Raw genomic sequence first — 60948 nt, 5'->3', positions numbered from 1 at the left:
TGTCAGATATCATTACCGGTGGTTGTGAGCCACCATGTGGTGCCTGGGACTTGAACTCAGGACCTTTGGAAGAGCAGTCAGTGCTCTTAACCACTGAGCCATCTCTCCAACCCTTTCATTAACATTTCAACGGATTCTCACCTAACTACTTCTGAATGGGAAAAGAGACACACCCTTCTTTAATCCAAGGCCTCAAAACAGCACGGCCCAAAGCAGGCACTAGAAACTGAGGCAAGTTATCTAGTATGTTCCTCTACTACATGTAGACCTTATCTTGCTTCTTGTTTATCCTATCTTTCTCCACTACTGTTCTTGCTGCTTGTTCTAGCCATAAATCCTTATCTTGATTCTGATCTGTACATTTTCATCTCCTGGCTATTAACTGTTATAATTTAGTCTTGAATGTACTTGGAAAGACCATGCATCTAAAGCTTGTTCCTCAGAGTGGTAGATAGAGGAACATTGAGCGGTAAGGCCTAATGGAATCGAGCTGCTGGTGGTGTGTTGCTGAAGGAAACTCCAAGTCCCTGCCCCCACCTCATACATCTTTGCTTCTTGGCCTTGTGGTGAGTCATTTTGCTTGGCCCCATCCCCCACCATCATATCCTGCCTCACCCTGGCCCTAACCTATCATGAGCTTGGATCTCCAAACGTTATAAGGATGAACACTGACTAACACACAGACTCTATCTTGTGAAGACAGCACGTTTCCCTTTATAACAGTGAACTTGCAGACCATCTCGGGATGCAGGTTCCCTGCAAATCACGGGGCTCTTCATATTTTGCATGCTTTATTTTCTCTTTCACCAAAGTCACCCCTAAGCCTGTTAACCTACTTCAGTCTTTAAGACAAAACATATAAACAGGCACTCATTGTTCTATAGATTGTAATCCTAAACATACTGTGACTTATTCAATAAGTCAGGTTCTAAAAGCATCATCACAAAGGAACTGAGAGTGTGCCAGGTAAAAGTGTCCCATATGCCTTGTCATCTAAAGGAGACAGCCCAGCTACACTGTGTAATCTTGGGAACATGCACATGAAACAGAGCCACATGGGCTGAAGGTACCGACAAGGGTATCTGCCAGTACATTCAGGAACTTTCCAAAGGATCAGTTTACTATCACCATGATTAATGACTTCTTTTCCAGTAGGCTGATACGGAAATTTTTATTTTTCTGTATCGCTCTTGAGTATAGTTAATATCTTGTTAGTCCCGGCCTTGGGAAACAAGTGAGCAGCTTCCACTGCACACCCTTGACCCCATTAATGTCACTCTCCTCTCTTTGTGGCCATGTCCTCAACTTCTATGAGAAGAAACAGAGCATCCAAGCAAACACATTTCTCTAGGTGGCACTGGGGCTCCCTTCTCAAGTTTTCGACTTTAAAAAGAAAATTCTAGGCAGCTCCTGAGATGTACTCCAGGCTGGCTTCAGACTCATGACTTGGCCTCCTGAGCACTTGGACTGCAGACATAACACCATATTCAATTTGTTATGAACACCCAATTCCATTGAATATAGTGTCATGAGCAGTGCACATAAAATCCCAAGTAGAAGGCACAGTCTTTGGGGGAAACATGTAAGATAAAGGTATACAATATCTTGGAGAGAGCCATTGAAGATAAAATAAGAAAAGTAATGAGCCCAAGTAAGTCACCAGAGGGGGTGACATTTGTGCAAAGGCCAATAAAGAGAGAATGGAGCAACCTTGCTGGAGTCTACAGAATATCCCAAGCAAGGGAGACAGAGAAAACGCTCTAGAATGGGCCAGGACCGGAAGGAAAGATGGGGAGGTCAGCAGCAGATGAGGTCAGAGACATTAGAAGCAGGGGCGCGACGGGGCGGGGCCGGTCATGTGATGACTTTCTGTGCATGGGTTGCTTCTGAGTGGGAGCAGTTTCTGAGGATTGTGCAGACTGGTTTAAGACACTACTTCAGGTCGTGTTGTTAGTAGAGAAGGGATGGACAGCCAGGGGGAGGGGCTGGGCTGAAGGCTTTTGGAGTAGTCCGAGTGAGAGATGCGGATGGCTGGGGACCAGGAAGAGATGGGGGGGGAGGGGTGGTCAGGTGAAAAGGAATAACGTTCTGTATGTAGCTTTGAAGGTAGAATGAAAAGGATATTCTGACCACCCAGCGGTTAGTCAAAGCAAAGGAGTTTCAGATGACCCTGAGATATTTTGACCCCGATGGGCATCCCAGCAAATCTTAAATCTTCCAGTTCTGTGCTAATATTCTTAGGACTATAGAAAGTATTTCAAGACAATGGCACTACTAAATCACGTGAAAAACCTTTGCCAAATTATTAGGGCTTTATTTACTTGTTTATGTTTTTTCTGAATATAACTTTCTTTATATCTGTTTCTTCTGGGGAAAAAATGGTATTGTACCTAAATAATAACAAAATTCCTTGCCTTAGTTTTGAGACAAGAGATGCTATTGTCTTGGGTCATGATCCGGAGTGGGGTTGTAGGTGGGGTTAAATGGGAAGACTTGATGCAGGATATATTCTAAAGGCACAGTCAAAGGGTTATCAGTCTAGCCAGTCAGAGAGAAAGAGTGAGGGAGGCACGGTTTTGGTCCGAGTCAGTTGCAATAAAAAAGTATCAGAGACAAACTAGTTTGTAAACCATGGTTCTGGCTGTTGGGAGTCTGTGGTGTGTGTATGGGGGTTGTCTTCAAGTTCTGGTTTTGCTAGGGACTCTCTTCTGGGTTGCAGACTGCCAGTTTCTTCCAACATCTCCACATGACAGTGTCCATGCAAAACACACTTCTTGCCTCAAAGGGAATAGGGAGGCTTATTCTGTTGCCAAAGAAGAGTGGCCAGGATCCGTGAACACATATTCAGGTTGCCCCCAATCCCACGTTCTAGCACGTAAAGGGCCTCATGAAGTTGTCAGAATAACAGAGCAAGGGGAGCCGTAAGTCCAGGCACTTTCAAATATATGGTTGGCAACATTTTGTAGACAGGTTACAGGGAACAGGGAAATCTCAGCTATAGGTCTCAGATGCTGTCCCTTGATATTCTCAGCTTTTATATTGATACAAGCTAGAGGTCTGCATTCTGAAAAGACTTACCTAACAGTTACAAGGATTTTACATTACATGCAGAGGTGGGCAGTAAATGGTTCCTTAGGAGTCTGAGACAGCCAATGATAATTTGGATCTGGATCTCCAATCTTCAAACTCTCCATAATCATGGAAATGTTAATCAGTCAGTAAGACCTGTAGGATGTTTAATGGAGGTGTCCTTCTGTCTGTACCCCTGGAACAATGACAATAGCTATTGTGATAATAGCAATCATTAACAATAGAAAGAGACTAAGCAAGCCCTCTGACTTCCTAGAAAAGTTCTGTCACCCAGGAAGACTCCAGTATCACACCCTCCCGGTGACTTCCCAGACTCCTAATTCCATTGCACAGAAGGCCACGCTTTACCCCCTGAATTTTAAGATGTCTTCAATCCACAACTGAAAGGGAGGGGAGTAAAAAGGTGTTCTAGTGTGTCAGTACTACTATAGACTAGCGAGCTATGTCTATGAGGTGATATCTCCGATCTGGGGCTGGGTTCCTTCAGCGATTACCTACTGCGTCCTACTCATGCCAGGGACTTATCAATGAAACCATGTGGACAGAAATCCCAGAGCCCAAGGGGCTTATACTCTAGAAGGCAGTGTGTGCGTGCATGTGTGTATATGTGTGTGTGTGTGTCTGTATGTGTGTGTATGTGTGTGTGTGTGTGTGTGTGTGTGTGTGTGTGTGTGTGTGTTCAGATGATAATGGTACTAAGGAGGCAGGGAAATACCCAGAACTTCATGGGTTCTTAGAATTTAACTAGTATATAAGGAACTAGTATATAAGGAGCCTATTTGTCCCTAAGAGCCCAACACTTGGGAAACACAGCCATTTGAACATAATAAAATTGAATAGTGATTAGACACTTAGTACTCCTAGAGTCTTTTAAGGACTTAGGGAAGGTACCCTTCCTAAAACCCTTGAGTGCTCCTCACAGGGAGAGCAAGTGGTTTTAGTGAGTGGTGAGCTGTACTGTAACAGTTGCCTTGCAAGTAACTAGGTTTCGCCTCTGTCTGCTCAGGATCACCTCTATTTAACCTACTCAAGTTGTCCCCATTAGGGCTTTTCACTTAGAACACCATTGCAGCGATCATATACTGTATTTTTAGCATCTTATATAAACTTCCTTACAAATGCCTGTTACATAAGCGGCTCCCCCACCCCAGGCTTTCTTCCAGCCTCTCCTAGATTTATGGTAGAGGTAAGCAGATATGTACGGGTTAATGGATCCCTGTCCAGTGACTGAATGTCCCAGAAGCTCACTCCACCTGCTCTGAGCAGGGCAGCAACAAAGTACATTTCTCAAGATCCGGTCCCCTCCCTTGCAGCCTCTGCCTTCTGTTCCGTTTGCATCAGGTGTCACACTGCTGTGTCCCCTGGCTTGGGGAACACTGTTCTACCTGCCATTGTGCTCATACAAAGCTCTCCAGCTAGGCTCCAAGGGCAACTCAGAGCAGCGTCTAGTTTGTCCTCTGTACAGATGGCAAATGGGAGCCAGGAAAGCAGGTGACCTCTTCCCACCACCCACAGAATAGAGTCAGCGCTAAGGTGTCTGGACTCCCTTCCTTAGAGGGCTTCTATCTAGCCAGCAGTTTCTCAGCTCTGCTTTCTCATATATAATGAATGAGATGTACTAGGAGGTGGATTTTGAAACACTTTTCTATAGGTGTTTCACCTATAGAAATACTATTAGATACAGGCAGATTGTATAAAACTTTATGGTCCAAAGTTCAGTGCATTAGCTAGATTCTAGCATCAGGAATGTCATTAACCCAAACCAGGAAATGGACTGTGTATGTATGTATGTATGTATGTATGTATGCATGTATGTATGGAGGTATGTATGGAGGTATGCATGTATGATGTATATGTGTATGTTCAATTGAACACAGGACTACCTAGACATATGCTCTGTCTGTGTGTTACACTCCCCCTGTCCACAGCCATTGTCTTTCTTTCTCAATGATAATGTAGAAAATAAATGGTAAGTTCACTGACTGTACAAACAGGAGGTTCAAATGCCCTTCTGCATTGTGTGCAAGCAAACCATTGTGTCAATGTTATTCTTAACAGTCTAGCTATATCAGGAAAAGGCACGGGGTGCGGCAGTGGGCAGGAGGGGTAAACACAGAATGATGGTGATAAGCATTTTCCAAATTAGGAAACAGATACACTTTTCTTCTGACTCTCTTACATAACTGATCTATTTTAGAAGACAACACTAAAAAAAAAAAAGGAAGAAAGAAAAGCTGAAATGAAATACAAATCTCCTGATTTTTACTACTTCATTAGCAAAGAATGACAAAAAGCCAGCGACACTTACAGGAAGAAAAGAGAGAGCCCGTGAAGCCTGTCAGACGCCTCCTGCCCAGAGGCTGGCTTGCAGGACGACCTCTTTTCCCTCCCAGCCTGCTGGATGAGTCAGAGACCAAAGGCTAAGTTTTAGAAAATGAACGAAGGTACTAATTTCTCTCTCCCTTGAATTTAAGAGGCAGTTGCATCAAAGGGCATACCCTTTCTGGTGGCACAGAGAGTCAGAAGAGTGACCTATTACAATGCCAGCGATTACTGTGCCGAGACTTCCTGATTCATCGGGGGAAGTTGTGTTGTATACAAAGGCCACAGTGGAAGTACAGCCTCTTACATAAATAAGTTACATAAATGAGAGAGAACAGGTTATGTAAATGTATAAACCAGCAAACATGAATTATAACCATTCACAAATGCCATGGAGAACTGGACACAGTTCCTCCTACCACCCCCTCCCTCCTTAACATCATAACCCTGTCACTTCATTCCCTGCCAGATCAGGTGTATTTGTCACCGTCATTAGGGGAAGAGACTGCAAAGGGCAAGGTGATCCCTTTTCCCAGACACACATTTTCCTTCTGAGAGAAACCTCAGAACAAACCGGATTTGAAACTGTAACTGAAAAGACCTATTTATTTATCAGTGTATTGTACTTTGTCTATTCGTGAATTCGGAAATGTTTGCTAGGGTACAGCATGGAAACTTCCTGGGCAAGCATGAAGCGTGATGCAAGCGAATAGTGTGTGTGTGTGTGTGTGTGTGTGTGTGTGTGTGTGCACGCACACACAAATGTGCGATACTGGTTAGATTTTTTTAAGTCTCTGTGAGTGTCTAGGCATCTAACTGACGTCACTGTCACTGTTCTGCCTTGCCTCTGGTTCCATGTTTGGGGGCTTGCCCAGCAGGCAGGAGGTCCTAGGCTTGATTCCAAAGCTACACAAGCAAGGTAACTGCCATTGCCCATGTAACTTAGATCTAAGGCTCTCCTCATAAGCAATTCTCCGTGCTCCCTGCCCCAGATGATGATGAGGTGCTCCCTTCCCTGCTGCAGCTGGCTTCAGAGACAGTCTCCGCATTATTGCTGGAACAAGGAGCCTGGGATTTTGTTTTTGTTTTTAAGTCAACTCTTCTTTCTCTCTCTTTGTTCCTGTCCTCTCTTTTCTGAAGTTTGCTCATTGTGTAGTAGAAAGACACTTTTGAACCTTCGTTACCTGTTCTGTGTAAGCGGGAGCTACTGCTTGACAATTTTAGACAGCATGACTTTTGGCATTCCATCCAATTGCTTTATTTTGAAGATCTTGTATAAAAAATGTGTAGATAAGTGTTCATTAAACATTATATAAGATATTATCACCGTGAGAAGATCTTTAAATCTCTTTGTAATACTGACTGTATGATTTCAGACAAATATATTTCCTTTCCTGTTACCAAGTATTTGAAAAAGAACCAAAAGCCTTACATCTCTTCCTACATTATCAACCCAGTACTCTGTAATCAAATCTATAAATATTTCCATTGAGAATATTAAGCTTGATGCTGTCACATTTAAAGGAACTGTAATCCATTACATACGAGCCAAAGTGTCTTCACTGCAGGAGGCTTGCATCCTAGTGATCTGGTTTCTGCCACAGGGAAAAATGTTTTTCTCCTATTTTCTCACTTAAAAAACCTTAAGCAACTGTGGGTTCGTGTGTCTGAAGAATGTGGAACCCACCTGAGGAAGCTGGAGAGTTTCACTAAGTGCAGGCAGGAGTGGTTTGTTTGTTTAATAGTTTAATGGGGGTTTTGGTGTGTTGCACTTTTTAAATTAAAATTTAAAGGTCGCTCATAAAGTATCGGGCTTCTTTTGGACAGTTCATTCCTGACGTTCGTAGTCTTAATAAACTTCATCACCAGTCAGCACTAACCAAGCAAAACTCTTGCGTGCTGGGCGAAAGTGGTCTCAGGATGTGGACTCTCTCTCTCTCTCTCTCTCTCTGTGTGTGTGTGTGTGTGTAAAGTTGACCGATTTCAGATTTGAGTCTCAAAGTGATCACACTGTGCATTCACAGTCCCTTTGCCTGTTCTGGCCAGCCATAACCCAGGGCATCCGACCCACCCGAGGTTTCCTTCTACTGCCAGGAGGAGTCGAAGTACCTACTTAGGTGCTTCAGGTTTGGGGTCACAGCACTGCTCGTGCACACACGAACTGCATGGCGCCCACGTTATAGGCCTGGGGACCGGCCACGGTTACAAGAGGTGTCAGCTCGAAGGCCGCCCGGGAGACTTCGGGCTTTGTTGAGTCACGAGCCAAACCCTCCTTGTCAGAGAAGCCAATTAGATCCCCGCTGGGGATCATCTGATCTCGCGTCCCTCTCCAGGAGGGGCTCAGAAAGGGCGGGACCGGCCGGCCAGCTCCCGGGAACTGGGCGGCGGGCCGCGTGTCGGGAGGCCCGGCGCTGAAGCCAAGGCCCGCCCCGCTCCGCCTCGCTAAGCCCCACCCCTCCCCTGCAGGCCCCGCCCCCAGGGGCTCCCCGGGCGCGCGCCGCCCCGCCATGTCCGCGCGCCACGCCCCCCTGCTCGCCGGCCGCGTGCGGAGCCGCGCGCCCCGGAGGTTCCCGGACCGTGGCGGCGGGCGGCGGCGGCACAGCAGCCCTGCGCGGGCCATGTCTTCTCCGGCCGTGGCGAGGGCATCCCAGGGCGGGAATCGAGAGGCGGCCGGTGGACCGCGGAGCCGGAACGGGCCGTGGGAAGTGGGCGGCGGCGAGCGGTTGGAGCGCGCGGGCGCAGAGCCGGGGCGCTGGGAGCTTCTGCTCCGCCGCGGCGAGCTGCTGGCACTGGGCGGCCACCTGAAGGGAGCGCTGGAGGCGTTCGCGGCTGCGCTGCGCCGCGGGGCCCCGGCCAGGCCCGATCGCCTCGGTTCGCTAGTGGACTGCCTGGTGTTCAGCTACCGGCTCCGCCACGGACTGCGCTGGAGCGCCGCACCCGCGGCGGGCGCGGCCGGGCTCCTCAGCTGCCTGGGCTGCCGGGGCTTCCTAAGTGAGCCGGTGACCGTGCCGTGCGGCCACAGCTACTGCCGCCGTTGCCTACGGAGGGAACTGCGCGCCCGCTGCCGCCTGTGCCGGGACCGTCTGCCACCCGCCGCCGCCGCCTCCGAGGGGACCCCGCGGCCGCCGCCCCTGGCCGCCGCCATCGCCGACTTCAGAACCAGCGTCGTGCTCAACCACCTGGCGGAGAAGTGGTTCCCGGGCCAGCGCGAGCGCGCGCGGGCGGCCGGCCGCCTCGGGGAGCTGCTACACGAAGGACGCTACCGGGAGGCCCTGGCAGCCGCCTGCGACGCCCTGCGAGCAGGTGATGCGGGGCGCTGCGGTGCGGGCCGGGCGAGCGGGGATCGCGAGTGTGGGAGGGGGCGGCGCCCCGGGGTGCTTCGGTCACGGTGGGGATCGCCTGGGAGCCGCAAGTGACGCGGCGCGGGGAGGGGCGCGGATGCGAGGTTCCCTCGTGCGCGCGCCGAGCGGGGACCTGGGGCCGCGGAGCTTGGGCGCGAGGTGGGTGGGGGCCGCAGGCTTCCCTCGGTGCGCTGGCTGGGAACCCCCGCCGGGGTGGGGCGAGCATCCCCGGGCTTGGCGGGGCTCAGGGGTACGGTGTCTACCTTGGTCGTGCACTAAAGTCACCGGGGCAATTAGAAGCCGCGGGAGGGCAGAATTGCATAAGCTGGGTGGGGGGGCGTTGTGTAACGGGTGACGTTCGGTGGGCGTGGCGGGAGCCCGGCGCGGGCACCGGCACCCAGAGGCCCAGCGGCGGCCCAGCTCCGAGGAGTTGGTGGCCGGCTGCCCCCGAGGTGGTCACCTCTTCTTACCTGCAGGATAGCTTGCTCCTGGAACCTCCGCCTCCTGCCTATCACACATCCTGCTTCCTTAGACCTCTGTGCTTGCTCCCACGTACCCCTGGTGTTGGTAGAGAAGTAGCCTCCTGCGAGGAGTTTGCCCTACTCACAGTAGAGCTTTGAGGGGAAGCTTTGTAGGGCTTTTGTTTATATTTTCGTATCCAAGAAGCAGCCGCTTTGTCCTGTCTCCTGGTTAGAGCTTAACATGGCTTTTAAGCTGCGAAAAGGGGTCATGGAAACTTAGTAAAACCAAGAGTTCCTTTTTAGATCCTGGAACGTGATTGCTCTACTAGGGAGGGGACCTTATCTAGAAAAGCATCTAGAGACATCTTTGAATGGCCACCTCTTGTAGGAGTCCTGGGACATCTAGTGGCCCGTCCAAGGATGTTGCTAAACATTTCCCAAGCTCACAGCCGCCTACGTGGAAGACTGAGCAGGCCCAAATGTCAACTGTATCATAGTTGATCACCTGGTGTTGGGGATGCTTTGTATCTGTGGCCTGCCATGAGAACTTACAGTATTAACCCCCAGGAAATCATTGACGTTGGGAATTTGAGCTGATTTTAGGTATTAAGTAAGTTATAAAGTTGTACCTGAAATTATTATCTTGACTCTTTTAGTCATACTGAGCAAGTGACAGCAGCTTCAGGCATACCCTTCTGTCCCGTGTTCCTTTTCTTCCAGAAGCTTCATGAGCAGGCACTAATAAACTAAGATGACAAACCCAGAGCAATAGAACACTTTGGAATCCACAGATCTGCTGGGGATGAATAAAAGGGTGAATAGAGTTGAGTGGGGGAAGCCGGACCCGACTGACCCGGTCATCCAGTATCAGGCTGCGGTCACACTTCAGTGAGGAAGCAGAGACAGGATGGGTGACTCACCAACAGTCCCTTGAGTGGTGGCTTGTATGGACAGCTTAGACCCTCCACTTTCCAACATTCTGTGCCCAGTATTGAGATTCTCGTGTCTCCCTGGATATCGTCTTGAACAGAAAACACTGGGAATGATGGATTCTTTTGTTGCCAAGCTTCATAGACCATGTGTGTGAGATTTGCCTACAAGCTATGTAAGCACACATTTCTCAGGGCTCGAATGCAAGTCTCTTGCCTTTCACTTTTATTGTGTTATTGGGGGGTGTTTTTAGTTTCTCATTTGTAGACTTGTCAAAAATCAGTAATTCTGTACCTGAATATGTATCTCAGTGATATATTTTTTTTCCTCTCTCGAATCCTTTGTGTGAGATAAAAGGAGAACAATTATAGAGTCAAACATAGTTGTATGTGTTTCATAATTTATGGACATTAGTAAGAGCAGGAGGGTAGCTCGGGCAGTTTGCTTGCCTGGCACGTGTGCTGTGTTCCATTTTGCATTCCTAATCTTTCCAAATGAACAACCCACTTTGGTTTGTGACCTGCTAAATCTGTTTGTCCGGTTGTTAGGGTTAAGGTTTTTTGTTTGTTTGTCCGGTTGTTAGGGTTAAGGTTTTTTGTTTGTTTGTTTGTTTGTTTGGGGGTTGGTGAGTTATTAGCTAGGGAAGCATTTGGAAGGCATTTGTTTCATTGCTCAACTATAGTTATTAATGGTATTGTCCTTGTTGATAATGGAAAAAAAAAACCCTTGCTTGTAATTTTTCATGTTTCTTAGAATGAAACAAATATTATTAGGGGAAAAAAATAATCTAGTCTGCAGTTGGCCCACACACAACCAAACTTATCCTCGTCGACAGAAAAAGAAAGCCTGGGAACCCTTGCCAACAGCAGAATTCCCATTGAGATTACATAAGGTTCTGTTGCATTGAAATATATTTAGATAACATTTAATCCATTGATCTTTTGGTATTAACTCTCAGATGTTTCATAACTTTCTTCTTAGTATTCAAGGAGCTTATGTAAAAGTCTTTTCTGCATTGAGTCTTTATACTGGAGCCTTTTGAACTGATCCCACTATGGAGGGGAGTCTTTCTATTCTGGAGTTTTACACTGACCTCCTGTCTCCTGTGTTCCCCACTCTCTGAATGACGTCAGCAGAACAGTGTGGTTGACAATTCAAACTGGCTTTAAAAAAAAAAAAGCCAAGGTGTGTGTTTGTATGCACTCGCGTGTATGTGTGTGTGTGTGTCTGAGCGTGCGCGTGCATGCTTATGCGCACGCACACACACACACACACACACACACGTCCTTTTACACTTTTATTTAAATTGTTTGAGGAAGGTACTTTTTTTTAGTTTTTTGTGTTTTTCATTTATTTACCTTCTTGCTCATGTATACATCCATGCCGTGGTGTGCATGTGGAAGTCAGAGGAAGTGCAGAGGACACTGGGAGTGAGAACTTTCCATGTCACACCTGGGAAGAATAGCTAGGTAGCAAATGCCTCTGCCCATCTCACTAGCACAGACTGTCTTTATATTATTAGCTTTGCACGTATAAATGGGTCCTACTGAGGACCTTTGGAAGGACGTTGAGGCCTCTAAAGCAAGAGATGTCTTCTAGCTAGTGACAAAGCTCTGCACACTGGAAGCCGGCTACCTACCAGAGTCCCAGCACAACCTCCACCTATTGTGTGACCCGGGTATTGTGGCCTGACCTCTCTGTGCTCTGCTGTTCTTGTCTAAACCATGAGTGTGGCCTCCCCCTTAGAGCGCTGCTGTGAGAAATGATTGGGCGAAAACAAGTGAACTGCTTCAGAAGAAGGCCTCACACCGTAAATTCCCCGAAAACCGTAGAGAGGTTCGCAACATAAAAGCTTTGCGATGGTCAGGCGAATTAGCTGAAACTGAAATCTAAGCCTTGTGGTTTTAAGTTCAGTTCCATTTTCTATATACAATTTTACCAAATAGAGGTTAAACCCTGACTAGAGTTTACACATGTCAGTAGCACCCTACTGTATCAGTTTCTGTGTAGGGTGGTGGTGGTGTGTGTGTGTGGGGGGGATAGTACAGTGATGTTTTAGATATAAAAAGATGGGTCAAATCAGATACATTCTAAATATGTTTAAAGAGAATGGAAAGAGTTTTGAAAGCTACTGCAATTTAACCGGTTTAAAATGATTGCATTTTAACGTGTTTATATACCCTTCGGTATTTAATATATTTATACCTTACTGCCCAAAGGACTTAGTACTGACACTTAATGTGCTTCTTAGAGTTCACAGACTATTTTCATTTCAATCATCTTCACCGAGCCACACAAAACCCTTGAGTCAAAAGGCAAGCATCAGTTTTTCTAGTCCATGGACAGAGGGAAAAAGTCCAAGAGTTTCCGATGACTTTTAAGACACAGTCAAGTTAGACCTAAGCAGAAAACAGGTGACTTGTCTCTGAAAATAGAGTAGATGAAAGCATTGGCATTTAAGGAGTCTTAACTCTTCTTATTATTCAACAAATATTTACTGAGTACCTTTGATATGTCAGGAACATAGGCTGTATGTTTTAGGTTCTGGAAATGCAATAAAGAACAAAATAAAGTCCCTGTAATTACATAGTTTGTATTACTGTTTTCTTTAACTATAGCAAAATAATATTCGTTCAAAATATTTTAAGGTGAAATTTGTTAATTATTGACTTCTAATGAAATGATGCTCGAGTAGTCATTTAGTTAATGAGGAGCTTGAAAGGTCTTTACAATGCCATATAACTAAAACCTAACTAAAATAGCAAGGATTTGTTGTAGAAGATGGAAAACCATGGTTCTATAAATGCCTTCAAAGGGTCCTTTAAAAAAGTACTTTCCAAGTTTTACCTGTTTTTTTATTCATCAAATAATGCAAAGTATACCAAAATCTTGTCACCTTAGATTTACAGTTATTTGTATAGTAACTTTTTAAAAGATTTGTTGTTACATTTTAGCTTTGTGTGTGTGCAAGCACATATGTATACATGCATGTGAGTATAAACACATAGTATGTATATATATGTGACACGTACCCTGCATACCCGTGTCTGCAGAGGCCAGAAAGAGAGTATCAGATACCCTGGAACTGGAGTTTCAGGCAATTGTGGGTTGCCCAGTGTGAAAGCTAGGAATGGAACACAGGTCCTTTGCCAGAGCAGTCAGTGTCTGAACCGGCAAGCCATTTCTGCAGCCTGCTCAAGTCCATTTTACATAACATTGTATCGTTTCCATTCCTTTTACTGCGAACTGGTTTTCAGGTAGAGGGGCTTCTCTTCAACTTTTCCATTCTCTGGCTCCTATCTGACAGCTGGAGTGTCCAGTCTTCATGACTGATCCCTAAAGACCTGTCTCACCAGGTCTAAGATTCATGTGGGGAGAATGACAAGGTGGAGCAGCCTTTTCTAAACCGTGTACCAAGAGTCCATCTGCTGCTTGTATTACATTCTGAGAGTGTTGCAGCGTTATCAACAATGTCATTACTACTACAATACTTTTGTGCCATTGGTCTCCCACATTACCCGCCCCCCCTCCGTGTGTTATATTATTCAGTTCTTGCAAGAGGTTTTTAAGAGTATTTTATAGGAAAACATTTTCCAGGTGGGGAAACTGAAAGTCAAAGAGGTAAAACTGCCCAAAGAGAATCTGATCCCTTATCTTGGGAATACATCGTTTATGATCTTAACGTGTCCTTGGATATCACCCGTAAATCAGTTGGCATCTTTCTTCTTATCTGTGGTTACTCAATAAGTAATAGTAAAGTTTACTTTTTGTTAATCATTGCTACTTTGATAGTTTAATATATAAATAAGAAAGAATAATGAGGCCATTAACACGGGCCTTTTGTGCATGCACACAGTGTAGAAACTTAAAGGGGAGAGTCTCGCATTGCTCAAAGGTATGTCTTTAGCCTGCTTCTTTGTATGTTATACACATGCCTAAGTGGAATAGCCTGCAGAGCTAGGTGATATTTGAATCATACACGATCACCATCAGACACACAGCTCTCTTCTGACCAAAATGTCAAACCTAATGTGGTATAAGATGTCTAAGGAGTGCTCTCTCTCCTCATGATTCGGCTTTATGATGCTTTTACTTTTGGTAAAATATTCAGAGTTTTATCTGACTGTGCATTGACATTTTGTTCTCCTTGGAAAAAATAATTTCTTCAACAGGAGTTTTAATGCATAAGTGAACAGGTAGCATCCGATGGGACCAGTTATACATCAAACGTGATTTAATGAAAAAACTTCTGAAATTTTAGAACAAAGTAGCATGTGTAGATTTAGACCTGTGTGTTCAATTAAAGCTTAAAAATTGTTAAAGCCTTTTATAGAAGGCTTTTATGTAATTTATCCATAAATGCAACAAATATGTTTTCCCAAAATACTAATAAATTGAACCACTGAATATTTTCTGATTGCCAGAACACACACCACCATTTCAAACTATCAAGTTGAATTGTTTTCTCCCAAACTCTCCAAAATGATACACTGGCAAAAGATTTCATTCAGTACAGTGGATAATATAATTTAAATAATTACCCCATAGTACGGCTAATCTATACAATTCACCCATTCCAATCTATGTGAAATTGTTAAAAATTGCGCACTTTCTCTTACATAAACCTTTTCCGCTTTATAAAACGCACGGGTGGGGGTAGGGAAACACTCGGTATGTGAAGCGTTTGCTGCAGAAGCATGGCGACCTGAGTTCAATCCCAGCACCCATGGAGAAAGCTGAGCGTGTTCGTTTATACCTGTAATCCCAAGGCCGGGAGGAAAAGAAGACTCCTTGCCACTTGCTGACTAGTCAGGCTGAATTGGAGATCTTTAGGTCCACTAGGAGAGCGTTCATAACACACATACTTAGATAGGCAGACATGTTTAAAGCACATACATGGATGGATGGTTGGATGGACAGACGGATGGATAGACAGATAGGTGGAGCCCAGCATCGAGAAGACATTAGTGTAATTAAACTGTAACCGCAATCCTCACTTCAGCATGAAACTGTAGATGCTGGATTTTAAAATTTGTTTAAAGAGGCGTGGCAACTTGTAGAGCTGTTCTTTACAGATTTTCAAAACGACTGCAGACCATTTTAGTGACCGGGTCTGAAGTGAACATTTAAACTGTCATTTTAATGCTGTCATGGAGACAACAGGTGCCTTTCATCTTTACTACCTGTGATCATCTGTCACTAGCTCCTGGTTGCCCAAAGAGTGCCACTCACCTCCACCGCCGCCTCTGCCCCAGCCTTCCCCTCCTCCCCCCATGATGAAGCTTGCAGACAGTATGTCGATTTTGCTTTATGATGGTACAGATGCTCATTTAGAGGTGATAGGAAGGGAGGTTCCCGCTATATCATGCAGGCTAACCTTGAACTCATTTGGTGCAGACTGGCCTCAAGTTCCCCATCCTCCCTCAACCCACCCACATGTTAAAGTCACAGACCGCACTGTTATATCCAACTTAATTCCCAGTTTTCTTTATTTTTTTTTTAAATTTCTCAGCATGCATCTTATAACTTTTGCAGTGTGGTAGAAAAACATCTTTAAGATGGGTTAAAGAAGGAGCCATAAGAGTCCCGCTTATCCTGCGGATCACTGCAGATTGGCCCAGTGATGGGGGGCCGTGGCTGGAGACAGCCTCCAGCCCACGGCACGCACAGGTAGCTCGCCTAGATTCTTGATCAGTACAGCGGTTCGGCTGTCTGAGGACAGCAGAACCCAGTGCAAGAGCAAATGAGAGCTAGACCGAGGAGTTCAGATGGCTCAGGTGTTGGTGTGTCCCTAAGATCACAAAACACTGTCAGAGTCGAATCCAGGGACTCACAGAAAGTGATGGAAACTGCACTCAGATGCTGTGTGTGTAGTGAAGGACACAGTCAGCACAGCTCAACACACTGTCTGCGTGGAAAGAGCAAGGGTTCTGGGTTCAGAATCTTGCATCTGTCTTTACCAGCCCGGGAAAGCTACATGTATTGCACTGAGATCAAGGGTGTTCAACCCCCCTAGTGCTTGGAGCCTTTAATACAGTTTGTCACGTTGTTGTAGTGATTCCCCCCCCCATTATAAAGTTATTTCATTGCTACTTCATGACTGTAATTTTGCTACTGTTATGAATCATAGTGTAACTGTCTGGTAGGTGACCTTTGTGGGGGTCATGACCCAATGCTTGAGAACTGCTGACGTAGGGTGGCATGAGTGCTGGGCAAGGGGCAACCTTATCCTGAACCTTTTTTTCACCTTTTTTGTTTTGACAGGAATCTCACTAAGTTTCCCAGGCAGGCCTTGAACCTGAGACCTTCCTGCTTCCCCCCCACCCCCTTGTAGCCGAGGTTACAGACCTGAGCCACCAGTCCCAGTATTATAAAAATACATTTTAGGGGTGGGGCGGTGCCTTGGCAGGTAAAGTGCAAGCCGAGGACCTGAGTAGAACACTCAAAGTTGGGTGGAGTGGCATGTGTCTGGTTCACAGCATCTCTATAGTGAGATGAGCAGGGGAAATGAGAATCGTAAAAAAGATGAGTGACCAACCAGCCTGGCATATGCAACAGACAGTGAGGGAGACCCTGTCCTCAGGCAGAGCCTGGGGACTTGATGGCCAAGGTTACCCTCTGACCCCCACGTGGGTGCTGCGGCATGTACACACCTCTACTAATGCATAGGATTCTTCTTTTTTCAAGGTTTTAATGAGTCTTTAGTCATAGTTAGGTGAAGGATATTTGTCATCTGCCCCAGGTGACATGAGTCTGGCTTCACGCGCACAGTCGTGATGCTAATGGCGTCCTGGATCAAGGCAGACTCTGATGAAAAGCATCCTAAAGGGAGGACGGTGGAATGAGTCATGTAGGCTGGAGAAATAAACTGACTGACTTAGCAGGCTGCTAGAAATGTGGCTGTGAAGTTAGGGTGAAAATTCAAAACAGACGGTACAGACCCTAGAGGTAAATAATGGCAGATAGAGGCCTGAAGGGCCTGAAGGGCTAGAACAAGAAGGAGGGCGGGCAGGCGGGGCAGAGGGAGGAGTCACAGCACCCAACAGCATCTACAGAGCAGGCACTGATAAGAAGTAGGCTGCCTGAGGCAGGGCTGGCAGTATCATCTCTGTCCTGTAGATGGTGAAGACAGGCCAGCGGCAGGAGAGAGCCAGCCTCCGGAATAGGACTGGAGAGTCTGGAAGCCGAACTTAGGGCCACTGGCTGGAGAGTTGGAAAAGAGAAGAGAATTGATAGGGACATCAGCGGTGTCACCAATACAGAACGTGAAAGGACGTCACGATGGAGAACAAACTGACTTAGCAGGCTGCTAGAAATGTGGCTGTGAAGTTAGGGTGAAAATTCAAAACAGACGGTACAGACCCTAGAGGTAAATAATGGCAGAGAATTAGGTCTGTGCATGGTCCCCGTGGCAGGAAACAGCTGGATTAGATCACCGAGTTAAGGTCCTCTGTACCTTTTTAATTGGAAGCTGCGGTGGGTGGGTCAGGTCCCACCATGTAGTCCTAGAATTTCCCAGGCAGACCTGACTGGCCTCTAATTCAGGATCTTCCAGACTCCTGAATGTTGGGGTGACAGGTGTGCGCCCTGTGACAGCCTGGAAGGACCACAGCTGCTCTGTGTGGTTAGCCCAAAGCATGCCATCTCAGCGTCTCGCTTCTCAACTAAGTGCATGGTCTTCTGGGTGTCGTGGACTGAGACCTCCCCACCATGACACAGGGCATCAGACCCTTAGCTTACTCGGGTCTTTAAGTCAGGTGAGGTACAGGTGGCTCATCATTGTAGACTTTGGGATGACAACACAGCCGGGACAGGTGGCTGTTCTCAGTCAGCTTTCTTGAAAGTTCATGTGGAGAGTAAATAACCTTTTTGGTTATTCAAAAAGACCTGAGGTTGTGTGCTTGGCTCCTTTGTGTGACAAAGAATGGGGAGTGAGGGGGTGAACTGGATCTCTTCAGAAGTGATAGAAGTGTGAACCCACTGGTGATATCGCTGTTTTTCCAACAGAGTCAGTCAGAAGAATTATCCCATTACCATTTGACCCTCGAGGAGCTGGGCAGGAGTTTTAAAACTAGCTCTGATGTCCTCTCTTCGTAGTGTACACCTGGTCTCTTATCCCAAGTGTACCTACGTTTTTACCTACGTTTTAGAGCTTGCTATAGGGATAAGTAGCTGAGTGTTTGTAGAGAAGATATGGCCCCCCTTCCACCTGTGTTGGAGTGAGGAAAGTTTCTTCTTGCTTTATAATGGGGTGTATTTATGCATTGTGACCAGGAAAGAATGGCATTGGTGGCTCCATGGTGGTGGCCAACTAGAGCCAACTGTTCTATGCGCGACACCAATCAGGAAGCACATCTGTCAGGACACAGGTTGGGCTCTAAGCCTCTAGCCACGCCCTGGCGATTCAGCAGTATCCACCATCTGGACCCCATGTGTAAAACTTTCCCCAGCTCCCAACCCCCAAACGGTGCCAGCAGCTGGAGCCCAAGTGTTGACAGGGGCAGGAGGGAGCCCTTCCACGATCCAATGTTAGCAGGTAGAGAGGCAGATGTGAGTGTGTGTCACGTACCAAGCATGGCGAGAACATGCTCTAAACACCTGAAATGAGAAGCCTGCTAAGGGGTCGGAGAACAGAGTGGGCTGAGCTTTTGCCAAGATAGGTCCCTGCCTCTGCCTCGACAAGGCACCTGGAAGCCCCTAAGCTGTGACGCGGAATAGTACTTCCCGGGCCAGGTTCTTCCATAGCGGAGCCTTCACTGCTCGCTTTTGGGCTGTGTGGGCGTGCACGTTCAGTTCCCCATCAGCGCTACTGAGGTGGCTTCACACTCATGGAAAGTCAGGTTAGATTGTAAGGTGCTCAAGGGCAGGTCACAGTAAGGGAGCTGGAGCACACAGGCTCAGACTGTGTTCAAGGAACTCTCAAATTCATGGTTGGTTCATGGTTGGTTCATGGTTGGTTCATGGTTGGTTCATGGTTGGCTCATGGTTGGTTGGTGCTGGAGAGATGGCTCAGCGGTTAAGAAAACCGACTGCTCTTCCAAAGGTCCTGAGTTCAGTTCCCAGCGACCACATGGTGGCTCACAACCATCTGATGTGTGGTCTCAAAAACAAACAGAAAAATTTCATGGTTCGTTTATCACCAGGCTTTTAAATTTCTGTACAGTTTGGTTCAGAGAAATAAATGTTTTTAATAAATGTTATTGCTTTAAGAACATGGAATTTTGTCATACCTTTAAAAAAAAATCCTTTTTATCAGGTCTTTGAGAATTTCATACAACAAGTTATCCTTTCTCTAGATTCCCCATCAGATCCACCCCTGCCCCCCAATTTTGTGTCCCTTTCTTCCCATCCACCAAGCCATTTGTGTGCGGTGGATTCACAGATGTGTGGCCTTGCACTGGAGCGTGGCTCACTCACCCATTGGCTGCAGTCTCCTTCCTTCCCTTCCTCCCTCCGCCCTCTTTCTTCTGACAAGGATTCTCCCTCTAGCCCCTGGCTGTCCTAGAACTCACGCTGTAGACCAGGCTGGCCTCAGACTCAGAGATATGGCTGCCTCTGCCTCCGGAGTGCTGGGAGTAAAGTTGTTTGTATTTAGGTGGTTCAGTATCAAGCGCCACTATGGCTAGGAATTAAAGAGCTGAGGGCTTAAACCTAACTCACACCAGTCCTTTGTCTTTAGAATCAGGACTCCGTACACTGAAAAGACTGAATCTTGGTCACTTTCATATCACTGTGAAACTTTCTGAAGTGTTTTTGTTTTTATAAATAATGATTTATATATTAAGTTTCAGGGATGAGTAATATAATTCTATTTTAATTAAAATAAAGTTTTTAAAAAGGCAAGTTTTCTAAACATGTAAGACATGGCTTGAAAATCTTTATAGAGTCCTTTTTTTGAAAAAAATAGCAGTTCTTACAAGAAACATTATCATAAAAATATTACCAGTATTCCTATTATAATTCTCAACACTAAAATAATCTTGGGAAAAAATTTCCATTCAAGTATTGACATATGAGGAATGCTGCACGAATGCTGTTCTCATTTTATAAACTTTCATTTGGCTTTTTTTTTTTAATTTTGGACTCACAAGCCTTTTCTTAAGCGAGTATGACAGTATTTTGCAAATTATTATAGTCATCTTTCTAAAATAACAGTATCCTTGTGAACCTCTTATTTCAGAGCCCAGCGACCTGACTCTGAAAATCTACAGAGCGGAGTCCTACGCCGGCCTGCAGGAGTTCAAAGCAGCCCTGGAGGATCTAAACGCAGTTCTCTTTCAGCTTCCCAACTGGCCCGAGGTAAAATGGATGTTCGCTTTTGTGTGAGTGTTAACCTTGCCACTGTGAGGAACTTCAGTCACAGCTACAGCTCTGAACAACCATTTCATGGTTGGCTTCTGATGAAATGCATAGTTTGGAGCTAAATCAGTGATATTATGTTCACCTCACAAGCTTCAAGGCCCGAGTTCAAGTCTCAGAAGGACAGGCAGGTGTCCTGGGACAGGTTCGCAGTCCCAGGCCCGGGAAGACAGAGCCAGGTGGAACCCTGCAGCTCCTGAGGTGGGGTCTAAAGAGTGTGGCCAGAGGTTGGCCTCTAGTCTCTGCACACCTGCCTGCACATGAGCACACAGACACACAAAAGAGAATCATTTTGGGAAAGAAATATGTAGCTTCCCGAAAATTTAGGTAAGATGAGTATTTCTTTTTCTTTTATTCCACAATGTAATATTCTTGTTAAATACTTGAGAATTTCACCTAATGCATCCCAATCACACTCATGTCCCAGTCCTCCCAGGTCACCCCCCACCCCACACTTGTGACCTTCCCCAAGGAGGGAGGCAAAAAAAAAAAAAAGCAAATTTTGCTGTGAGAAAAAAAATTGATTGTAGGGGGAAAAACCCAAACCTTTGTTTTCTAAGTAAAGAACAAACAATTCATGACACAGAAAAATAGCATAAATTTCTATGTAAAAATTTCAACTTCATGTATTGTGAAGATAGATTAAAACTGGACTTATCGAATGTGTTTGGTAAGAGAGAGAGCATAGACCCTAAAGGCTGGGAGATTCTGAGAGGTGGCAGCGTTCCAGCACAGTAGGTTTGTGCAGAAGTTGACCTTGCCTAGGTGGTTTATACATACACACACACACACACACACACACACACAGACACACACAGACACTTAGAGGCTAGCCTTGAACTCAAAGAGATCCTCCTGCCTCTGCTTCATGAATGTTAGGATTAAAGGTATACACTGTCACTACCCAGCTTGAATTTTTGATGAAACAAGAAATTTTATTCACAGATATTTCAATGCTTATATATATGTATACATATGTATGTATATATATATAAATATGTGTACTTTACATATTATATATACATATGAATATGTAATATATACATATTATATATATATACACACACACATACATACATATGTATGTATACATATATATGAAGAGAGAGTGTAAGAGACAGTAAATTGGAATTGAGGGCAGTAATTATAACCACAGATAATTTGTAGCACAGAATCTAGTTAATTGATTGCTTTGATCCCCTCACATTCTATAGATAATGTAAGCATTGTATTTTAGCCTGAATGTATATATAACCTACCATAGTTGGAGTTGTTGGATTATTTACATATACAGGTTATTCATTAGACACATTTGAAAATTGCTACTCAGTTTTCATTTGCTAAGAACTAGAAGATAATGACTTAAATTTTACCTAGGTTATTTGTCACTAATAGTCACAAGGCAAATATTTAAAATTTACTGCAATTATTTATCACTGTTAAAATGTGTTAAAAGAAGTCACTCAGAGTTTAAATACCAATATCACTCATCCTGATTTTAAGATGAGATTATTTACATTACTTTTAATACATGCTTTTAAAACATCTTAAATTCAGTAAACATACTTGTTATTTTATGTTTCTCTTAAATAACTGTCATTTCAAGAGTAACCTTTAAATTGGCAATTTGGGGAGATTAGCAGATAAGATTACTTGCTGCTTTTCCAGGGGATGTGAGTTTAATTTCCAACACCCACAGAGGATGGCTTCTAGTCACCTGTTAACTCCAGTTCCTGGAGATCCAGACACCCTCTTCTGGCCTTCTTGGGCACATGCGCGCGCGCGCACACACACACACACTGTTTAAATTAGTAATTTCTCAAGTAAAGATCATTTTGTGAGCCTCAGTTTCCCCATTTGGAGTACGTCTTTGGACTCTGGGGTAGCAGATAGGTTTTTCACATGCTCGATCCTTCTCAGAGCCGCTCAGCTGCAGAATCAGCGCCTTGAGAGCCCTTTCTTTCCCTGGCGGTTTGGGTAAACAGCTCTGTGCGTGAAGTTCGGTGTGTGCTTTGTTGAAGGTCTACTTCAGGAAGGGGAAAGTACTCCAGGACGCCGGCTTCCTAGGCGACGCCTTACAGCTCTTCCTCCAGTGCTTAGCCCTTGATGAAGACTTCGCCCCTGCAAAGCTACAAGTGGAAAAGGTACTACTTTACTCACGCCGTTGTCCAAGGCAGAGACACATGGGGGCTTCAGCAAAGTAAGGCAAAGGACATAAGAAGAAATTTTATCTGAGGAGCTATTTGATAACTAAGTTCTTACCTTTAATATATTGAGTTCTATTTTTTTTTGTTTTCTGATTTTGTCAGACAGGGTTTCTCTGTGTAGCCCTGGCTGTCCTGAAACTCACTACGTAGACCAGGCTGGCCATGAACTCACAAAGATCTACCTGCCTCTGCCTCCTAAGTGTTGGGATTAAAGACATGTGCCACCACTACCACCACCTTTGGCGTAACCAAAGAATTTCATTTATATATATTTCAATGTAGTATTTTGGTTAATTAATACAAATGGTTCCAAATATAATCTGAACATTCCCAGTTTGAAAATCAAAACTCTGAAATTTTGAGGATGGGATGCCGTGCCACATGTGAAAAGATTCATTCCTGACCTTACATTGACTGACTGGCCGTAGTCAAAACACAAAACAGAAGAGCACTGAGAACATGATATAAAATTACCTTCAGTTTATGGGTACAAGGCATACCTGAGACAGATTTTATATTTATTCTTGAATCCTGTTCCCAAGATAGCTATCTATAAACACTCTAAAATTAAAATGGAAAATTTGAAACCCTTCTGTCCCCAAGCACTTTGGAAAGGAGTGTGCTTTGTTTAGTCAGAACCAAGCTGAGGGTCCCTATTGAAGGTGCTTTTGTTATACTGTAACACTCAGGAAATTTCTCCCTGTACCAATGAGTTCAAGGCTATTTCCCACTTTGTCTTCTATGAGATTTAGTGTGTCCTGTTTTATGTTGAGGTCCTGGATCCGCTTGGACTTGAGTTTTGTGCAGGGTAATAAATATGGATCTATTTGCATTCTTTTACATACAGACATCTAGTTAGAACAACAATATTTGTTGAAGGTGCTTTCTTTTTTTCCACTGTATTGTTTGGGCATCTTTATCAAAAATCAAGTGTCCATAGGCATGTGGGTTTATGTCTTGGTCTTTGAATCTATTCCATTGATCCACCTGTCTGTTTTCTGTACCAATACCATTCCGGGTTTTTTTTGTTTTTGCTTTTGTTTTTAATCACTAATGTTCTTTAATACAACTTGAGGTCTGGGATAATGATTCTTCTAGAAGTTCTTTTATTGTTCAGGATTATGTTTGGCTATCCTGGTTTTTTTTTCTATATGAAGTTGAAAATTTCTCTTTCAAGGTCTATAAAAAATGTGTTAGAATTTTGATCTGGATGGCACTGAATCTGTAGATTGCTTTTGGTAAGATGGCCATTTTTACTATGTTAATCTTGCTTGTTCACGAGCATAGAATATCTTTCCTTCTAATTTCTTCCTTAATTTCTTTCTTCAAGGACTTGAAGTTTTTGTCATACAGATCTTTCACTTGCTTGGTTAGAGTTACACCAAGATATCTTATATTATTTGTGGCTATTGTGAAGGGAGTTGTTTCCCTAATTCCTTTCTGTGTTTATCATTTGTATAATGGAGGGTTATTGATTTGAGTTAATGTTGTATCCAGCCAATTTGCTGAAGGTTTTTTTTTTTTTTTTATCAGCTGTAGGAGTTCTTTTGGGGCTCCCTTATTGAGTAAGCATCTGTAAAGACAGGATCTTTGCAAAGTTCTTTGGGAAAACCCACTGATGTAGATTCCTAGCTGTGTGACCTCAGTGTCTCAGAACCTGCCACATCGGTTATGATGTTAGGGATGGCCTTTTGAAAGGATCACCTGGGTCAGTAAGTGATGCAGAGTGCCCTGTATTACTCACTGAGCCAGCATCCCTGGACCTGGGGAAAGGATTTAACATGTGCTTTGGGGAGCCCTCTGTGCCCTGAACTATGAGAAGTTTTCTCCTTTCTCTTCTCCCTTAAGAGTCCAGCCAACAGCAAGGTGTGCACGTACCTTCTAGTGCACCATCTTAATAATAGTGTGGTCTCTGACCACACATGTTTGCACCATTACCTCTAGGTGAGACTACAGACACTTAGGAGCTTGGGACTTTGCATCTTGCCTGCTGGCAGGCATCTTTCCAGTGCTGTTTTCTGCCTACAGGTCAGGTGAACGTGAACTAAGCAATTCTTTAAATGTTCCTCTTTGGTAAGATTTTTCTATAAATCGTGGAGCAATACACATATAGGGTAGGTACAGTTCAGTGAGATTTTAGAAACGCACATAGCAGTATGACAATGCCCTTATACATTAGTCTCTGTCACCCTACAACAGCTCTGCGTTTCCTTTCTAGTCAGTCCTCCTCCTCATGTTCCCCAAGAAACTGCTATTCAGATTTCTGACTCCATGGGAGAGCCTTGCTTATTCTAGTATTTGATACGAATGGAAGCATTCAATGTGTACTCTGGGTCTCCATTTGCTTAGATACTATTTAGGAGGGAGTTTCCTTCCTTCCTTCCTTCCTTCCTTCCTTCCTTCCTTCCTTCCTTCCTTCCTTCCTTCCTCTACCTCCTCCAGTTTATGGGTTTTTGTTTGTTTGTTTTCTGTTTGTTAGTAAACCTCTTTTGTTTTATTTTCATGGTGGTGTTTGGAGGGTTTGGTGCTGCTGCTACTGTTATACTATGTTTTCAAAGCATTTCATTGCAAATACCTGGGTGTGGAATTGCAAAGGCTGGAGTAGGGCTGACTTTAGTACTTTTTTCTGTGCAGAGCTCTTTACCAGTGAGCTACATCCCTGGGCCCTAGGTAGCTTCCTATCAAGTGAATTACTGCTCGAGCACCTACAGAAGACATACTCTACTCACACTGTGTCTATTTCCTGACACTGATTTGTGGATAACCACCTTCTATGTGTTTGAGTGATGGCACATCGTAGAAGCTTAACCCTCAGACGTAGAGTTTAGGAAGCACCTGCTGCACAGAGAAACATGGCGCTTTTCTCAATAAAACCTGTTTATGCAGGTGATTGGGATTTATTCCTTGCTTGAGCACCCAGGAAGTTCTATCATGCAGCCAGCTGTGTTCGAGCGCCCAGGGCTGGCAGGGCAGCTTTGTTTGCTGCCGAGCACGTACTCAGCAATGGAGGCCACTGTATGGGTAGTTGGTCAGTGACAGACTAAGTCCAGTGTAAACACAGGAACCTTTAGAGTTTTGTGTTTAGTCCATGTTCTTAGGTTCACACACACAGAACAGTACTCCACCTGCAACTCAAAAAATGCACTGTCATGGGCACCTTGACTTCCTGACAGAATAGGACTGGCTTACTAATAGATTAAATAGTTCCACCTCTCTTAAAACCTCTTCCCTTTATAATTCCTATACTTAAAAACCTAGCCATTCCCTTGGGTACTTTCTTAAGCCACTTTATACCTTCCTTTCAAAGGTTTAAATCTACCCTTCCCCCCCCTTTTTTTATTGAAGTGATATGATCCCTATTGAGGCATATCTTGGTTTATAAAACATAAAAATATATTGACTCTATCTTGATTATTAAAAATTGTGTCCACTATAAACACTTTCCAGAATTTGCATAGCTAATAAGCTTATATTATTGTTGTTCACCAGATAGTATATATCTTCTATTCTATTTTTATGTTTCTTACAGATTCTGTGTGACTTACTGTCCCCTGAAAACGTAAAGGAAGGCCTGAAGGAGTCTTCCTGGAGTTCGTTGTCGTGTATCAAGAACAAACCCCTTGGTTTTCCATCGTTGGTAATGGAACAGCCGCACTCCCCTGCTGAGCTCAGCCTGAAGCAGGTAAGGGTTGGAAAGATGGCATTTGCTCCTCACACCCACCTGCTTATAGCTAAGACCCCCCCCCCACTTTCTCAGGGTCGAGCATTAGAACCTGCTTAAGTGTGTAAATAGATGTAGTAACAGGATCTTGTCTACAGCATTTGATTTATACTAAAGCCCTGCACGTAATGTCAATACCCACTGAGCACCATTTTAGGTCCCTTAACAGGCAGCAAACTTACAGTGTCTTAGAACATGTATATAGTTATAAATATTTTATTCTCGGTCTCAAAGCATCTGCATCTAAACAGTGCTGTGACAGCAGTCAGCATGATACCTAAGGCTCTATAAACACAAAAAGTCATTTACTTGCCTGGCTTTAAAGTTAAAAAGTTCTGCATATCATAAGGGGTCGAAATCTCGGTTCCATTTTTCTTGTTGGCAAGAAGAGTAAAGCTCACTGAACAGAGAGGATTGCTTTTGTTCATTGCCTCCCACAGACTGAAGGACAAGCGGAGGACTCCCCGGAGCCTGTCAAAGGAAGCTTAAACCGGGCACAGTCAGCGCAAGCCATCAGTGCCGCGACGGTGCCTGCCAGGGAGGACGGATTAAAGCGAGTGTGCTCAGAGCCTTTACTGTCCGCTCAGGGAAAAGGTGCTCTGCTGAAACGAAAGCTGTCTCTCTTAGAACAGGATGTGATTATTAATGAAGACGAGGGAAGGAATAAGCTCAAAAAGCAAGGTGGTAAGGCTCTCCTTCCGCGGCTGCCCCCACCCCCACCCCGTAAAGTCCTGATTCAGAATGGCCTTTGAACTCCTTCCCCCAAGAGTAAAACCTTGTCTGTTCACTTGGTTAGAATCTCCCGGTGAAGACTGTATGTTCTCAATAGCTTACAGCGACATCCCAGAAGAACTAATAGATGTCTCGGACTTTGAGTGTTCTCTCTGTATGAGGTGAGTGTGCCAAATTTTATAAAGAGGATTATGTTGATGTAAATACGTGGCATAGATAAAGGTCCATTATTAAAGGAAGTTTTTCCAACTCGAAGGCACATGGTGTGAAAGCTAATGTGTACTTTGTTTGATTTCAGGTTGTTTTTTGAGCCAGTAACAACCCCTTGTGGACACTCATTCTGTAAGAATTGTCTCGAGCGGTGTTTAGATCATGCGCCTTATTGTCCTCTCTGCAAAGAAAGCTTAAAGGAGGTAAATGCACGCGTGTATCTGTTGATTGGGCGTGAGTTTGGGAGCATGGTTGGCTTGTGCTCAGCCACAGAAAATGTGGTTTCATTTTCAAAGTGAGGTGAACTCTGCATCCTTGCTGCCCGAGAGTGCACTCCTGATTAGCCATGCTGTGTAGGAAAAGAGGAACCAGGAGCTGGGCAGAGGTAGGCCTAAGAGCAAGTCCTCCGTGCTTGGGTGGTTGGTTTGTTGGCCTTTGTTTTGCTTTAAGAGATAATAGCATAATATAATTAGTATAATATGATAATGAACAACAGAACAAACACATCCAGGATTGGACAAAACAAACCAGCAGAACACAAAACCCACAACAAGGCACACAGATCCACTCGTTTGCATATTCTTTAGGAATCCCGTAAAAGATACTAAAGTGGAAGCCATACTATGTATACAAAGGACTTGCAGGGTAAAAAAGAGGAAAAAAATAAAATAAAAATAAAAAAGTAGTAAGGTAAGTTTTTTTTAAAAAAAAAAAAAGAAAGAAAGAAAGAAAGAAAGAAAGAAAGAAAGAAAGAAAGAAAGAAAGAAAGAAAATCCCTGAGCCAACATTGTGAGACAAGGAACCTCTAAAGATGCCACTTTAAAGAAAAGGAATACAGCCTGCTGCCCACTCAGGGGAAGGTTCAGTTTTAATGATGACACCACTGGGGGGAACTCCAATGCCCTGCATCTCACCCGGACTTGAGGCCTGTTCCAGATCCCTTAGTGCCCAGAGCGACTGTCCTGTAGAACCTCCTGCGTGGTATACACCGTCTAGCTTTCCTATCCGGTTTGGCGGCCACTGGCCACGTGTCACTAATCAAGCCTTTGAGTTGTGGCTGCAGTGTCTGAGTGACCAGTTTTCATATTTAACTAAAGCTCACAGAGGGCCCGTAGCCAGTGCTTGTTCCGCTGGGCAGCATAGCTCTAGGGAGTGCTGGCAGAAGACAGAAGAAAGCAGACAGTGTCCTCCTTGTAGAGCCAGAGGCCAGCGCTAGGCCCTGGGATGGGACAGATAGTGGCGGTGCTGTCTCCTGGCCCCTGTCAGGATCAAGTTTCAGGGTACTGTGAAACTTCAATGGAAGCATCCACAGGAGCATGACTCCCTGTGACTATTTACAGCATTGTGTGTAGAGAGAAACATCTGCTGCCATTTGTTTATTAAGAAATAAATATAATCCCTATAAAAAAGCTTATACAGAAAACTGCATTGATGCATTTGATATGTATGTTACATAACAAGCTGGTATGTTGAAAACATATACAAGCACACACATGTACACACACACACACACACACACACACACACACACACACATCTATGTACAATGCTAGCAAAGTCAAGAAATCTAAAATGAGTTACTCTTGAAGGGTTTACCAGTTCTGACAACAACTTGGCATTTCGGGGATAAAGTATATTAAACATGCTATTTTTCCCAGAGTTTAGATTATTCTGTGCTATAATTGCTCTTGTTTTCAAGTTGACTATTCAGTACATTACTTTCATTTAGAAATACTTCATCTTTAAAAATACTAATAGTTTGAAGGAAAACCTGGATTATTCCCTCTGAATATATGACTAGCTGTTTAAAAATATCCTGTTTCCAGTGTTGATGATAGCTTATGTTGAATCGTTTATAAAGTACAAATTATACCTATATTTATACCTAATAGTATATAATTTGAAAATAATACTGATGTGCTTCTGTATTTCCTGCCAGCATTTTACTGTTCTCCTTTGCCCATTAAGTCTGGTTTACAGACATGAGCTTTGCAGAGATGGCAGCCTTTCCCCGAAACAGAGCGTACAAGCTAGGCTGACCCTTTGTACAAAAGCTGCATCGCTGTAAATTAATGAGTGTAGCTATTTGTCAATATCCTTAGCTAAATTCCTAGAAGCTGAATTACTGGTTCGATGGCAATATTTTTATAATATTCCTAAAATCCACTTGTTGGATTCCCTAGTCCCCTGCCACTGTTGCACAGATGTAGACTCCTCCCTCCCCCACCAGTGACATGTGACAATAGTTCTTCAGCTCTAACTATGTGAGCATCCATTTTTTTCAGAAATCTTTATTAATTTAACAGAACACAGACGACTGCTCTTACAAAGTCTGTGATGCGGTTAGCCTCATGATAAACTCCTGCTGCCTACATACATATGGTCTGACAGAGTCCACTCACACCCTCCTCTTCATTGTAAAAGGAGTACCTCTTCCAGAGTGTCCACAGATCAGCAGCTCTGTATCATCAAAGAACTTGCAAGAACTACTGACTCTCAGACTCCACATCACCCCCAGGTCTTAGCAATCCGTATTTTCACAGGCTTTCCTAGTCAAGGTCGAAAACTACTTCTGTAGCCTTTTCCCATTGTGTTCTTCATTACAGCTTGACACAACTGCTATTTCTGTTGTCTTTACAGACTGACGGATGGTGTCTCCATGTGACTCTTTTCCCAAGTTCTTTCTATTTTATTTATTTACATTTTTAACAAATGCATGTGTGTTTTCTGTCTGTCGGTGTACTCTGGCTTAAGCAATTGTTAGTCTAATTACGAAGACTTATGTATAGCACAGTGCAGGGATGGTGTGGATGTCCCTATACTGTGGTAAAAACAGTAAAATACACAATGTAAGGTAAAAGAGGAATTAAGGAAGACATGATGAAACATGCAGTCAGATCCTGATCTGCGAGAGCTTGCATAGACAGGAGATAAGCAGATGTTTTTGTCAGCCAAAACGATGATGTATGCTACATGTGGACAGACACTTTTCGGAATATGTCGAGGGATCACAAATGTACCAGGGACATAGAGGTGGGGGCTAGATCATTCAGGAAAAGCAGCATGCTTTTCAAGTCTGACTGGTGGCAATATTGGAGGAAATACCTAAAAGAAAAATTAAATAGGCTGAGTGGAGGCATATGTCTATATTCCAGTACCTGAGGAGCTGAGGTAGAAGAACCTCAAGTTCCAGGCCAGCCTGAGCTATACAGTAAGACCTTATCTCACAGAAACAGCTACAGCCCTCCCAACAGGAAAAAAAAAACCTATGTAGAGACCTATTGAAAAATAGACAAAACAGCAGTTGTTTTGACTTTCTGAATTAAGGCGAGTACATTTTTTTTTCCCATCGGTATCTTCTTTCTGCTTCTTCGAAATCTGCTTGTGTCGTGGGAGACGGCAGGGGCCAGGCTGGCTGCTACCAGTGAAAGATCTGTGCTCCACCGCAGGGCACTTTCTGCAAGGGCCTTGCTTCCAGCTGCATCTCCAGTCTCACACTGGAGCAGGCAGATTTTTGGTGTAGCTACGTGAACTGCAGGGTTCCCCTCATGCATTAAATGCAGTTAGAATCGAGAGTGCCAGTCTGTCACAAAGACTTTGACCTCTCAGTTAATCTTGGCCGGCTTTCTACCGGAGGAAGGCATCTACTGGAATGTGCAATAACTGTGTCTTTCAGTATCTAGCAGACAGGAGATACTGCGTCACCCAGCTGTTAGAGGAGTTAATAGTGAAGTATCTGCCGGAGGAGCTGTCGGAGAGGAAGAAACTCTATGATGAGGAAACGGCTGAGCTCTCACAGTAAGTCTCTTCTCAGTCCATTAACCGAGACTATGAAGACGGCCAGAGAGCCACCCCAGAGTGAGCTGGGTCCTGTCACTCAGTAGAGCACAGAGGCATTTCTTCGAAGCCAAGTATCGATCGGGTTCCCTGCCGTACGCCGACAGGATGGTGAACCTGAAGTCCAGGTGTGCTTGGGGAGGCCTTGGTGCAGCTCTTTGGACTGAAGCAGTGTTAGAGGAGACAAAGGGAGTTCCTGCTCAGACAACAGGCGGAGGAATGGGTGAAGTAGGTAACGTGGATGGAAACCCAGGTCTCCCACATCCTGGAACAGGAAAAAGCTTACATTAGCAGGGATCTTAACCGACAAGAGCGCTGGTTCTCAGCCTTCCTAAAGCTGCAACCCTTTAATACACTTCTAATGTTGTGGTGACCATCCACGCACATCCCCCCCCACACACACACCCACACAAGCATAACGTTATTTTGTTCCTACTTCAGAGCTGTAGTTTGCTACTGTTGGGAATCATAGTGTAAATGTCTGTGTTTTCAGATGATCTTAGGCGACCCCTGTGAAATGGTGGTCTAACACCCAAAGGGGTCGCACCCCACACGTGGAGACTGGCTGTGCGAGAGACTCAGAATGGGGTAGGATTGAAATATGAAGGAATGCCGTAGGTGTCGGTAGTGATACCAGTGGGAGACCATCCACATTAGCAGGACAGGAAACACCCAGAGGCAACTTTGGGGTGTAAGCAGCTGTCCCCACTGCTGGGGACAGGTCGGAGCTGGGTGTGTCTGCCCAGTCTGCCTGCTGTAGGGTCTCCCTTCCTTGTCCTTTCTTCCCCCTCTCCTTAAACATTTTTGACCTTTTGATCCGTCACTTGGATATCTCTGAATTTCCGTGAGGGGTTTTTATTTCCTTGGCATTTCCTTTACTCCTCTCAGCTAGCACACTGAAGAGCTCTGTTAATTTTATGTGCTGTTATTCTTTAGCAACGGTTTGCTTCTACCATACGTTGGATCTTTCGCTTCTAAAACAAGAATGAATTGTGTGTGAACTAGAATCTCCCCATGTGTGCCCGTGGGGAGTCTTCACAGTCCAGTGGCCTTCAGGACAAGGTTTCGAAGTTTCCTCTTCAGGGCCTGTAGTGATTTTTCCTCCCAAGAAACTGATGTTTTATTGTGTACTTTTGTGAGGTGAGGCCCCTGTCTCTTTTGGATACTCAGGGAGAAGGCTAGACTAGAGATTCAGTGTCACTCCGTGACATTAGCGTGGCGGTGAAACCAGCCCGTACAGGAGGAGCCGAGGCTGCGAGCAGAGGGAGCTAGTGGTGTGGAGCAGTCCCGGGCAGCCATGCTTGTAGCTGGGCTGTGTTTTAACTGCACTTTTGTGCTAAGCACCGCAGGCCCTTAGATCACTAGTGGTCATGTAGCAGGAACATAAACAGGGAACAGAAGCAAAGCTAGAACCCTGGTCCGTGCCTTACCGAGGTACACGGACCATCCTGGCTGCATTACGCCCTGTCGGCCTGCTCCCTGTGAGTGAGTGCCGCCCTGGGCCTCGCGGCTGGCAGCCTGGCGCTGGATTTCAGCCGCTGCCTGCTTTTCTCCACCCCTCTCCTCTCTTCACCGCTGATCTCCAGCCATCCCCCCTCCCCCCCCAGTGCCGCTGTGAACATCCATTTCTGCATCTGTAGGCTTGTTTCTAAAAGGAAAACTCTTGGTCCTAAGGATGCTTTCTGTCAAAGAACCCGTGGTGTTTCTGTGGTGGAGTCAAGTGCCTGTGTATGTATGCATTGTTTTCCTCAGCTGCCCCCACAGGGCTAGGCTTTCTCATCCTTGCTACCTGGGCATTGTCTTGGCCCCTCTTACCGTTCACAATCTGGCTGAACAAAGGTTTCTGTCACCTTAGTTACCCAACAAGAATGTTATTTTGTTGAATTCTCTTTGTTGATCTTTTGAAAATATCAGGGTTAAGAGTTTTTGTCCATTTTGAGAGCCAATTTTTTTTCTTAATGTCTTATGAATAAAAGCTATAACTCTGTCCTGCATTGTAAGTATTTTTAAACAAGTTCTCAATGTAAAATGTTATGATACATTTCCTTTTGAATTTATAAAAATAGCTCTCTGTATGGTGCCTACTATTTTAGTATTCCAGGTTATAAATATGAGAATCATAATCATATCTAGTTTTAGGGACTCAGTGGTGTGAACTTGATGAAGGGGTTCTTATTCCTGCTCTAGTCAGGAACCAAGAGCACACATTTAAAGCAGATTTTGTTGTTGTTACTATTGTTGTTTATACGTCTTTTTTTTTTTCTGTAATAAGACTTCAGTTTTTTGCTCTGGTAAACCTGCTGTGGTTTTACTATCTGAGTTGGTTCATAACAATGAAATGTCTTCTCTTTCAGCTTGACCAAGAATGTCCCAATATTCGTTTGCACTATGGCCTACCCCACTGTGCCTTGCCCTCTCCATGTGTTCGAGCCCAGATACAGGCTCATGATCCGGAGAAGTATCCAGACCGGAACCAAGCAGTTTGGGATGTGTGTTAGTGATACGCAGAACAGGTGGGCTCCTCGTGAACTTTGGCATCTGGGTTACGCCGGTGCTTCTTGTGTCTGGATGAGGCTTTGCACATTGGCGCTTAAGCAGTGTTTTTCTCTTAGTTTTGCAGATTATGGTTGTATGTTACAAATTCGAAATGTACACTTCTTACCTGATGGAAGGTCTGTTGTTGACACGGTTGGAGGAAAGCGGTTCAGAGTTTTAAAAAGAGGAATGAAAGATGGATACTGCACTGCAGACATTGAGTATCTGGAAGACGTTAAGGTATGGGCAATGTCCTTTCCCGGTACATTCTGGGCCACTGTGTCCTAGGGTTTGGTTCCAACATGTAGGTGATGTTTCTAGACACAGAAGTCAGCTCTTCTGTCATTCCTCGTTGCTGCCTGCGAGGGTTAGCCCCAACCACCTTACTTTATCTTGTTCTTGAATTGGTTACCCATTCAGGAGCACATAGGAAGGAGAAGCTACAACCTCTTCATATTCCAGGCATCCCAAGTAGCCAGGTGCCTGGGCTGGACTTACGTTTGTACATACAGTAGTCATGGTAATCACATAACAGTAGCAGTTGACTAGATCAAACTTCCAGCTCATCAAAGTTTTAAGTTTGTAAATCTCTATCTTATTTTATTTGATTCACTAATAATTAAAATTGCTATAATTCATAGATTGAACCTTAATATAAAAGTAAACACAAAATTCTTTTAAGGGTTGCTCTGTGTATTAGGGTTTTTTTTTTCCTGTGCCAGAGACAAACTTAATTATAAAATAAATATAACTGGAAGCTGTTTTAAAATGGCCGGATATCCCAGATAAGACACTGCCAGTGTATATGTACTGCTATAACTTTCCTATGGGCGTTATGGTGACTGGCATCTTTCATAGATGTGATCGGCCTCTTGATATTTTTAGGATCTAATTTACCAACTGGAATTAAAGTGCCAGAAAGTGGCTGCTGTTTTAAGTATCAAATTGAAAGTAATTTCTACAGGAAAGGCAGGACAAAACACAGGCCTTACCTTGGCACTGTTGACTGGTCTCTTCCAGCCCTTTATTTCAATCAGCATTTCTTGGCTACTGGGCATCTTCACAGGGTTCATAGAGTCTTCACAAATCTGAGACAGTTAGCAGGTGCAGAGAGGAACTGGGAATCTGCTGTGCAACAGAAACGATCGAAGGATGGCTGACTCCACATCCTGTGAACTTCCCGCCCCACGCTGCCTCTCTGCTGATAAATGTGATTGACCTGATGGTGCCTGTTCTCTCTTTAAAAAAAAAAAAAAAGCTGTCATGTGGCGGAAGGCAGAGGCAGGCAGATCTCTGAGTTTGAGGCCAATCTGGTCTACATAGAGAATTCCAGGATGGTTGGAACTATATAGAGAGCCTGAGCAAACAAACAAACAAACAAACAAACAAAAAGATGTCATGGGGGGGACTTTGCTCTATTATGGCAGGATATATTTTTTTAATTTTATTTTTATTTTTATTTTTTTTAAAGATTTATTTATTTATTTAATGTACATCAGTACGCTGTCCTCACACACACCAGAAGAGAGCGTTGGATCCTATTACAGATGGTTGTGAGCCACCACGTGGTTTCTTGTGGGAATTGAACTCAGGACCTCTGGAAGAGCAGTCAGTGCTCTTAACCTCTGAGCCATCTCTCCAGCCCAGGACAGGATATTTTATGAGTTGAAATGAAAATTTTAGTTGATGTAGTCTTTGTCTTGTGTGTGGTTCCTAAAGATGATATGCTTTGTAAAAAAAAAAAAAAAAAAAAAAAAAAAAAAAAAAAAAAAAACCCTGAGGCCTATTTTAATTTTAGGTAAACTTGTAGAAGGATAGATCACATTTGATGGCAAAGTACTTTGGGTGGGCAGCCAAACCACACGTCCAGTAGAGTAGCGCTATTGGAAGTGTTTAGAAACTGGCATCACGTTTGGGAGCCTGGGGTCACGTCTTAGATTCCTCTTTTTCCCATTTCATACGTTTTAGCTTTTTGCTTTCGCTGTTGTCCGCTCGGGTCTGGAAGACCTCAGTTTTATTATTTACCCTTTCTTCTTGTGGTAGTAATTCTATTTTCTGTGATGTCTACTGAAATGTTAAGCTCTATTTAAATCGTTGTGGCCAACGTTCTAAACCTTAAAAAAAAAGCTTGCTATTGAAATTTCCGGTTGTTTCCTGGCCGCTTTTGTTGATCTCTCGGAGGTGCAGCTCTTTGCCATTTCAACTATTTTTAAGCACAGCTTGTGAATATATCACTTTATGCAAATTAAAACTGATTGTAATGCATAGTTTCAATTTTCATTTTACTTTTTTCAGAAGTAAGACTGTGCAGTGGCCTTTTGTGTCTTGTATCTTGTGTCTTTTCAAAATCTTCCCATAGCCAGTGGGCCAGGAACATGGTCCGCCTTGACCTTCCACCTGTGTTCTCCTGGTTTTCTTGTGGCTAGGACATGTCTTTCATTTCACATTTGCCATTTGGTGGTCTAGAGGGTGCATGGAGGAGTTAATGGACTCTTATGACAAAAGTTGAAATTATAGATTTTATTCTCTACCTTTTAACATGCCCGTTTTTTAGCAAGTATTTTGTTTTTTGTGTTTTGTGTTTTGACCCAGTTCTCCCTGTGAGGGCTGTGTTTGTGGCTACCCTCCTGTTCCTACTTTCTGTCATGTGGTTTGTTACCCGAGTGGCCCAATTTTCTTTTCACTGTAGCAACTGTTCTATTCCAAACTTGTGTGGACCTTTGAACCAGAGCTCATTGTCCACCATACTTCCTCCTTCCTGGGCTGTCTGTCTGGTTGCTGCCTGCTCCGGGTGGGGACCAGGCACTGCCCCTCCCAGTGAGTCCTGTCAGCACTCTGTAAGGCAGAAACATAGCCTGCTACTGCCCGAGAGTCACACTCTGATAACCTCGCACGGATGTGGACAGTCCAGACTTGCCGGTGTTTGTGTGCTCCGTGGGGCCCAGGCTAAGGGCTGGGAAGTCACCGGGATCTGACTGACTGTTCTTCCTAGATTGAGAATGGAGATGAAATAAGGAGTCTGAGAGAGCTTCATGACCTGGTGTACTCGCAAGCCTGCAGCTGGTTTCAGAATTTAAGAGACAGATTTCGAAGCCAAATCCTTCAACACTTCGGATCAATGCCTGAGAGAGAAGAGAACCTCCAGGTAGGACAGTCTGCTGCGGCTGACAGTCTCCCTTTCTCCTAAACCAGATGAATAGCTTTCCACCTCCTCTCCTTTTATTGCCTTTGATGACATTTTTAGCCTCATGGCTCTATCCTCTAGAGCGCTGGTATCTGCTACAATGTAGCCCAAGCAAGGATGCCTGTGGGGAAGAGTGCCACAGAAGGGGGGGGGGGTTGTCTCAGGATGTCTTGAGGGTTGTAAGATTTAAAATGGATGCTAGCCTACATTAACCTGTGACTCTGAAGCCACTGTACTCCAAGCCTTCAGATGTGCCTTTGACAGTTGAGAGATGTGTGATTTTTTTTCCATTCTCTCCGATGTCTGCTTCTCCCCTTTTATCTCCTATCTACTGTTCACCGTTTGAATCCACTTTTGTCTAGTTGCTTGTAACACTTCCATTACCATAAAACTATCATTCTTGGGGTCCTGCTCAAGTACTAGGGTTTACATCAAAACTGAACCTAATTAGTAATGTGACTTAGATTCTTTCCGTGTACCGAGCTTCGCAGTAGCAACTGAAAAACCCATTAGGAGGTCCCTTACCCTGGGGAATCCAACCATAGGCTCATGAGACAACCAATATTAAGCAGCACATTTTGAATTGAATAAAGTATTTCTGGTTAAAAGATGATTGATTTTGTAGTGGAATAGCTATAAATATGTTAAGGTGGAGAGATAATAGATCCAAGTGTGATCTCTCTCTCTATCCTTCAGAGGTTGGGGTCTCTCCAACCCCAGTGAGTCTCTTAAGTCAGCATCAGGACCATTTCCAAACTGAGGACCGGACCATTGCTGTGCCTGTAGTACCCATTGTGGCATATTTATCCTGGACACCTGAATCTGGTTAAACATTATAGAAGAATGCTTTTAATATACAAAGTGGAATAACACATTTGAAACCTCCAGAATGTAACTTTCGTAAAGGTCTGGGCGGTATTTCCCCATGGTCCTCTCCTTTCTCCTCTCTCAGTAGCTGCCCCTGGTATCTGGCCAGGCCACACTGGGAGCCAGGGAAACAAAGCAGCCACTGTGTGAGATCCAGGAATGAGAGGGTTTGTAAAGAGGGAGGAGCGAAGGTCAGCGCCAACTGCACCAGAGGCCACAAGCTCCCTCCTCAGTTCATCCGGAGCAGCAGAGCACTGTGCCTCACTGGGACATGTGGAGAACATGCTACGGTTCTTAGGACCCCAGGGAGCGCCTGTCTGCCCATCAGTCAGAGGCAGTGAAATGGGTGGGTCTCTAGAATCCTCTGGAAGCTGCCACCCCCAACACACACACTTTGAAAGTTTCTAGAAAATAATGACCTCTTTATCAATTTCTGCATCTGGTAAGAATGTCATTGGCCTGATTGAGTCTAACCTGGAGACACGTGGAGGATAGGATTCTGGGAAACGTTATCTCTAGAATGCAGAAGGAAGTGGACCTGGTGCAGAGGTCAGAGCAGGGGACAGTGGGGCCATCGCGTAGGCTCTGTCGTGGCTCCTGAGCCCCAGTGCAGGGAGCAGTGAGGAAAGCTTTCGAATCCCCTGTGCTCACTTATCGCTGTCTTTGTGGCTGTGTATCAGCCCTTGCAACATACAGGCGCTTCCTTGACAGGAAGTTGATCTTCCCTCACCCTTGCAACGTTAATTTTTTTTCAACTAAATGCCATTTTTTTTCTTTCTTAGGATTCCAGTTTTTGAATAAAAATGTCAAGTATCAACAATTAACTTTCTGTAGTGCTTTAAATAACCAGGTCTGGCCCCACGAGGCATTTGGCACTATCTGGAGACATTTTGACCTTTACAACTGGCGAGTGCTGTTAGAGGCTAGCTGAAGGCAGGTAAAACATATGTCAGCAGCCCGAGGCCGAGAGCCTGACTGGGCATTGACAAAGAGCTGACTGGAGTCAGGGCCAGGTTAAAATCCTGCCTCTAACAGGGGAGCTGAGAGACCATGGCTGGTCTTGTCACAGGTCCCGGCTTCAGCCTCTCACTGACTGTGGGCATCGCAGTCGCCTGCCTGTTATATTATTAAGAGACTTACATAGTACCTGGCACATAGACCAAGAAGGTTGGGTTTTGTTTTGTAGTTGTACTGTTACATTAACAGTCTAAACTGCTGGTTGGTTCTAGGCAACACCCAATGGACCTGCATGGTGTTGGTGGCTGCTGGCTGTCCTTCCTGTAGACCCGCGGTATCAGCTCTCCGTACTGTCCATGAAGTCTTTGGAGGAACGGTTGACAAAGATACAGCATATTCTGACTTACTTTTCTAGAGACCAGTCTAAGTAACGACTGCTTGGCTCTCCCTCAGCTCGCTCTCAGCCCAGAGGCTAAGATGCGGCTGGACCTTACTTTAACGTCGCCCTGATCCGGCTCCGTTGACAGCCGGATTGCCCGCTGCCTTTTGCACACCCAGTGCTGGTTTAAGACATTAAGGAAACTTTTCTTTTCTTCGACCTCCTGAATCTCGTGGATCTTCAGATGAATACCTTCAACTAGGTCCTAGACCACTAAGAACTTGCACAGAAAACACGCACTGAATGTGTGTTAAACCTCGACATTGTGATGAAGTTGCACTATGTATGTACCGTACTCTGAATGAACAAAGAACTCCGTGGATGTATGACTTTTGCGTGTGTGTGCGCGTGCGTGCGTGCGTGCGTGTACATGTGTGTGTGTGCCTGTGTGTGCGAGTGTATTGTGTGAGTGTGTACGTGTGTGTGCTTTTTCTCTGGCTTTAAATTTTAAAAGACAAAAAAAAAAAAAAGCCATAGAGAGCGAACTTGCTGAAGGTCCTCTTTTGCCCAAGTTTACAACAGTAGTCACAGGAGTTTTTGCAGATTGAATTTGCCTCAGATTTATTTGTCCTGATGCTTCTATTTGCACAAGTATGTAAACTATGGTATAGAGTATCATTTTTTTGTTGGAAATCCTGCTCTTGCTGAACTGTCTTGGCCATCGACTATGACACAGTTAATTATTTATGTAAATACGAGCATCCCGGTGGCCAGCAGGCAGGGGTGCAGAATCTAGAGCCAGTCTCCAGGAACAACTGCGAACCTGACATGGTACTGTGCATCCACTCATAAAACACTTAAAACTGTGAAAATATGGTTTACATTAAAATGTACATAAAGGTAGAGGGAGAACTCGATTCAGCCAGTTAGCTTGTACATTTTAGGGGGCTTTTCACATTAACTGCCCGTCTATGTCATTTAGAATTTGACACGATAACTTGTATTTAAGGAATTCTGTAGTGTATAAATCAGTTGAGGATCTGGGGGAGGAGGAGGAAAAGCTTAATGTAGGACTCAGCTTGTAAGGTTTGTTTTGTTTTGACTCTGGTCTTGGTGCAAATGTTAGTTATGCCTTATTCATACCACAGTTAGAGCACCGTGCTATGACACGGGTATTTCCACGCGGCCCGGCCCTTTTATAATTATTTGTTGCAGATTTGTGACTGTCTCTATTAACTTTCTTTTATGTAAGTAATTTGTACAAGTTTCTTAAGATATTTGCTTTTGCTTATTTAATTTTGAATAAAAGCTAAATTCATAATACTTTTTTCCCCCTTTAAATTGTAAAGCGATGTCAAAAAAAAAAAGGTCAGTACAGGGACCGATCTATATATAGTGTAGAACACGTGTTTGGTTGCTGGTTTTATGACCTGAGGCTTAAGTTGTAGATTTGGAGGGGAGGGGCAGTTGGAGGTGGGGCCTATGGAGTGTGTGTCTGAGTGTATAGGGTCTCTCTACAAAGCTCTGCCTGTCCTGGAGCTCACTATGTAAACCACAGTCTCCTTGAACTCACAGATATCCTACTGCCTCCACCTCCTGAGTGCGGGATTAAAGATGTGCCACACCATCACACCCAGCAAGGTGTGGTTTTAAAACATCTTATAAACAAAGGCTGTGGTCCAGCACACACATCCAGGCGTCAGGTCCAGCAACTGTTCTCTAAACTTTAGAGTCTATAAAGCATTGTTTTTTTTAATCTTAAAAATTTAAGCCAATATCCCTTTAGGATAAAGATATTCTTCTTTTTTAAATACCCTAAAAATGCGTTTGTTGTCACTAGTGAATTTAAAATATTACAGGTGTGTCCTACAGAAAAAAAAAAAGTGTGTTGATTCTCCTTTATCAGGACAGCTCTTGGCTGAACACACCTGGCCATTTCTGTCCCCAGTTCCTTGGCTGAGAATACTGTTCTGGGTTTGTTTGCAGATGAGATTTTCCTGTGTGGCCCAGGCTGACCTCATAACTACCACTCTCCTGCCTGGGTCTCCAACTGCTGAACTCAGAGGCACACACACCTCCATGCCAGTCAATGAGACCTTCAGGATTGGCTGAAACTGTAGAAAAGACCTAGAAGATCCTACTCAGTGCCACATTAGCTAGAAGAGAACTGTCCACAGTGCCTAGTGATGTGGTTCTGTAACCCACCCACTCTGGAGGCTAAAGCAGGAGGATTCTGAGTTTAGGCCAGTGTGCGTTACAAAGTGAGTCCAAGGCCAGTCTGGGTGATTTAGCCTTTGATTAGCAATCAACATGTGCAAGCAAGGCCCTGGCTTTGTTCCCCAGTGCCATTAACAAAGATGTTCATAAAGAAAGTGGCCACTGAGTGGACAAAAACTTCCCCAGTGGTACCTTAGTAATAGTACTTTTATCATTACTGGTACTTTATCAGTAGTTTTGAAGTAGAAACTAACTTTCTCATAATTAAAAACACTAAGTGCCTGTTAAAATAAGGAATGTATGTAAATGATTTACCTATATAATTCTCAAGAGAGAACATGGTAAAAAGTCCCGGGTATTAAATACACATATTTAATTTAGCGTACATGTGTGCTATATACACAGATAGACTGTAAATGGGTTCTGTCTATGCACACTTGTATTCCCACCACTGAAGGAAGTGTTCGAGCCTTCTTTATGATTTATGGTGAAAATAGTCCCGGGTGTTGAATACGCATATTTAATTTAGCGTACATGTGTGCTATATACACAGATAGATGGCAAATGGGTTCTGTCTATGCACACTTGTATTCCCACCACTGAAGGAAGTGTGCGAGCCTTCTTTATGATTTATTCCGAGTATATGGTAAATATTCCTATGGCAGATTTTCTCTCTGTAGATATAGTAAGTCTGAGGGTTTTTTTTCTTATTGTAAATTTCATATATCTTTTCAAAAACTAAAGCAAAAAATCAGATGGTTTACCTTGTCACTTTAGGTGCTGAAGTTCCATCTTTAGTGCAATATTTTTGCTAAACTATCCAATTCTCTAGTTTATAGACACGTATGTCTGCATGTCCAGTTCTTCTCAGTCTGAGCCAGACACTTCAGGTAAGAAGGACTTTCCTTGTGTCTTTGCCCCTGGGACTTGAGGGAGTAACTAAGATACATTCACATACCTCACCAAGGCCTCTCCAAACCGCTCCAGCAGGGCTCACAGACTGACCGCTCCATAGAGCTGAAGTAAATGTTTGAACACTGCGCATGGTGACAATCATCTGTAACCTCATTCCTTAAGATCACAAGTCCAAGGTCAACCTGGGCTACTGCTACTGAGACTCTGGGGTGAGAAAGGCAAAGTTCCAGTTCAGGAAAGGAGCTCAAAAGGCTGCCACGGATAAATGGCTGCTTTCTTCACAAACTCAAAATACAATAAAAAGGAAAGATTACATTATGAAATCAGAACCTCAAGGACTGACAAATGCTTTTGATGATATCTGAGAGATAGACATGAAATCTAGCACCTTGGGCCATAGGCCAGAGGAAATCAAGGCTTTGCAGAGGTGAAGAGCTATAGGCCAGGCACACATAGCTCCAGGGAATCTCTATACTCAGCATCTTGGCAAACTCCGATAGGGAAGCTGGGTGTGAATTTGAGCTTGCTCCCCACCCCCAGCCATGCTATAGACAGAAGCAGCAGTTCTCAGACCTCGATTGTGAGGGTTGGGCTGGAGAAGAATCACCATACCTTACATAGCAACCCATCTCCTATAGGATCAAGAATCTTTACTCACAGACAAGCTATGCCTGCCTCACCTTGGGCAGTTTGTTCCTGAATATTCCATGGTCACATAGCTAGGCTACCTTTCCTGGGCCACTAACCCCAAATGGTTCATCTCAGACAACAAAGATGAATAGACAAGTAAATCCTGGAGGCTTGAGGATAGGAACAAGAAAGCTGGGCACTAAGAACTGAGGATGCTGCACCCCTCCCAGAGACAGGAGAACCAAGAACGTTTCTCAGTCTTTCCTACCATTAGGGACTTCAGTAACATCTAACCAATGAATTAATCATCAAAGTGAAGTCTGTCACCGAGCCAAATAGACTGAGTGCAGATAATGAATCAGATGGAGGATCAAGCTAAAGCCCTTCCCGTAACCCAACAAGAGTCCAAGAGAATAGGAATGTGAAGGAAAACAGACATGAGTCATCAATAGAAGCCTGTTAATGACTGGCTAGCCAAGAGAAGTTTCTTACTAGTAGAGGGAAAGAAAGAAGTACTTTTCCATGAGTCCTGTGGAGACTACTGCCTTCTCAGGGACCAGATACATCCACATAAAGAGAAACTGGAGAAACTAAAGACCACGCATAGAAAGACGGAAGGAAAGCAATAGTGACTCAGTCATCAAGCGTTGACCAATGATGAATGGCCGGCCCAGGGACACACATTTAAAGACACAAGTTTTGGGCCTAAGCCAATGTTTATATGTCAGTACTTCATAATTGGTAGGGTTGGCAAGGCAGCTCAGCCAATAAAGCTGCCAACCACCAAGCTTGCTGACCTGAGTCTAGTCCCAAGGACCCACGTGGTGAGAGAGAACTGGCTCCCACAAATTATCCTCCGACTGTCATACATGTACACACACACAAACACACAATTATAAATAAATGTATTTTTAAAAATATGTATTGTTTTTAAAGATAAGATGCCAGTAATAAACTGTCATGAACGCCTGCCTCTTGATAGCATTTGGCTGTTCATTAAAATTAAGTTTGTCTTCACAAATATTTTTTTTTGGCAGGGGTTGGGGAGAGGGTGGGTCCACTATTTAAGTTTTCCAAGGATTATATGCTTAATTTCAAAGTGTGTCAGGTACACTGGCTAGTTTTATGTCCTCTTGACATAGGGTCAAGGAGGGGAGAACCACAACTAAGAAAAATCCATCAGATCAGATTGTAGGCAGGTCTGTAAGGCATTTTTCTTAGTCATTGATGGGGAAGGGTGCAGCCCATTGTTAGTGGTGACATCCTAGGCCAGTGGTGGTCCTGGGTTCTATAAGAAATCAGGTTGATCAAGCCCTGGGGAGCAAGCCAGTGAAGCTGTTTACTGCTCCTCCATGGCCTCTACATCAGCTCCTGCCTCCTGGTTCCTACCCTGCTTGAGTTCCTGTTCTGACTTCCTTCAGGGATGAACATCAATGATATGAAAGTATAAGCCAAATAAACCCTTTCCTCCCCAACTTGATTTTTGGTCATGGTGTTTCACCACAGCAACAGTAACTCTGACAAAGACAGTAGGTAGGCATCACAATTAGCCCTCAGAAAAATCCTATAAGGAATGTGTTCGTACACATGATGTGAGACCCCAGAAATGCCGAGTATAGTCACTGCCGGCCTGAGGACCGTGGAGCTGGCCCGTTGCCAGGTCAGCTTGGACTCCAGGCAGCCTCCAGGTACTTTGCTGCCACATCAAGTTATCAAGGACAACAGAATCACCAAAAGTGATTCGTGGCATTGGCTTACGTTTGAAGGGTGCGTTATGGAATTAGGATGTCTGTGAACACTACTGTGAGATGCTCAAATCAGATTCAGCCCTGCATTTTGGAAAGCAGGGTAAATTGATCATCTTTTTAGATGGCGTTAGTTCATAAGTGTATCAAATCACTATAATGTTTGGGAGGTGTGATGGTTTATAGCTTCTTGGCTAGGGCGTGGCACTATTAGGAGGTATGGCCTTGTTGGAGTAGGTATGTGGTTGTGAGAGTGGGTTTAATACCCTCATCGAAACTGCCTGGAAGTGAGTCTTCTCTTAGGCCTGCAGATAAAGATGTAGAATTCTCAGCTCCTCCTGCACCATGCCTGCCTTGCTCCTGCCTTGATGACAATGGACTGAATCTCTGAACCTGTAAGCCAGCCCCAATTAAATGTTGTCCTTATAAGAGTTGCCTTGGTCATGGTGTTTGTCATGGAGGTCATGGAGGGATTGAAGTAATTTAAAACCAAAGCCACATTCATGATTGGTAGAATATTTTCTCAATGGCTCTAGAGCAGCAAAGACAGAAATAACCAACACTTAACTTAAGCAACTAAGAGAAACGGTAGCATTCAGTCACTAAAATAACTATAGAGGCTAACGTATAAAAATATGTGATTCAATTTTGTCATTCTACCATGGTTACTCTGCAGCGTGTAACACGGAAGACGGGATGCTGGGATGAAATCGGGGAGATAGATGAGCAGTATATTTCAGGCTGGTGTGATCTGTTTTTTCTACGGGAAACTTGGCTATATGAAGGTAATAGTGTCTTAGGATCTAAGACTGTTACCATTGTGTGGAAGTGTATGCATTGTGGTCACTGCTAAGTTTACTTCAGTGGAGGGACCTGGTAACCAGATGGCTAAGAATTGAATGGTCATGTGACTTTAACAATACCAGCAGTGAATTTAGTGGCATCTTGTGTTGCAATAAATCTCCAACCCAAATATGCCTGAGCAAAGAAAACACAACTCAATTGATATGAATGCAAGCAGTGTGCCTAGACTGGGCAGATCTACCACTACACTACCATCTTCCCTGTCTATGAGACCCCTTAGAACTTGTGGTTTCTCCAGGCCACGTGCTTCTGCTCTGCTTCCCTTCTACCTCTTCCTCCGTCATCCCCACTCTCTCCCCTTCTCTCCCAAACCCTTCAGTTCCACCTTCCCCTCTTTCTCTGATCAATCACCAGCTCTAACCTTTATTTATAAATTAAGGTGGGAAGGAAGTTTACAGGAAATCACCTCATTCCTTGTCCGCAGCCCCTCACAGGAGAACGGAAATAGCATCAAATACAATCAGCCCCAGGGCTATCCGCAGCAATCTTGCTATGGCTTAATAACAAGAATTATGAAAAGCAATCAGAATGAAGACATTGTAACGGTGAGGATGCTTGAGGAAACCAGAACATTCTTGTAGTTAAAATGTAGATAATGTAGAAGATATAGAGAATAAAAGTGAGCTGCTTTTGTAGGATGGTATTTTTACAACCTAATTATCATCAGAGCCATAGACTATGAGATAGTCTAACTCTTAAGTGGTTATATATGGGATGTCACTTCCTATGACAGGAAAAGCAGTGAGGATGAGGATTCCTTCCCAGATTCTCCTTTTAAAATAGGAGTCATAGACAACAAATGTAAATCTTCAAAAGGAACAGCAATCACAGAAACAAAACACATTAAACAGATGTGCACTGTAGGGCAGGAATACAGAGGAACCCAACATGGAGAAAGTGGCATGATATATAACTTGGAATTTAAAGGGATAGGTGATTTTTTTTCTGTTCTGTTTCATTCTTCAAAACAGGGTTTCTCGGTATAACCGTGGCTGTCCTGGAACTTGCTGTGTAGACCAGGCTGGCCTTGAACTCAGAGATCTGTCTACCCCTGCCTCCCAGCTAGAATTAAAGGTGTGTGCCACCACTGCCTGGCTGGGAGGAGGGATCTTAATGTTGCTCAACAGCAAAGCATTCTTAGGGATCACTAAGTGAGTCAAGGATTTACCCTCATAGATAAACCACAACAGGATGGAAGAGAGTGCTGGCCAGATTTCAATAATTATTATGTAGTCCAGGTCCCAGCTTTTGTTTTCAGGATGTCCAACTGAACTGTCACTGCTTTGGGGCTTAGCAGTTGCTAAAGTCCCCATAAAAGAATGAGTTCCCAACACAATTCTTCAAAGACATGGAAAGAGCAGTTCTCAAATTCATCTGGAAAGGCAAAAAAAAAAAAAAAAAAAAAACACAAAGCAAAACCGAATAGCGAAAACAATTCCTAACAATAAAAGAACTTCAGAGGGAGTCACCATCCCCAACCTTCAGCTTTACTACAGAGCAATAGTGATAAAAACTGCATGGTATTGGTACAAAAACAGACATGTTGATCAATAGAATAAAATTGAAGACCCAGAAATAAAACCACACACTTAAGGACACTAGATCTTTGACAAAGAAGCCAAAAATATACAATGGGAAAAAAAGCATCTTCAATAAATGGTACTCGTCTAACTGGCTGCCTGTATGTAGAATAATGAAAATAGACCCATATTTGTCACCTTGCACAAAGCTCAAGTCCAAGTGGATCAAGGACCTCAACATAAAACCAGATACACTGAATCTAATAGAAGAGAAAGTGGGAGAGAGCCTTGAACTCATTGGCCAGGGAGAAATTTCCTAAACAGAACTTAATGGCTCAGGATCTAAGATCAAGAATTGATAAATGGGACCCCATGAAACTGGAAAGCTTCTGTAAGGCAAAGGACATAGTCAATAAGACAAATTGGCAACCTACAAATTGGGGAAAAAGTCTTCACTAACCCCATATCTGATAGAGGTCTAATATCAAAAATTTATAAAGAACTCAAGAAACTAATCACCAAAAAACCAAACAACCCAATCAAAATATGAAGTATAAAACTAAACTGAGATTTTACAACTGAGGAATCTCAATGACTGAGAAACACCTAAAGAAATATTCAAAGTCCTTAGTGATCAGAGAAATGCAAATCAAAACAACCCTGAAATTCCATCTTACACCAATCAGAAGGGCTAAGATCAAAACTGTAGGTGACAACACATGTTGGAGAGGATGTGGAGAAAAAACAGCACTCCTCCGTTGCTGGTGGGATTGCAAACTGGTACAACCACTCTGGAAATCAATCTGGAGGAGTGGAAATAGAAAATTGGAAATAGATCTACCTGAAGACCTGGCTATACCTGGGAATATACTCAAAAGATGCCCCACTATGCCACAGGGGCATGTGTTCCACTATTTCATAGCAGCCTTTTTTATGATAGCCAGAAGCTGGAAACAACCCAGATATCCCATAACAGAAGAATGGATACAGAAAATTTGGTTCATTTACACAATGGAATACTAATCAGCTATTAAGAACAAGGACATCCTAAGTTTTGCAGACAAATGGATGAAACTAGAAAATATCATCCTGAGTGAGGTAACTCAGACTCCAAAAGGCATGCATGGTATGTACTCACTAATAAGTGGATGTTAGCCAAAAAAAGTACAGAATACCCAAGATACAGTCCACAGAACTCAAAAAGGTCAACAAGCTGAAGGGCCCAAGTGAGGACACCTCAGTCCCACTGGGGAGGAAGAAGAATGCAATCACAAGTGGGGAGGGAGGGAGAGACCTGGGAGGGAAAGTGGACAGGGGTGGGGAGAGGAGAGGGGAACCTCAAGAGACTGGAGGCCCCAGGGAGTTTAGAGGTCAGGTGGATGGGGGATGGGGACATCACATGAAGACAGGGGTGTGGGGAGGAGGTATGCTATGTGGAACAGTTGGAGAGTGGGTGGGGGTTGGCAGGAAATAAAATATGGAGTGTAAAAAATAATTACAGGAGGAGGAGGAGGAAAAAGAGAGAGGAGGAGGAAAAGAAGAGGAGGAAGAAGAGAATGAGGAGGAAGAGGAAGAGGAAGAAGAAGAGGAAGAGGAAGAAGAAGAAGAGGAAGAAAAGAAGAAGAAAAGAAGAGGAGGAGGAGAACTAGAACCAGAAGAAGAAGGGGTTCCATCCAGAGTTGAATAAAGAGAAGCAGATAGAAGTTGTAATTTAGGTTGTGTTTTGTTTACATGTCCCAGAAACAACTCTTGCTATCTTAGGAATCTGCAGTCAGGATGCTACGTAGCAATATTTCACACTGTTGTCTGAGAATTGGAGCCATCATGTAGAAATGATTATTTTTGGCCACATGACAGATTATCCGTAGGATAAACTTCTGTGAGGATCTAGAGACAGATTTTACATGTGTAATTATGTCAAACGTGCGTACATGGCAGGATAAGTTTGTGTTCTTCGTTATTAAGTTGCTGCACACCCATGATTTATATAGCGAGAGCTGAGGTTTCTGGAGGTAGGCATCTCGGTTTTACTTTTCTGGACTCTGGAAGCAGCTTGCCACGATGCAGGAGACCCTAACGGTGGATGTTCTTCTGCCTTATGTTAAAGTCTAAACACTTAAAGGATTGTGATAAAGGTCTGGAAAGATGAGGAATGCAAGGGCTTAAAGACTTCTGATGGAGAAAAGGTTTCAGAGCTCTGTGGGGAACATGGGGGACCGTTTATGTCATCCAGGGGCATTTCTTGATTATCACGATCTTAGTGAGAGGTGACTGACAGAGATAACTGAGGAGATGGAAGCCCCAGGCTGCAGTATTCAGGTGGCCTTGTGTGCCCCAGCCGCAGACTCCCCAGACCTGTGATGAACCTGTTTATTGAGATACGAATAGCCCCTTGTAAACAGACTGTTTTTTAATTACATTTGAGTTTCCCCACACCCCACAGTGTATGTGGAAGGTAAAGACAACTGTTCTCTTCCTCCACCAAGATGGAACTCAAGAGATTAAACTCAGGCTATGGCGTGGCAAACGCCTTTACCTGCTCACCCATCCATTGCACCAGCCCCGAAGTTTTGGGCTTTCGTAATGGAAAGAAGTGTTTGCTTTGGCTCATAGTTTAACACAGTCTGTCATGGTGCAGAAGACACAGGAGAAATTCTGGTCTATAACACTACCCAGAAAAGAGGTGAGTACCAAAGACTTGATTGGTTTAAGTGCTCAGGATTCAACCTAGAGCTTTATAGGCTAAAAGACACATTCTAGCACTGAGATCTGTCTTTTTCCCCAAAAAAGATTTAATTTTTAGAACCTATGATTTTATAAAACTTTGTGATGGGAGAAGTCAAACTTTTGTAAAATGGTAGTTTTACAAAACTATCCCCCAACGATCCACCAGAGCGCTAATTCAGAATTTGATTTTAAGATGAAAACCAAAAGGCTGTGTTTTGTTCACACCTGAATTTGGAACTCGAGGCTCAGATCCTTGGTAGTTATATTCAGGAGCCAAGAAAACCAGCCAAGAAAAGCAGATAACTGGAGGGGGCAGGAGCAACTCAAGAAGTACAAGCAGTAGTGACGAAGAGCCTTCCCACTGACAGAGGAGAGCAGAAGAATTCAGGATTCTGTCAATTAGCCTGAGATCTCAAACCCAAGCAACATTAAAAAGAGGAAGAGAAAACATTGCTGGCTTGCAGAAGATAAAGAATATGTGCATCTAGCAGTTTGCTAGGCTAAAAGATTGTTGTCAGTGCTAAGGATAGTTTGGAAAAGATAGGATACATCCTGGAACTTGTCATTGTCATCGTGTGGCAGGAAGTGAGGAGGGAAGGCAGCTTAGGAGACTCCCCACCCACCCCCACCCCTCAAGATAGCCCTTGGCTGTCCTGGAACTCACACTGTAGACCAGGCTGGCCTCGAACTCAGAAATCTGCCTGCCTCTGCCTCCCAAGTGCTGGGATTAAAGGCGTGCCGCCTAGCTGTAATTGGTTTCTCCCCTGCACTGGCTATGCGAGGCTGCCTCCTCGTCCACACATCCCAACTTCTGTGCCTGGAAATCAGAAGAGAAAGCAAAAGAAAGACGGGAAATCAGGAATTCAAAATGGTCACATCCTACAGACCCGGAAGGAGATGTTTGCAAAGATTCTTCCCACTTTCTAATACAGTTGTTTCCGGAACTTTGCTACGCCTGCGATCCCACACTGAATTGAATAACAAGGGGGTCCAAACCTCCCATCCAACTGTCTTGTGGAGATAAAGGTATAAATTTATCTTCTGAAAGGCCCAGCTGAGTGCTCCAAAAATCCTATATACTAAAACCATGTGGGGTCAAGTTGCCAAACATCCTTATTCTCCTGGATTAAAGATGTCCCCATTAGCCTAGAAAGTTTATAGTTTTTCCATTTCTTGTTGGATTAGTTATTTTCCTTGTTGCAGTGATGAAATACCTGAAGGGCAAATCTTGTGACCTTCAATAATACATTATCTGTGTTATTGGAAATGTGGACTGACTGAGGGTGAAACTCAGTTTATTTCATTAATAGACACCTTCTCAATAAATTATCACAGTCTACCATGTATATATAGAATTTTGATCAGATCTAAATTACAACTGATTGTAATTTCATGTATACACTCAATCCAGAAGAAACTCAACCCAGAAGAAAATGTTCAAACTTTTAGAGCTTTATCGCCTAGGAAATAAATATTTATAATATGTAAATAAAACCACACACACACCTCCTGTTGCAAAGAAATATATCTTGAAAAATAATGGACTTTCAAATAAAATACATATGCCCATAATATCCTTGAAAGGAGAGTAAGGAAGAAATATGTTAAAAGTCATATATATATATATATATATATATATATATATATATATATATATATATTGTTTATTTTAAATTTTTATATTCTTAAATGATGAAACTAACAGTAAAATTACAACCATTTATTGTACTAGGTACAGGTAAGTAATTTTATGTTACTTTATTCTAAAATGTGGGTATAATAAGCTGAAAAGTATGTATTAACATTTAAATTTATAATAAAAATATACTTCACCTAAAATTGCACAAGGAAAATCATGGTTCTAGTTTGGTTTTAGATCACAATCAAGTGTTTGAAAAGGAGAGGTTGACTATCTCAACCGTTCCCTCTGCCCTGAATCATTCTGAAAGCACCTTCTCCCCACTTCTCTGTCCTCTCATCACCAAAGTCGATTCCCGACTTGTTTGTCCCTGTGAAGGGCAGAAGGAAGTCCTTCTCCCTAGCTCTGACCCCAGCTCCCCACCTCTTCTAAGGCAGGCTGAGGGATCTTTACTTTGCCTTGCGTTTCTTGGCTTCAAAGCCATGTTCCTTTTCCTTAAATGGTGAAGTTCTAGCTGTCCTCTAAGGCTGAAATAAAAACACCATTTCTTCTATCAAATGTCCCAGCTCTCATGCAACATAAAATCCTCTATCCAATACAATAGTGTTCATCAGGTTTCAGACTGGGAATATGCCTCAAAGCCCCTGGTTGAACCCTCTGCCTCCTGCCTGTGGCACCATTGGGAGAGGGTGGAGCCTTCAGGAGGTGGGACTTCCTGGTAAGAAGGACCCTGAGACATGCTCTTGACGACATGCCCACCCCCTTCCTGTCTCTCATTTTGTTTCCCAGCCTCCATGAGAGACAAGATTCCCTCACCCATGCCCTTCTGCAAGGCCATATTGCCTGGCTACCAAGCAACAGGACCAAGTGATTATAGACTGAAAACTATGAGCTGAAGTAAACGTTTCCTCCTTGTAAGAGGATTTGTCCCAAGTATTTTATTCCAGTGATGAGAAAATGGCCCCAACAGGTACTGGAATTGCCTGTATATGATTTGTGTTGTTCAGTCAAATTTCAAGGAGGACATTCTCATCTCCGTGGGATGTCACTTGGCAGAAATCAGAATTCAAAAACGAAACCGCAGACAGAACCATCATATATAATAATTACACGATGTATAAAAATCTACGATCTCTGTGTATTTGAGATGCCTTCTTCACGCTTGCCAAGTTGTTATTGCGCAGAGCTCAGTGAGTGCTTGCCTAGCTTTAATTCACTCAGCCTACATGTTAGGCAGTGCTACATGAATCAGATACTGGAGGAAGTAAAGTCAGACTACCAAGGAAGGTACGGGAAGTGAGGGAGGGAGGAAGGAAGGATGTATGTTTTGGGAGTCACCAAGATAGCTCAGCTGGTAAAGATACTTGCAGCATAAACCTGACAACCTGAGTGTAGTACCCGGAACTCACAGGGGAAGGAGGAGTTTAAAAGCTTTCTGAGTAGTGGCAGTCCAGGCCTTGAATTCCCACACTCAAGAAGGAGAGGCAGGCAGATCTCTGAGTCCGAGGCTAGCCTGGTCTATGGAGTGAGTTCCAGGATAGCCATGGCTACAAAGAGAAACCCTATACCAAAAATACAAAAAAACAAAACAAAACAAAACTCTGCTGGCCTCCACAAACATGCAAAATAAAACTCTGCTGGTCTCCAAAAACATGACATGACACATGCATGTCTGTCTGTCTGTCTGTCTCTCTCTCTCTCCTTTTCTCTCTCTTTCTGTGTGTATGTGTGTGTGTCACAAAAACAATAGCAACAACAACAACAATAATAAAATGCATATTTAACCTTGTAAAAACCTGGCAAATAATTGGTCTAAAGTGGCAGTACTATTTATTCTCTGTCTTAGTTAAGGTTTCTATTGCTTCAGTGAAACACCATGACCAAATGCAAGTTGTAGAGCAAAGGTTTTGTTTATACGCCCACATCACTGTTCATCATCAAAGGAAGGCAGGACAGGAACTCAAACAGGAACCTGGAGGCAGGAGCTGGTGCTGCTTCCTGGCCTGCTTCCCATGGCTTGCTCAGCTGGCTCTCTCATAGAACCCAGAGCCACCAGCCCAGGGGATGGCACCACCCACAATGGGCTGGGCCCTCGCCCATCAATCACTAATTAAGAAAATGCCCTACAGCTGGGTCTCATGGAGGCGTTTTCTCAGTGAGGCTCCCTTTTGTCAGATGGCTCTAGCTTGTGTCAAGTTGACATAAGACTAGCCAGCACTCCTCCCTTTGGCAGTGCAGTCAGTGCTTGTCTGTTTCCAGCGACTGCGCTGACTGCTTGCCAGCCCTTGTTCTGTCCATTTTATTTTAGCGGTTTTAAAGTGTTCTCAACTTTGTTATTGCATCGCAGTCTCCAGTTCCTTGGTGTCTGTTTACCATGGCCATCTTTTTATGCTTATCTGTTTTAAAAAAAACTACTTATTCAAATCTTGCGTGGACGTCACTTGTTTTCTGAGAATTCTTTAAATATCCCAGAGAACTCCTTCGTCAAGAGGACATATTTAAAATTCTGGTAAAGTCTCATTTCCCTCTGTCTGTCTCTGCCTCCCTCTCCTTATATAGACTCTGCTTTTCATGCCACGTCTAAGAAAATTTTACTTTCTTCTGGGTTTCGAAGAGTTTTCTGGGTTTTTTTTTTCTAAAACTTTGATAGTTTTAGCTTTTACCTTGAAGTCAGTTTTTAAGCTAGTGTTCATGTGTGAGGGGAAAGTGTGTGCAGGCGTTTGTGTAGTGTGTATGTGTGTGTGTATGTGTGTGTGTGTGTGTGTGTGTGTGTGTGTGTGTATGTTTCTTGTATGTAGATGTCTTCTCTGGTTTTTACTGCTAATAATATAATACCACAGTATAGATAAAGCCTATTCTTTTGTTGTTACTGTTTTTCTTTGTGCATATGATGTGTGTGTGTGTGTGTGTGTGTGTGTACATGAGTGTAAGCCTGTGCCCCATGGGTCCACCTGGCTATCCTGACTCACATCCCCAGCGCTGTAAAGCAAGGACTCTTACCCCACTGAATCATTTCTCTATCCCCTGGGTAAACCTATTTTGGCTCATACTTTGCCCTGTGGTTGAGGGGCTGCATTCAAGGTGTCACATGGCAGGAGATGGGGAGCACAGAAGAGACCAAACAAGCCTCCACAACAGACCCACCCTAGGTAATCTGCTGTACCACCACTTTATCAGTCACATACACAGACACACCCACGGATGGAAGCAGAGCCCTAACCACCTCTTAAATGGGCCTGCAGATCCCATTTCTGCATTATCTGATGATGACTCCATTTCAACAAAAATTTTTGGGGGGTTGAGGGAGCAAGCTATGTTCAGCCCAGAGCCATTAATATCCAAGTTTTCTAACACCATTTTGCAGGGGTGGGTCAAGCTTACTGGTGTGTAAGCTGCACATATTCAGACCTTTTGCGGTGTGGGTCTCTAGACTTATACAAACGTGTACTGTCATAGAGCCAGCTTTAATGTCAAGATGCTGATGATAATCATCCATCAGCCCCCCAAGTCTCTGAATTTTTTCCCTAACTTTTCCATACCTGGGAATACTGATGCTTCCTGTGCTCATATGTCTGTGTCTCATACGGATGCTACAAATAGGAGAACTCTGGGCCATTGGTGAGTGTGGGAGCATTCGTGAATATGGAAGCACTGGTGAGTGTGGAAACGCTGGTGAGTGTGGAAACATTGGCGAGTGTGGAAGCATAGGTGAGTGTGCAACCATTGCTGAGTGTAGAATCATTGCTGAGTGTGCAACCATTGGTGAGTGTGCAACCATTGGTGAGTATAGAACCACTGGTGAGTATACAACCATCGGTGAGTGTAGAACCATTGGTGAGTGTGCAACCATTGCTGAGTATAGAACCATTGGTGAGTGTGCAACCATTGGTGAGTATGCAACCATTGGTGAATATACAACCATTGCTGAGTGTGGAACCATTGCTGAGTGTACAACAGTTGCTGAGTATGGAACCTTTGGTGAGTGTAGAACCATTGGTGAGTATGCAACCATTGGTGAGTGTGCAACCATTGGTGAGTATAGAACCACTGGTGAGTATACAACCATCGGTGAGTGTAGAACCATTGGTGAGTGTGCAACCATTGCTGAGTATAGAACCATTGGTGAGTGTGCAACCATTGGTGAGTATGCAACCATTGGTGAATATACAACCATTGCTGAGTGTGGAACCATTGCTGAGTGTACAACAGTTGCTGAGTATGGAACCTTTGGTGAGTGTAGAACCATTGGTGAGTATGCAACCATTGCTGAGTGTGGAGCCAATGCTGAGTGTAGAACCATTGGTGAGTGTGGACCATTGGTGAGTGTGGAGCCACTGGTGAGTGTAGAACCATTGGTGAGTGTGGAGCCATTGCTGAGTGTGCAAGCATTGCTATGGAAGCATTGCTGAGTGTGTAACTATTGCTGAGTGTGCAACCATTGCTGAGTGTAGAACCATTGGTGAGTGTAGAACCATTGGTGAGTTTGGAGCCATTGCTGAGTGTAGAACCATTGGTGAGTGTAGAACCATTGGTGAGTGTAGAACCATTGGTGAGTGTGGAGCCATTGCTGAGTGTGCAAGCATTGTTATGGAAGCATTGCTGAGTGTGTAACTATTGCTGAGTGTGCAACCACTGCTGAGTGTAGAACCATTGGTGAATGTGGAACCATTGCTGAGTGTAGAACCATTGCTGAGTGTACAACAGTTGCTGAGTATGGAACCTTTGGTGAGTGTAGAACCAATGGTGAGTATGCAACCATTGCTGAATGTGGAGCCACTGCTGAATGTGCAACCATTGCTGAGTGTAGACTCATTGATGAGTGTGCAACCATTGCTGAGAGTAGCCCTCTCCTCCAATTTCTTCCACTTAGTGCCTCAGCACTTGAGATCCATCCAAGGTGGTATATGATCAGTAACTCATCTGCTTGTTTCTGAGTAATATCCTGTTATGTAAAAAGCCATGTCTGTTCATCCATTCCCTGCTTGAAGGGCATTTGGGCTATTTTTAGTGTCTGACTTTGCTGACTAAAGCTGCTTGCTATAGGTTGATCTGTGTATAACCCCAAATCTCTATGTCCGCACTCTTAACCCTGGGCATCTGAGAAGGGAAACCTATACAGAAGCAGGATCTTTCCAGATATAATTAATTAAGTTAAAATGAGGCCCTAGTTAAAAAGAAGCCCTTAATCTAACATTATTGTTATTGCATACTTGGAGGGATGAGAGGCCACCAAAGGCAAGAGCAGGCAAAGACACAGCAAGCCCTGTGACCACAGAGGGAGAGGATGGAGTCTACAAGCCCAAGAATGATAGCGTAATAAAAGCTGAAAGAGGCGCCAAAGGATCATTTCTTAGAGGGAGTGACAGGCGAGAGATGGAGTGGGGAAGGGAAGATAAGAGGGAAGGTAGAGAGAGAGAGAGAGAGAGAGAGAGAGAGAGAGAGAGAGAGCACCCAAGTGATCACATCATTGGATTTGTAGCCTCAACCTATTGGGGAATAATTTTGTTGTTTATGACTGAAGGGATGCAGTGAGACAGACTAGGGGGATGCAATGAGATAGATGGAGGGATACCATGAGACTAGGGGGATGCAGTGAGTCAGACTATGGGGATGCAGTGAGACTGGAGGGATGCAGTGAGACTATGGGGATGCAGTGAGACTGGAGGGATGCAGTGAGTCAAACTGGAGGGATGCAGTGAGACTGGAGGGATGCAGTGAGACTGGAGGGATGCAGTGAGTCAGACTAGAGGGATGCAGTGAGACTGGGGATACAGTGAGACTGGAGGGATGCAGTGAGACTGGAGGGATGCAGTGAGACTGGAGAGAGATGCAGTGAGACTGGAGGGATGCAGTGAGACTGGAGGGATGCAGTGAGACTGGAGGGATGCAGTGAGACTATGGGGATGCAGTGAGATTGGAGGGATGCAGTGAGTCAAACTGGAGGGATGCAGTGAGACTGGAGGGATGCAGTGAGACTGGAGGGATGCAGTGAGACTGGAGGGATGCAGTGAGACTGGAGAGAGATGCAGTGAGACTGGAGAGAGATGCAGTGAGACTGGAGGGATGCAGTGAATCAGACAAGGGATGTAGTGGGACTGGAGGGATGCAGTGAATCAGACAAGGGATGCAGTGAGACTGGAGGGATGCAGTGAGACTGGAGGGATGCAGTGAGTCAGACTAGAGGGATGCAGTGAGACTGGAGGGATGCAGTGAGACTGGAGGGATGCAGTGAGACTGGAGAGATGCAGTGAGACTGGAGAGATGCAGTGAGATGAGAGATACAGTGAGACTGGAGGGATGCAGTGAATCAGACAAGGGATGTAGTGGGACTGGAGGGATGCAGTGAATCAGACAAGGGATGCAGTGAGACTGGAGGGATGCAGTGAGACTGGAGGGATGCAGTGAGTCAGACTAGAGGGATGCAGTGAGACTGGAGGGATGCAGTGAGACTGGAGGGATGCAGTGAGACTGGAGGGATGCAGTGAGACTGGAGGGATGCAGTGAGTCAGACTAGAGGGATGCAATGAGACTGGAGGGATGTAGTGAGACTGGAGAGATGCAGTGAGACTGGAGAGATGCAGTGAGACTGGAGAGATGCAGTGAGACTGGAGGGATGCAGTGAGACTGGAGAGATGCAGTGAAACTGGGGATACAGTGAGACTGGAGGGATGCAGTGAGACTGGAGAGATGCAGTGAAACTGGAGAGATGCAGTGAGACTATGGAGATGCAGTGAGACTGGAGAGATGCAGTGAGATGAGAGATACAGTGAGACTGGAGGGATGCAGTGAGTCAGACAAGGGATGAAGTTAGACTGGAGGGATGCCTTGTGACTTGTGTGTTGAAGTTGACAGTGTGGAGCTGAGGCTGGGGAATTTTCAGGTACAGATAATATTGCCCAGACGTAAAGAGTGTTGACCCCAGGATGAAGCTTCACCATAGACAGAAAACCATTGTGCATTTGGCTCCAGAGAAGTCCCTTCAGAGGAGCTGCACCCTGAGTCACATGCACGGGTCACCTAACTTCCTACTCCAGGTCAGAGTACTGAGAAATGCTGGTAACTCACAGGCACAGGAGTTAGTTAAGCAATGCCCATATAGTCACCATCCATGTGACTTTTACACCATTGGCAACCTCTGAATTTTTCCAAGATAAAAAGATGAATAGCTTCTACAGGGCAACCAAAATCCTTTAATGTCAAAAGTTATCCATGCATTTATTAGACTAATGCAATCTGGTTGTTAATTTATTAGGATTCTTATGCAAGCTTTGAAGCTTATTTTTGGGAAAAGCTGAAGATTAGAATTGGCAACTTGTTAAAACCTCAGATCCTTTGAATGAGCTAGCCCCATTTTAAAGTTTAGATCTTTGGTTCACCCAAATTACTTGCTAGGATCAACTCTGCTCCACACTGATACAGCTATTTGGCTGTTAACAACAGTTCTTAGATACTTAGTTCTGTAGGAAAACAGATGTTTTACAGAAACGGCATCAAAATTCCACGAGCTGCTATGCTAGCTAGAAAGTGGTGGGAACTTTGAAAGTCAAGAAGTGAGGCTGAACCAAGACTTCATAAATAACAAGTCATGCAAACATAAACTCAGGAGGTCTCCATGTCTAAAATTACAGCACTCAGAACAATTATTTCCAGATCCATTCGTTTGCTTCAAATTCCATTTTTTTTCTTAACAGCTGAATAATAGTCCATTATGTAAATATGCCACATTTTATTATGGACATCTTGGCTGCTTCCATTTACATCCATTTATATACATAGAGCAACAATGAATATGGATAAGCAGGTAGTAGAACTCACTGTAGTAGAACATATAGTCCTTTGGGGATACGCCCAAGAGTGGCATAGCTGGATAATATAGTGGATCTATTTCTAGATCTTTGAGGAGCATGCACACTGTTGTTCCCTGAGCTGTAGGGACACCTTGCCACGCTGTAGGGACACCTTGCCATGCCGGTCACTGCTGCGGTTCACGGGTGTCACAGTTGTGTAGGATTAGTGCTTCCCACCCCCCTTAGCAGCTCGCTCTATACCTTCTAGGACTATGAAAGCCAGTCTTCAGATCAGATCCAGCTCAAAGCCTCCAAGTTCTGTGTCTGAACTTGGGCATTATCTGCAGTCTCCTTACTGGAACCATATATCCATGATCTTAAATATAAATTTAGAGTTCAAATGCGGGATGGTTAGAAAGAAATCAGGCATTATGTTTTCCTGTGAAGAAAGAGGAATTTATGGAGATATTTTTTCTGGCGTCACAAAATTGTTTCAAGAAATAGCTATTGTTAATGTCTCTGTTGAGTTCAGTTGAAGATTCGTTAAATTCCCAGATTTCTAAAAATTTCTCCTGTGTTTAATGCTGCTCAGAATTTTTCATGTAAGGGCACAAGCGCCACCTACTGGCTGTGATGATCAACTGCAGATTAAAATACTGAACTGACAATCTCATTCAAGCCTGCATTCTTGTATAGCTATAGGGAAAAAAAAGTGACAGAAACAGGGAGATGCAGGGTATGGTGACTCACATTTAATGCCATCATTTGGGAGAAAGGGGTAGGCGTATCTCTGAATTCAAGGCCTGCTTTGGCTCCATAGTGAGTGTTAAACGAGGTAGGACTTCATGGTGAGACTGACTAAACAGACAAATCCGCAAGATTTGCTTTTCGATATCTACACTTGGGTTTCCTTTCTTGCCTTCAACTGCTTTTTAAAAATAGGAATTTAAATGCAGTGACAAACACGAAAAACTAGGTCCGGGAGCCTCGAGTGGCCATTTCCTGTAGCCAGGCAAGACTCCCACTGGAAGGCTAAGGACAGCAACCCGCCCACAAAGCCTTTCACCCAAACTGTGTCCTGCCTACACGATGTGCAGGGACAAAGACGGAGCAGAGACTGAGGGAATCGCCAACCAATAACTGGCCCAACCTGAGATCCATCCCGTGGGCAAGAAGCAGTCCCTGACATTATTAATGATACTCTGTTATCCTTACAGGCAGGAGCCTAGCATAGCAGTCCTCTGAGAGGCTCCACCCAGCCGCCCATGGAAACAGGCACAGAGACCCAGAGCTAAACATCAGAGAACTGGGGGAGTCTTGTGGAAGAGTTGAGGAAAGGATTGAGGGAATTTACAGGAAGACCCAACAGAGTCAACTATCCTGAACCCTTGGGGGCTCTCAGAGACTGAACCCCCACCAACCAAAGAGCGAGCATGGCTGGCCCTTGACCCCTCGCATGTATGTAGCAGATCTGCAGCATATCGGTCTCCATGCAGGTTCCCCAACCACTGGAGCCGGGGCTTATCCTGACTTTTGCATGCCTTCAGAACCCATTCTCCTGAGCTGCCTTGTTTGGCCTCAGTGGGAGAGGGTGTACCTAATCCTGCAGTCATTTGACAGGGTGGCTCTTCACCTTCTCTGAGAAGGGGACTTGGGAGGGGCTCGGAGGGGCAGCAGGAGGAAGTGGCTGCCATCTGGATGTAAAATGAATAATTAATGAAAATAATAATAATAATCTCAGTTCTCTGTTAAACCTTAAAAAAAAAATAGTT

The 60948-nt window shown here is 44.2% G+C and overlaps 1 protein-coding gene across 2 annotated transcripts; it reads left to right on the top strand.

Annotated features, from left to right (window-relative positions):
* Nucleotides 1-7922: 7922 nt before the first annotated feature.
* On the top strand, nt 7923-40453 carry Lonrf1 (LON peptidase N-terminal domain and ring finger 1). Of its 2 annotated transcripts, none has more exons than XM_052162415.1 (12): nt 7923-8715; nt 20325-20443; nt 22525-22647; nt 26240-26392; nt 26872-27112; nt 27228-27324; nt 27462-27576; nt 31050-31171; nt 33565-33723; nt 33823-33985; nt 36738-36890; nt 39026-40453. In XM_052162415.1, the coding sequence occupies exons 1-12, from the start codon at nt 8031-8033 to the stop codon at nt 39182-39184; spliced, it is 2289 nt and encodes a 762-aa protein (XP_052018375.1). In that variant the 5' UTR covers nt 7923-8030; the 3' UTR covers nt 39185-40453. The 2 variants fall into 2 exon arrangements, with proteins under 2 accessions (XP_052018375.1, XP_052018374.1); XM_052162414.1 differs by having other exon boundaries at nt 26872-27115.
* The last annotated feature ends 20495 nt before the right edge of the window (nt 40454-60948 follow it).

The sequence above is a fragment of the Apodemus sylvaticus genome, chromosome 18, assembly GCF_947179515.1.
Source record: "Apodemus sylvaticus chromosome 18, mApoSyl1.1, whole genome shotgun sequence".
Lineage (NCBI taxonomy): Eukaryota > Metazoa > Chordata > Mammalia > Rodentia > Muridae > Apodemus > Apodemus sylvaticus.
This window is presented reverse-complemented; position numbering and strand designations above follow the sequence as displayed.

Bases quoted from the DNA above. Each gene is read 5' to 3' on its own strand.
- Lonrf1 (XM_052162414.1), top strand. From the start codon at position 8,031: ATGTCTTCTCCGGCCGTGGCGAGGGCATCCCAGGGCGGGAATCGAGAG. The intron at 26,393-26,871 runs GTAAGGGTTGGA...TGCCTCCCACAG, and splicing joins CTGAGCTCAGCCTGAAGCAG to ACTGAAGGACAAGCGGAGGA. The intron at 33,986-36,737 runs GTATGGGCAATG...TGTTCTTCCTAG, and splicing joins AGTATCTGGAAGACGTTAAG to ATTGAGAATGGAGATGAAAT.